Source organism: Rutidosis leptorrhynchoides, chromosome 6 (assembly GCF_046630445.1).
Source record: "Rutidosis leptorrhynchoides isolate AG116_Rl617_1_P2 chromosome 6, CSIRO_AGI_Rlap_v1, whole genome shotgun sequence".
NCBI lineage: Eukaryota > Viridiplantae > Streptophyta > Magnoliopsida > Asterales > Asteraceae > Rutidosis > Rutidosis leptorrhynchoides.
Window position 1 is genome coordinate 141,511,181 of NC_092338.1, and position 72,089 is coordinate 141,583,269.

General features: G+C 33.2%; 2 protein-coding genes and 1 long non-coding RNA gene across 7 annotated transcripts; all 3 read left to right on the forward strand.

Moving 5' to 3' along the window:
- The first annotated feature begins 12,174 nt into the window (after positions 1-12,174).
- On the forward strand, positions 12,175-16,626 carry LOC139851785 (uncharacterized). Its single transcript, XM_071840951.1, has 4 exons — positions 12,175-12,554; positions 14,822-14,980; positions 15,092-15,200; positions 16,085-16,626. Exons 1-4 carry the CDS (start codon positions 12,237-12,239, stop codon positions 16,276-16,278), a joined length of 780 nt encoding a protein of 259 aa, XP_071697052.1. The 5' UTR covers positions 12,175-12,236; the 3' UTR covers positions 16,279-16,626.
- Positions 16,627-35,869: 19,243 nt separating this feature from the next.
- LOC139852063 (uncharacterized) lies at positions 35,870-40,639 on the forward strand. 5 transcript variants are annotated; one of them, XR_011760908.1, is made up of 10 exons: positions 35,870-36,222; positions 36,825-36,892; positions 37,251-37,401; positions 37,763-37,983; positions 38,647-38,726; positions 39,087-39,202; positions 39,345-39,530; positions 39,629-39,683; positions 40,046-40,140; positions 40,394-40,639. It is a non-coding gene; the product is annotated as an uncharacterized lncRNA (long non-coding RNA). The 5 variants fall into 5 exon arrangements; XR_011760909.1 differs by lacking the exon at positions 39,087-39,202 and having other exon boundaries at positions 39,629-39,768; positions 40,394-40,637; XR_011760906.1 differs by lacking the exon at positions 39,087-39,202 and having other exon boundaries at positions 37,257-37,401; positions 40,394-40,627.
- Positions 40,640-40,733: 94 nt separating this feature from the next.
- Positions 40,734-41,864, forward strand: LOC139852664 (probable carboxylesterase 12). Its single transcript, XM_071841984.1, has one exon. It carries the CDS (start codon positions 40,902-40,904, stop codon positions 41,835-41,837), a length of 936 nt encoding a protein of 311 aa, XP_071698085.1. The 5' UTR covers positions 40,734-40,901; the 3' UTR covers positions 41,838-41,864.
- The last annotated feature ends 30,225 nt before the right edge of the window (positions 41,865-72,089 follow it).

The window sequence follows — 72,089 nt, forward strand, 5'->3', positions numbered from 1 at the left end:
TCTTGATATTTATTTTTTTTACTATTTTCGATTTTAGAATTGGACCTAGATCATACAATCCTTTTTCTGTTGGGCTTGTGCTATTTAAATCGGGCCATTTAATCTCAATTCATTTCAATACGGCTCAAGATGGAAACCCACTTGATGTTAGTTGCTGTTACATGTCGATACACTAATACAGAAACTCGTAATCCTGTTTCGAACTCCACTATTGCATCTACTATGTTGCATATGGTGATGGATATGTAAAACGATGATGTTGATCGTGGAACTTTGATGATGTTAGCTAGAAAGATGATGATGATATTGAATGATAATAATGTAGGATAATGATTAATGATGTTGTAATAACGATGGTTACGGATGGCGATGACAATTATGATCGAGGAAATATGATGGAGTGCAGGCGTATTATATTCCTTCTTGTTTCTACAGTCCGAAATTCATGTTTTCCAAAATCAACAGCCACGAATTTATTCTTTTATCACTTGGGCTGTTATGTTATTATTTGGGCCGTGAGGTTTGAGTTAGTTATTGGGCCGAAATAGTTTAGTCTCTGATGGGCTGAGATTCACTTTGTTGTTGGGCTGAAATAATTGGGGTCAAATCTATCTATTAATGGGTTATATAGTTTTAGGTTGTGTATTATTTCAGAAAAATAAGATAGCGTGAATGGTTGGGGGCTTGTGTGTTGAATGGGAAGTCGTGGGTTCGAGGCTTGGCAGTGGCATTTATATTTTTAGACTTTCTAAGGTTTGTGAATCCGAGGCCAACCCTGCATTGTTCAATGTCGTCATATGTATTTTTACTACAAAATACAGTATAGTGAGTTTCATTTGCTCCCTCTTTAAATGCTTTTGCAATATATATTTTTGGGACTGAGAATACATGCGATGCTTTTATAAATGTATTACGAAATAGACACAAGTAACCGAAACTACATTCTATGGTTGAATTATCAAATCGAATATGCCCCTTTTTAGCTTGGTAGCCTAAGAATTAGGGAACTGGCCCCTAATTGACGTGAATCCTAAAGGTAGATCTATGGGAACTAACAACCCCCATTCTGGAATTTGGAATGCTTTAGTACTTCGAGTTTATCATGTTCGATGGGTGTCCCGGAATGATGGGGATATTCTATATGCATCTTGTTAAGGTCGGTTGCAGGTGTTCACCATATGAATGATTTTTATCTCTATGCAGTTTGCAAAATGCCTGATATGAGATTATGTTTATGAGAAATTGAAATATGAAATCTTGTGGTCTATTAAAATATTGAAACGATTGATTACGATAAACCTATGAACTCACCAACCTTTTGGTTGACACTTTTAAGCATGTTTATTCTCAGGTATGAAAGAAATCTTCCGCTATGCATTTGCTCATTTTAGAGATATTACTTGGAGTCATTCATGACATATTTCAAAAGACGTTGCATTCGAGTCGTTGAGTTCATCAAGATTATTATTAAGTCAATTATAGTTGGATATATTATGAAATGGTATGCATGCCGTCAACTTTCGATGTAATGAAAGTTTGTCTTTTTAAAAATGAATGCAACGTTTGTAAAATGTATCATATAGAGGTCAAGTACCTCGCGATGTAACCAAATGTAATGTATTCATCCAGATGGATTAGGACCGGTCGTTAGATACTTGATCAACATTACCCTCACCATGTACCATGTTACGCGACTCTTTTATTTTACTTAACATCAGAACATACTAAGAATGTATTTTCTTGATAGTTCTATACTTTCCGTGATTCCAGTAGTTTGCTAATATAATCGTGCCATTACATTTTTCTTTCTGCTTATAACACTAGTTATGCTCATTTGAAATCCTATCTATCGTATTTCCGGAGAAATCTTTATCATTTCATTTGTATTTATCAATAGTGAGAAATTATCTATTTATTGAACTTGTGTTTATCATAAAATGGAACGCGGCCCATTTAGGGTACTCGAAATACTCCATTCATCGATCTTATCATTTTCTTTGATAATGATTATACTAACAATCGAATTCATTTAAAGAATTCAAGTTATATCATATTTCGTGATACGAAAATATCCTCGTTTTCGTTATCAACTTTCTTTAGCCAAATTTCGGGACAAAATTTCTTTTAACGGGTAGGTACTGTCATGACCCGGAAATTTTGGTCAAATTTAAACTCCGATAACTCCGACAGGATAAGCAAATTGATGTGTTACATTAAAATATTTTTTTCATACATTTAATTAACCATTTTACTTTACCCTATGATTCACGAACAACCTATAATTTAAAACTCGAACCCGTCATGATTTATATATGAAATGATAAAAATTTACTATTAAACGATGCTATTTTAAATTAAAAATTTTACGTATTAAGTCGTTTTATTTTTATGATATAATTTTTGTAATTTTTTTTTAAGAAACGAAGTTAAATTAAAAATGTACAATTTGTAAAGCACAACGTACAACAACGTGTAGCTTAAATAGTTAAATTTAAATTAATTCATTTACTATTCATTGAATAGTAAATGAAATGAAATTAATTTATTTACTATTCACATGAAAGCGATATGATAGAAATTATTAATTATAAGTTACATAAAATACCCCTGAAGTATTTAATAAATACGACTTTTTTTAACAATTTACGATTCAATTTGATTCTAAATTTATTATTATATTATTATATTTTATTTCAATATTATTATATTATTATATTTATTACATTATTATATTTAAATTAATATTATATTATATATCTTTGTTCAGTCAAGAACTAGGAAAACACATATTACGCGTACAAACTTTATAAACAAACTTTTTTATACAACTAATTTTATAAAGCTTAAGACCAAAATATATATATATATATATATATATATATATATATATATATATATATATATATATATATATATATATTCAAATATAAAAAGTGAAAATTTTATCCATATTTTTACCCGTCAATTATTAACAACAGAGTACGAAATACCAGTCCATGAAAACTGTCAGCAGAAATTGACAAAAAGAATTTCACATGTTTTTTTATTATTATTATATTATTACTTTATTATATTCATATTATTATATTATTATATTTTATTTCAAAATTATTATATTATTATTTTATTAATATATATATATATATATATATATATATATATATATATATATATATATATATATATATATAAATGATCGATTTCTCATTCTGGCTCATTCAATTTTTACTCCGCATTTATCATTAGTATTTATATTATTATTATTATTATTTTTATTATTATTATTATTATTATTATTATTATTATTATTATTATTATTATTATTATTATTATTATTACACTTATTATCAATCTTATTATTATTATTATTAAGTAGTATTATTATTAGTATTATACATAAAATACTACGACGGGGTTATGCTCGGGTGATTTCAAAACGGGTTTTTCAAATGGTTTAAAGCTAAGGAATTCATGGGTATTAAATAAGGAGTTTATGGGTATTGATCAGCGTTATTGTTCGTGAATCAAAGGCCAACCTTGCATTTATCATTTCCGTTGCGTCTGCACACTTTTCCTACAATATTGAACCACAATATTGATATGTGAGTTTTCATAGCTCCCTTTTTACATGTTTTTGCATTATATATTTTTTGGGCTGAGAATAGATGCGTATTTTATAACTGTTTTACGAAATAGGCACAAGTACTAAAACTAATTTTACGTGAGTTTAAACCAGAAATATTCCCTTAGCTTGGTAACTATAACTACTGGTATATGACTGGTAGGCGCGAATCCTAAAGATAGATCTATTGGGCCTGACAAACCCCATCCTGACTATGGGATGCTTTAGTACTTCGAGGTTTATATAACACACCTGATTCGGTGTACTTTCAGAGGGTAAAACATGAACGTTAAGGCTTGTTACCGGGTGCCTACAACTTATAGAATGCTTTTATACACTTGCGAGTGTATGGATATTTATGAAACTGAAATCTTGTGGTCTATTACAACTATTGAAAATCATTATTTATGATAAAACTATGAACTCACCAACCTTTTTGGTTGACACTTTAAAGCATGTTTATTCTCAGGTATTAAAGAATCTTCTGCTGTTTAACTGCTATGTGCATGGAGTCTTACATGTCATATTTTTCAAGGAAACTTGCATTCAAACATTAATATGTATTATATTTTGACTGTTTAGTCAACTGATGTATTATTATGAACTATCATTTATTGGGATTGACTATATGTAGAAATCACCACAAGTTGAAAACATTTATGTGCATGCTTTAAAAATGTATACAAATTTTAAAACTTTCTTATATAGAAAGCGCGTCGTTTGAAATGAATGCAATGTTTGTAAAACATATCATATAGAGGGCAAACCTCGCAATGGGACCGATGAATGATGTGCTGCGTCAATAGGGATTTTGGCGGGCCATCACATAAGTCAACAACTAGTTACCATTTTGGTCTGATGACAAGTCTAGTCCCTCGAGTTTAAAGTGGGTGCGTGAATTAACCAAACGAATTAATTTAAAAACACTAGAGTAAACGAGAGATGTTATAATTAAATAACGAAAATATTAGAAACGCTAAACAACGAAAGATACGAATCTAGATACGAAATGTATTATATAAAAAAAAGACGGGCGGTAAAATAATTTAACGAAAAAAGGCGGGATGTTACAGCTGGAGCGGGCAATTAGTTGTAAAGTGTAACCCCGGCCATTTTTTATTTTTTTATACACAGCGGAAGACTTTATTAATAAATACAGTATAGGTCACGTCATTACATTAATCCATGTAATTAAGTTTAAGTTTACACCACGGTGTTACGTTATCACAAAATATTATTTAAACAAAAGTCCACATCAGAGTCGGGTTGTCAAACATATCTTCTGCATCAGCACCCATCCCGACTAGCAGTACCTAAACCTGCAAGGGGAGAATATGTGGGGGATTAGCACACCGCTAAGTGAATGGAATCTATCAAACAGATATAGCTTAAGCCACACACAAGCTATATACTAACAACAACACTTGCTAACTACCAACTAGCATACAATAAAACAATACGAGGATCGGCGGCATGTACGAGCACACGACTCTCAGCTGATCGGGCTTGAGTCTACCGATAGTCCCTGCTACTCAATTCACAGTATAGTTATCCAGATGCAGGGGATGCATCATTCACACTATACTCCACAATCAGTAGCCTATGGACCCAATCATTCACACTATACTCCACAATCAGTAGCCTATGGATCCAACCTCCCCTAGGCACGGTTGACCTCATACGAACTCTAACCTCTCCTAGGCAAAGTCTCGAGTCCCTAGTCTCCCTAGGCTCGACTGGTGCCATTCACACAGTGTACACAAAATTCACATACAACATCAAACATACTATATTATTCTAACATGGCAGTCCCTACACTATGCATGGTAAAGGAGTCAACCACAGTAGCATGTTATGCTACTTCAACTCTATCCGTAGATAGACCCACTCACCGAATACCATCAACTAGATCAGATAATCTATCACTGAGCGGCTTCCTTATCCTTATCACCTGAACATAAGGCAAATCAAGTTATTTTCTGTCCGTTAACACAAAACAGCACAGTACAGAAAATCAGTCACAAAAAAAACGCTGATAAAAGTCCACCTAACACTTATGCACTTTCAAAATTTACATTCTGAACACCAAAATACAAACGGGCAGCATAACAGCTAGAAAATGGCACTTTGGTAAATATTCTGCCCTGGACACTCAGTCGGTCGACTGACACTGACAGTCGGCCGACTGTCTACACAACCGGTCGACTGACCTTTCCAGTCGGTCGATTCATTTGGTATTACATCAATTGGCCGAAGGTAAATCTCAGTCGGTCGGTTCACTAAACAATCGGTCGGTTGAACCCTCAGTCGGTCGACTGTCGATCGACAGTCGGCCGACTGTGTTCATCTTCCTCAGAAACTGAACAAAGGCTACAGACTTCACGATGAAATCCTCAAATCTCGATCTAGAGCTCGTTTTAAACACCAAAATCGACCACAACTTGTTCACTACTTGTTATAGACTCAAAACCCACAACAATTTGACCATAACAACACTTAAATCACTTGTTTTGACACAAATTCAAGCTTTTTACAAAACTCACACAAAACCATAAATTTAACAACGAATTGAACACAAAAACACATGTTACTTACCTTGATAGACTCAGTAAACGATAACAAACACGATTCTAACACCAATTTGAGCTCAAGATCAATGTTTAAGGATTAGGGTTTGGTAGATGGGAGGGATGAAGGTACGGTGTTTAGTGAATTTTTTAGAAATGGGAAGAAAATACAGTACACTAGTCACTTAATTGGGTTTAATTCCCACACTATACAACACACGGGTATTTATCAGTTATCTGATATCTTTCGCACAAGATTAGGTAACCCAAATGAGGTCCAATTAAAATAAACAAACCTGTTCTAGGACCCTTGTCACAAACTGGTCACAACACAAATATAATAAGACACTAATAAAATAATTAAAATAAAAGCACTTAAGACTAAGCACAAACCCTAAGGGCAAAATAGGCAACTTACAACTAGCCCGGGTTTCAGTCTGTTACATGAAGCCAAAAATCATAGTATTGCAAAGAATTTAATTAAGATTTGTGAAGAAGAAGGGTTTCGTGAAGTTGACATCAAACTCCTGGGTGGTCTGAGTATTCTTTTAATCTTTAACAATAAGGCTATTGCGAATGATCTCATTGAACAATCAAACCACCCCTTAAGAAAATGGGTTCACAAAGTTCACAAGTGGGATGTTTCTTTTGTGGCAGAAGGAAGAGTATGTTGGTTGAAGATTGCTGGGGTTCCCATTCATTGTTGGACTCAAGATAAGTTCATGTATATTGCAGAGTTATGGGGGTAGTCTACGATTTCGAGAATTATTCTCTTTCTGGGAATCAAAGACTACTATTTGGAAAAGTCAGAGTTAAACTTACTAATGCTAACGTCGTCAATGATTCTATAATGCTGGTTCATAAAGGACATGAATACTTTATTAATGTTTGGGAGGAGGAGATTAAATGTCCAAATTTTGCATTCTATGATAGTGACTATGGGGATTCATCTTCATTATCTGGGTCAGAATCAGAGTATATTGATTCCGATGATTATGCCAGTAGCGATGAGGTTTTGGATAATGGTCTTACTGATGTCGAGCTATCTTCACCTAAAAGACGTTCCGGTTCTGTCAAGAATGTCCAGGTTGCCGGAAAGTCGAAAGGTCAAGGGTTTGAAGGTGGTTCAGTTCCTGATGATCTTGGGTTGGGTTGCTTCGGTTTTCAAAATCTTTTTGGGGAAGATGAAGTCGTGGAGGAAAGCAAAAGTAATTCAATTCGTGGAGCTAGTCCCAAGGTGGACATGTCACAGTCCTCAGAAAATACGGCGGCTAATGATTCTGCTGTCAGGAACGTGAATTTGAAGGGTTGTGATTTTAATGTGTTTTCTAATTCTGAACCGGTGGGGGACTCGTTTGGGCCTACTAAAAGTGTGAACAGCCCAATGGGTTCTACTTGTGATGATAGTGTTGGGCCAAAGTTTGTTAATTGCTCGGACCCTGTGGGTATTCCTCCTATTGGGTCAAGTAAATCACAATGTGACCCAATCTGCAAACAATCCGTAAGTAAGCCTGGCTCGTAATCCAACCCTAATCATGATTGCCTGCCTAGTCGTGGCAGATCACATACATCAAAACGCTCTTGTACAAGCTCCAAAACTGCTGATGTATCCTACTGTAGGGAGTGTTTTTGGCACTCGATTATGTACTGGAGTGCGTCCTCAAGAATTCATAGGGCTAAATAGGTTGGGAGAAAGGGTGTCAATGGTGATGGTTGGCACAAGATTAAGTGCAAAGGTTGTGGTCATAAATCTAGGTTACCTCGTTCCCACTCAAAAGCAAAGTCTGTCGAGCCGGCTACTGGTCCGAATGATGATTCTATTAATGACGTGGAGCTACAGGAGTTCAGTGAAAAGATTGGGCTTAAGTGGCCTACGGATCACCAATAAGGTCTTCTTCTTCCTTTCGTTCATTGTTTGTTTCATTATGAAGATTATTTCTTACAATGTTAGGGGTTTCGGGGTTGTGGGGAAATTTGATAGTGTTAAAAACTTATGTTTTCGTGAAATACCGGACATTACTGCGTTTCAAGAAACCAAATGTAAGGAGGTGGGGGATAGTTGGGTTCAAGCTCTTTGGGGTTCTACGATTTCGGTTATGTGCAAAAAGTGGTTGTTGGGAATTCAGGGGGTCTTCTAATAATTTGGGATTCGGCCTCTTTTAAGGTTACTAATGCAGTCAGAAGTGATTATTTTCTCGCCATTCGGGGTTGTTGGGTTAGTTCCGGTAAAGAAACAATTGTGGCAAATGTGTATGGTCCACACAGTGATGCAAACAAGAAAATTTTGTGGGATTCGTTAACAAAACTAATAGGAAATATTGACATGGCTTGGGTTTTATGTGGCGATTTCAATGAGGTTCGTGAACAAGGGGATAGGCTTAATTGTATCTTCCACCAACGAAGAGCTACGTGGTTTAATGATTTCATTAATTATAATAGCCTTGTAGAAATCTCATTGGTGGGGCGAAAATTCACTCGTATTAGCGACGATGGGATTAAATTTAGTAAGCTTGACCGTTTTTTTGCAACGGATAAGTTTATTAACCTTTGGTGTGATCTTTCGGTTATGGCTCTTGAGAGAAAAGAATCGGATCATTGCCCAATTATTCTTATGGATAAGGTCATTGATTTTGGGCCTAAGCCTTTCAAGATTTTTGATGAATGGTACAACAACGACGGGGTGGCGGATATTATTGGCTCGGCTTGGTTATCTTCGGTTAGGGGTACAAGATTTGATTGCAATTTTTGTGACAAACTTAAGAATGTTAAGTTGGCTCTTAGAGATTGGAGTAAAAAAGAATACGGTGCGTTAGATTGTGAGATCAATAAGCTAAAAACGGAAGCGGTTGAGTGGGAAAAAAAGCGGAATTGGGATTACTTAATGATGTTGATAGAGCGTTGTGGTTGGAAATGAGGCGAAAATGGGTGGAAAAGGAGAAATCTAAATCACACATGCTTAAACAAAAGGCGCGAATTCGTTGGATATTAGAGGAGGACGAAAACTCTAAATTTTTTCAATCGTCCATTCGTCGGAGATATAATAAGTGTAATATTAGGGGTTTATACATTAATGGATCATGGATCGATAGTACAAGTGAGCTAAAGGAATTCGTATTTCAACATTTCAAGGCTAGATTCTCGCGGCCTGATGGTGTTCGGCCCAGCCTGTGTGGACTGATCACTTCGTCTGGGCTTGGTGTTAACCGTCGGCCTGCTACCTTCCATTCTGGGCAAAGTCACAATGTTGGGCCTTTTGATAAAATTCTTTCAGTAGATAAAGCGAGGCTACTGGAGGCAAATTTTAGCGAAAAAGAGGTGTGGGAAGCAATTGTTAATTGTGGTAGTTGCAAAGCCCCGGGTCCCGATGGTTTTAATATGCGTTTCTTCAAAATAAATTAGGGTATTATCAAAGAGGATTTGTTGTTGGCGATTTTCAAATTTTGGGATACGCATGACATCTCTAAGGGGTGTAATGCCTCGTTCATCACTCTCATTCCAAAAAAAATCAGATCCGGCCTCCTTAAATGATTATCGCCCGATAAGTCTCATTGGTAGTTACTACAAGATTATTGCGAAACTTATTTCGAATAGATTAAGGAATTTCGTTCCTAACCTTGTGGGCTTCGAACAAAGTGCCTTCATAAAGGGTAGAAACATTCTTGATGGTGCGTTGATCGCAAGCGAGTCGCTAGATTTTCTTAAACGAAAAAAGGTTAAGAGTGTCCTTTTTAAAGTCGATTTCGAGAAGGCGTTTGATTGCTTGAGTTGGGAGTTTCTCTTGGAAATTATGGAGAAAATGGGATTCGGTGACAAATGGAGAATGTGGATTTTGTCTTGCCTCAAATTGGCAAGTGTATCAGTTCTGGTAAATGGTTCGCCTACATGTGAATTTTGTCTAGAGAGAGGGGTCTGTCAAGGCGATCCTCTTTCTCCTTTCCTCTTTATTCTTGCGGCGGAGGGGCTTAACCTTTTGATAAAAGAGGCGGTTAATTGCAATCTTTTCAAAGGTATCGAAATTAGTGATAATCGAGTTCCTATCTCCCACTTGCAATATGCGGATAACATGATTTTCTTCGGGTTATGGGATCTTGAGAATATTAGAAACCTTTTGAAGCTTTTAAAATGTTTCGAGAGTATTTAGGGACTAAAGGTGAATTATCACAAAAGTAGTATTTTTGGAGTTGGGGTTGATAAGGCCGAAGTGGAAAGTGTTGCTAGTATTTTTGGGTATAACATTGGTGAGTTTCCTTTTACGTATCTTGGGTTACCAATTGGTGCTAATATGCGTGTAGCGGCGAATTGAAAACCGGTGGTGGATAAGTTTGGTAAAAGACTTGCGGATTGGAAAGCGCGTGCGATGTCATTTGGTGGTCGTTTGACTCTCGTTAAATCGGTGCTTAATAGTCTCCCGCTGTACTTCTTCTCACTCTTCCGTTCCCCGTCAAGTGTGATAAAAAATCTTGAGAGTGCAAGACGTTCCTTTTTTGGGGGTGGGGCGGGTAACGTGTCAAAAATGGCTTGGGTTAAATGGGGTGATGTTTCACTTTCTTATGGGACGGGGGGTCTTAATGTGGGTTCTTTAAAAAATAAAAACTATGCGTTGATCGGCAAGTGGTGGTGGATGTTTTATTCCGAACCCACCTCTTTGTGGGTCAATGTTATTAAAAGTATTTATGGTCCTTCGGGTGGTCTTTCATCATCCTTTAATCTTTTGGAGTTTTCATGTACTTCGGCTTGGGCTAACATTATTCGTGTCGGTAGTTGCATCGACTCGCTTGGTTTATCTTTCATGAACTCTTTCTCAAAAGTCATTGGCAATGGTGCTTATACAAACTTTTGGAAGGATAATTGGCTTGGGGATTTTGCGTTAGAAGACAAATTCAAGAGATTGGTGTGTTTAGAAAACAATATGGAAGCTTCGGTTTGCAATCGGGTTGTGGTTATGGAGACGGGTGCTACGGGGGCATGGGATTGGTGTAGGAATCCGAGAGGTCGTGCTTTGGGTGAACTTTCCGAATTAAATGCGCTTATCCAAAATGTGGCTCTCAATCAAGACAAAGTTGATTCTTGGAAGTGGTTACTTAGTGACAATGGAGTCTTTTCAACAAAAAAAATTAGCGGATTTAATTAATGGGAAAAATCTTCAAGTGGGTCCTTCAAATTTCGAGACAATCCGTAATAACCTTGTCCCTTGCAAAGTGGAGATTTTCGTGTGGCGAGCAAGAAGAAGACGGTTAGCGGTCTTGTCGGAATTGGATAAAACGGGGATTGATCTTCATTCGGTTCTTTATCCAATTTGCCGGCAAGATGTGGAGTCGGTTGAACATTCTTTGGTCCTTTGCAATCTTGCCCTTGATATTTGGGGTAAGGTTTCAAATTGGTGGGGTTTGGGCACTTTCACAAATCTTAGTTGTAATGAAATCTTCATGGGAAATTCGAGCGTGCAAATGTCGGATGAGGGTCGTAAATTATGTCAAGCGGTCGAGTGGACTTGTGGGTACTTAATTTGGAAGAACCGGAATCTAAAAGTGTTTAAGAATAAATGTTGGAGTTCGCCGGTCGCATTGAGTGATATCCAAGTTAAAAGTTATTAGTGGGTCGCGTACAGTGATGTTATCCAATTGTACTTAAATTTTCGTGTAGTCTCGATGTAATTTGTGAGCATAGCTGCATCTTGCAGCTTCGGGTTTGGCTAGTGGGCCGATATATGTGGCCGCCTTTGTTTCACATGTACAGTTGCGAATTTTATAATATATGCATATTTTGTCTTTCAAAAAAAAATTAGTCCTAGTAATACTGCCCCCCAATTGTTTAATCCAAATCCAATCCAAATTCTCATCAATAAAAATCCAAAACAGAAGGAAATAAGAACACGCACGTGCTTCTCACGCGGTCGTTGAGCTGAGTCTTCAAACGAACCTTCAACGGAAACTTCACGGAAAGCCACGTGAAAACAACCATCTCTCCACCTATATATAGATATTTATTATAGCTAAATATATAAATCAAAAACATTCTGTTAACCAGCAATATCGATCAGATCAATCATGGATTCCGGCCATCAAAACGTCGTCGTTATGCGTCACGGTGATCGAATTGACAACTTCGAGCCGTTATGGACTGAGAAAGCTGATAGACCATGGGATCCACCGTTGGTTTTAGATGGCAAAATTAGGGCATTTTGTACTGGTAAAAAGTTCAGTAATAATAAATTAGGGTTTCCGATTCATCGTGTGTTTGTATCACCGTTTCTTCGGTGCCTTCAGACTGCATCTGAAGTTATTCATGCTATTTGTGCTGTTGATGACAATGTCAATCAGTTGAGCTCTGCTGATGGTGTTGTTATTGATCCTTCTAAAATTAAGGTTATTTCTTATTTTTATTTTGTTATTTAGGATTATTATTTTTGTTCCTTTGTTGATAAATTGATAGATTGATATAGTTTGTTATCATATCAAGTAACTGTATTGTATTGTATATATAAAGGAGTGATGCATAGACTACAGGAACTGTTATGTTTATTATGAATATATTTAAGAAATCATTTGAAATGATTTGTAGATATTAACATTTACGTATATTTGACATCTTAAAAAGAAAAACACTTCTAAAGTAAGAACTCTAAATGCTCAATATTTTATACCACCGAGCCTTTGGCTGAGTGGTACTAGCTCCATGTGATGCGGACCCGTATTCACCTCTCTTTGAAGTGGTACAGGTTCGAATCCTTGTGGGAGGTTTTCTCCAGGATCATGTATAGAATTGAGGTGTATGCCGAAGGCCCGAAGCCATTATAGTCAACCATTAGGTTTGATTCAAAGCACACTCCGTTCGTGGAGTTGAGGTGTATGTCGAAGCCACGCGAAGGTGTGCGAGGAGTTTACTTCTAACGCGTGTGTGAGTGACAAATGAGAGTATTCGATATCAAAAACTATCGTTCAAAAAAAAAATGCTCAATATTTTCTGATACGAATCATAGAAGTTGACAAAATTAACATTTGAATAAATTCACGCATCTAATAACGGAACGTATATGTGAATGTATGCTTAGTTTTTGGGCTTAGACTGGTCTATGAACTTGGTGCACTGATTAGAGGTTTGGAGTTATAAATATGATGTTGATTAGTGACTACCTTTGGTGTACCTTAATGGCTGGGAAATTTAGCATTTACCTAAAAGCTTATACTCCGTATTATTTACTGTTGAATCATGGATAGTTGGAACTTTTATACTATTCCTGTTGATTTTGCTATAATTGTAAGTGTAAAGTGTAATTACAGTAGTTAGCTATATCTAGTTAAACTTGTTCAAATGATTGATACACTTAAATGATAAACTTGAATTTCATTTCCACTTTTTGAGTATGATTGGTACATTAACTGAGATGGATATGTTACTTGATGCTTGGCATTAGTTCTACCTTCTAAGGTGTGATTTCGTAATCTTTCTATTATTAACTTTACCTAAAAAAGTATCCCCATCTCCATGCTTCTGTATCATGAATAGACTAAGTTTAGCTAGTGGAGTATAAAGCTTCTAGGAACCAACACAGAATGCTTCGGTTTTGGCAACAATAGCACGGGTCTCGTCAAGACGTCAACATATGCCCAAAAGATTGATTGTGGAGAGAAGATCAGCAGCTCATGAAAGAAGTGTGAGATACCTACTTGTTAACTATTCGAAATAAGGTCGATCATGGCCTGGCTAAGGTGATAACTGTTGGTGATTTTAGTGTCATCCAACATTCATTTTAGCTGATTGGGATTTACTTGAATGCAAGATTTAGCTAGTTATAATTAACAACGGGTTCCGAGAGTGTGGAGTACACGCCCGTAAGAGTTGGCTAGTAACTGTCGCGTGAATTGCGGGGGTCAAGGAGGTCGCGCCTTTGGCGGGGTCCAAAAATAACTGATGTATCCAAGGGGCAGCGCCCTTGACTTTTCATCAATAGATTTTCCCGCCAAAATTGAAGGGTTGCATCCCTTCATTTTAACTGCCAAAAAAACTTATGTATATCTCCGTTTTTGGCAGAATCTGCATTCACATAACAAATACAGAAACACACACATTCTCCCTGATACTTGATTTCTTTTTGCCTGGAAATAAAATCCGTTCTTGTCTTATCCCCATTGAGATTTCGTGATAACCCGAGGCTTGTGTGGGGCGAAATACTTAATTAGGAAAGTGTTTCACGATTCAGGAACAATCCAGATAATCAAATCCATACCCAATTTCTAACGATAACTAACTAAATGTAGGTGAGCCAGACCACATAGTTTATATTATGCACAATTATTCTATGTTGGGTTTCTAAAAGATTTAGGCTAGTGATCAAGTGCTCTAATATGATCATGATCCCATGTAGCAATTGATACACTATTCATCTAGACACAAAGGCTGTAATTAGATAATAATACATATTAGAAACAAAGTTCTTATGATCTGCTATTTTGCTTAATTTGCCTTTAAGAAGTACAATATCAGCCTTCCATTTATTTCAGATGCCAACTTTTAGCTCTAACGTAATCCCTAGAAAATGAGATTCGAGCATGAGCCTTAGGCTTGGCCTTACATATAACCATATTTATGTGATAGATATTGATTTTATTTCATGACACCCGACATGTTGCAGGTGTCTGTTGAGTATGGACTATGTGAAATGCTGAATAAGCAAGCCATACGGGCTGCAAACGCCCCTAAAGATGGAGACTTTGCTTTCAATATTACTGAATGTGAAGCAGTTTTACCAGAAGGGACAGTAGATTCAAGTGTAGAACGGGTTTATGAAGAGGTTATAAGACCACATTTGATTTACTTTTATTAAAATGTGATGTAATTTAATAGATGACCGAGTATAACTGTCTGTTCGACTAATACCTAATTTTATTTTAACCATTATCAGTTACCAAAGTGGGAAGAGTCAACAGAGGGTGCTAGAGGCAGGTACAAGGACATTATCAAGATCCTTGCTGATAAATACCCTACTGAAAACTTGCTGCTTGTTACACACGGTAAGCATTTGTTTCTTTTTTTTCTCCCTATATTTCAGGTATCTTACTGTAATGTCACTTTGTTTTCTTGACCTTAACAGCAAGTGTAGTTAAAGATTGCAAAATGATGGGTCGGGTAACGGGTCAAAGGTTAATAAGGACAGGACGTGTTTAGTACAAGGTGAAGTGAGTTGGGTTTGGTTGAATCCTAAAAGATGTTGTCCAATCATTTATAGGTTGATATTATAACAAAAATTATATAGTTACAATCATAATGATGGGTTGGGTAACGGGTTAAAGGTCAATAAGGACGTGTTTGGTACAAGTTGAAATGGGTTGGGTTTGGTTGAATCCTAAAAGATGTCCAATTTGGGTTGGGTTTGGACTGTCCAGTCATTTATGGTTGATATTATAACAAAAGTTATATAATTACAATCATAATTATAACGTTTTTGAAGGAAGTGTTCAGGAGGGCTACACCTTCTGTAACTTTTACTCTTAACTTGTTTCTCTTTTTAGCTATATTTCTTGTACCCTTGTAACTGTTCATATGTAAAATACAACACAAATTGATCTAATTCTTAAGTAAATAGATCCAAATTGCATCTTAATTCATAACATCTAAGTTTTCGTGAAATTGTGAATACGCTATAGCCACTTAGAACATTTAGGTTTCCTACCTAGCAAAAATGGCACTTTTGAGTTTTCCATTAAGTTTTGAATAGGCTGAATTTCGTCATGTTTTATCGAATGGGTAAAAGATTAGCGTCAAATGGGTTAAAAGTCACCTGAATAATATTAATACAAAGACTTTTTAATAAAATGGTGTAAGAGATTGACCATTTCTACCCAATGACTCAATCCTACCCGTTAACTGACCCATTTCCCATTTTTACATTATGCAGGTGAAGGTGTTGGGACATCAGTCAGTGCATATACACCGGATCACTTGACAGTGTATGATGTCGAATACTGTGCTTATTCGCTGCTGCAGAGACCGATCTCTAACAAAGAAGATGAATCAGTGACAGGTAGCGCATTTGAGGTGATTTTAGATCAAGGGTATACGGGTATTCTACTCGCACCAGCAGAAGATTAAATCATAAACGGACCAGAACCACTGACCGTTTAAACGAGAAAGATTGTTTCTCATTTACCCTTTTGGGTCGTATTTCATAAGGAAATTCATATACTTGTTTTTTAGTTGGTGAAGTTGAGTGAAAAGTGAAATTTCATAGCAAATGCTCTATTAAGTGAAATTATTCCGTATTTGACTTGATTAAAGCAAGGTTGTTAAAATCAAGGTGATCGTTTTTGTCTTAGCCAGGATCGAAAGATCACATCGTGACCTTAAACCCCACTCAGTTATTCTAATCTCGTATCGTAACACGTTTAATACAATAGAGGTTTCAAACTCTATTCGTTATATGAAAGACCTATTACATAATGCTGTTTCAGTGCGAGAGGTTTCAACTCTATTCCTCATATGTAAGACCTATTATGCGAGGTGTTCAGTACGATAGAGATTTCAAACTTTTATTCTTATGCAACACCTATTACGTGTTACTTTTGGTGCGGTACATGTCTCAAACTCTATTCGTCTTACCTATTGCGTGAGGTTTTCAATGCCATAGAGGTTTTTATCTCTATTTGTCACATGACTTCATTGCTGGCTCCCTGTTGGCAGTGGCGGAACCAAAAAGCTTTTTCACCGGGGGTTTAACGTTTTTTGGGCAAAATATGGAAGCTTTTTGGCAATATGGAGGTTTTTGGGTAATATATGGAGGCTTTGGGGCAAATATATGGAGGCTTTTGGGGCAAAATATGGAGGCTTTGGTGGCAAAAATCCAAAAGTATAGGCCTGAAAATTTTGAATCCGCAAGCCCCACTCTGTTTCCCCCAGTTTGTTGGTTAAAATGACATCCTTTGTGTCGTTTGCAGTGACATGTTAAGTAGTTCAACACCACATGTATGAACATGTCCTACTGAATTAGGAGACTCAATGATGCATATTGCCTTTTCGTTAGCAGTGTTGTTCTAATTACATGTCATCTAAGTTGATTTCTTGAGCTTCGAGTTTATTTAGCTTGAAATTGATTTTAGGTGAAATTGTCCAAGAAGTGAAAAATGGATAAACTTTTTGAATTCAACTAAATTTCACTGTTTTGGCTATATTTTCTTCATCGATACTTAAATAGAGTTAATTTACTAGCTCATTCATTCATATCTCAGGGGCTACAATCTTCATTTTAATAGTTACTTAAAATTAAGGGAAAGGGTATCTGAACAAAAGTGATCATGCAGAAAGGAAGACGCTGACTAAGCACTCACTACAGGAGCCAAGTGTCATGACCTGCGAATTTTAGCTATAAATACCAATTTAACCTTAAAAATCAATATCTCATTCATCACGTAAGGTGTATATTTTATTTTCTATAGAAGATGTGAAATGAAAATACTAACAACCACCACTCAAAAGCCTAAAATAAACATATAAACCCGATCCCGTATTCAATCCTATGTCTGTCACTCCTCGATAACCACACAACCAAAACGTTCACCGGGTAATCCGAGAACACCTAATCGAAGCCTGTTGTCACACCCCCAAATAGGGTCTGGGGTATTTGTGACTAATTATATCAAATCACAGTTGTATAAACGAGAACGACTCTATATGAGACGTTTTATTGAGTTTTGCAGCAGAAGATAAATACATCTGTCACACCCCCAAATATGGTCTGGAGTATTTGTGACTAATTATATCAAATCACAGTTGTATAAACGAGAACGACTCTATATGAGACGTTTTATTGAGTTTTGCAGCGGAAGATAAATAGATTACATTGTATTTAGAGCATTAAGTGTTTTTAAATGAATTGGTAAGTAATGCATTAAGACTCCAAGCATGGCAAGAAATCATCATCAAAGCAGCAGATATACAGCGGAAGCAATATTTAAGTACCTGAGAATAAACATGCTTAAAAAGTCAACACGAGGTTGTGTGAGTTCATAGGTTTGTCATAAATCAATAATTCAGTATAGCATTAGACCACAAGATTTCAGTTTAAAGTTGATTGATACCAACTATATCAATCGAAAGAGTTGTTGTTTGTAATATCGCGACTAAATAAAAGTTACCCCGTGACACCTTGTACTGTCAGTGTCGTCGAATCATTATTATGTATCCAAAGACCAACGGTCAAATGGACAGAGACGTTACTCTCAATAGCGCTATTCATAATAACTAAGTTTGCATCTTATACCTCAGCAATTAACGATATTACGGCAGAGATTTAGCATGACAAAGCACGTATATAGCATAAAAGTTTGAATACTTGTGTCTAACGTGTAAAACAGTTATAAAAATACTGCATGTATTCTCAGCCCAAAAATATAGATAAAAAGGGAGCAAATGAACTCACGATACGATACGATAGTTTGTAGTAATTATGCGTATGATGTCACTGAACAAGTGTAATGTTAACCTCGAATTCACGAACCTATATCAAGTTTATATATTAAAATCTATAATTGTAATTGAACAATTATATTATTAATGGTGTAATTGTTATTTCAATAAATTATATGTCTTATTAAACTATTTTAATTAAGTAATTTATTGATAATTGATATATATAATAAGCATAATACATATCACTTAATACTTATTTAGTAAAATAATAATAATACTAAATAATAATAACAATAAAGATAATACTATTAGTAATACAAATATTGATAATATTAATAATAATGTTAAAAATAATAATTTTAATGTTATTAATAATGATGTTTATAAAAATAATTATAATGATAATAATAACAATAATAATAATAATAATGATAGTAATAATAATAAAATAAAAGTTTTAATATTATTGTTAAGATAAAAATGTTAGTTTTAATAAAAATAATACTTTTAATAATAAGGTTAATCATATTGGTAATAATAATGATAACATTAATAATAATACTTATATTAATGATAATAAATAATGATGATAATTTTAATAAAGATAATAATAACAAAATGATATTTTTATTAAAAATGTTAATTTAGATGATAAAACTAATTTTAATAAAATGATAGATTTAAAAGTTATAATATTTTTAGTAATAATAATAATAATAATAATAATAATAATAATAATAATAATAATAATAATAATAATAATAATAATAATAATAATAATAATAATAATAATAATAATAATAATAATAATAATAATAAGAATAAGAATAAGAATAATGATAATAATAATAAAAATGAAAACTACCTTATAGGCTTTTTCTAAAAAAATATGCCCCAAACCGGCTTGAAACTGAGACCTCTCGCTCACCCGTAAACACCCCACACCACTCCTCCATTTCACATTTTCTGATTTAATACCCCATATATATATATATAACCCGTAATATTTTATCATCTTTTCCTTCTTCTTCTTGAATCTCGATTACCCAAAAATTATAACAGAAATTTATGGTTCTTTTTGGTTTTGAAATTAAAACAGAATTGATGTTTTCTTGTGATCAACAAACCCGAAAAAGAAATAGAAATATTAAACAGCAGCAGTAGCTGGTTAAAAAAAAAATTTAAACTCAATTATTGATTATGAATTCTAGACTGTTTTAGATTATGATTACAACACGAAATTTGTTTTAAATCGTTCCTATAATCTTTTTCAATCCTCAATTTAATCTGAAACATTAAAACGAATACGAATTTCTCGATGAACACAACAGTTGACTTTTGAAAAACTAACTTTGACTCTCAAATTCGAAATCAATAGAAGGAATTGAAAGCTAAGATTTTGCAGTTTGTTTGAACTAAAGATTCCTAACACAACTGCATTTAAGGATTTTGAAATGGATTCGAAATCAAGCTTTTCAAAAAAATAAAACTCGAGCAGAGCACGAGACTGTTTTGAAAAATAAATAAATAAATGATTTAGTTTAATTGAAGTAATTACAATTGATAATTGATAAAGATGATGGAGAATTCGATTGCGTTTTTATAATTAAACTGGGATGATCGAGTGCTATGGATGTCGACTTGATTATTCACTCAGGAATCGATAATTTAAAAAGCAGAAAAAAATAATGGGAAACAGATATGAATCACGATCAATTAAAAATTTGATATACCTAATGATACCTAATCTACTTTTATAAAATAACATATCATAACAAAAAAGAAATGGCGACCTAATACCTACTTGATCCATTTATTACTGATTTAATATTTGTAATTAATTAATAATAATATTAATAATAATAATCAATAAATATAAATATATTTAAAAAATAATAATAATACTTTTAATATTATTAATAATAATAATAATAATAATAATAATAATAATAATAATAATAATAATAATAATAATAATAATAATAATAATAATAATAATAATAATACTATTAATAACAAGATAATGATATTTATTAATACTAATGTTAATAATGATAATAATATTAATATGACAATATTAATAATAAAAAAAAAAATTTTAATTATAATTAATAATAATGATAATAATCATTCTAAAATGTTAATAGTACTATTAATAATAATAGTAATAAGTTATATTAATAGTAATGATACTTACATTAATCTTATCACTTTTAGTAAAAGTGATAATACTAATAATATTAATGATAATAATAATTATTAACAATAATAATATTAATAATATTGAGAGTAATAATATTTGTAAATGATGATAAATAATAATATTAATATTAATATAACAAATTAATATTAATACATAATTATTTACAAATAGTGGTTCGTGAATCGTTAGAATCAGTTCGAAGTTAAATGAGATTGTGTTTAAATTTTGTCAGAAATTTCTGGGTTATCACAGTATCCCCCTGTTAATAGAAATTCCGTCCCGAAATTTAGTTGTTGCCATCCATCGGCGTTGTTTGTAAAAAGGTGAGGATATTTTCATTTTATTTGGTTTTCACGTTCCCAGGTATACTCGGGGCCTTGCGTGAATTCCAACGGATAGAATATTGTTTTGTTTCTAGCGTTTAAATCTTAAGATCCATAAATTCTACGAAGTGCATTTTATTATTAATGCAGAGGTTATCTAAAGGATTAACAAGAGTGTCATTTGGCTAGGTTATCTCAGAAAGAGATGATGACACTATACAAGCATTTTAATACACATGAAATGTGTTATGAATAATAGTGAGCATATTTAAACCTTGAGCGTTTATGCCACAATATTAGGGTAGACAAAATAGAGAAGAGTTCATCAAAATCACGGTCATGAAATTTGATAGAGATCGTCATTGTTTACAACAAGAACGATGAATATGAGTTGAAAAATAGAGTTTCATCAACATTGGGTAATATGGATGAAACGATTCGATTACAGGAAGAGCATAAGCGAAGCTATCACAAAAGAGTGAAATGAGAAAATTAAATGTTCGTCTTAACTTTTGACATAGCTAAAGTTGATTTTCGGAATTCAAGGGATTTAAATAAATCTTCGAAATCTTTATAAGATTTGATTCTCCGGTAATTAAGGAATTTTGGAATTTTCTTTGATTAAATGCGGTAAATTGCCTTGATTGCTGTGTCTGGAATTTCGCTATAAATTAGCTTTTTCCGTTTCATTATCTTCACCACTTATATACTTTCTTTCTCAATTCATACTTCCAAAAGATTTGTTAATATGCTCAATCCAGTTCTTGTTCTTGACCTTATATTGGTTATCGCCACAATCATCCTTCTTTTTCAACTCCCACCAGAGGAGTCTGTTTACTTCTACTATGCTCTAGGGATTATAGTGTTTATTATTCTCCCGTGTCTTTATATTGCTGATATACACGATTTGTAATTTATGTGTTGTTGTCGGGCTTTATATTTTCCCTTATATGTCGGAGCTTCATGCTTTTGTAAAGCAAGTAATGGTCCAGAATTCGTAGGTATGAAGTTTCGAATGATCATAATATACAAAGCAGAAAGGAAAGGTAATAGCACGATTTGATTTGTCAAATTACCAGAATATCCGAAAAAGACCGAATCATCAAGAAAAATATTTTCTTGATATGTTTAGAGGTTAAATATAATGAAAGAGTTATGTAACATGGCAAATGATGATTATAAAGTCTATGAATCATCATCTTCCATTAAAAATTTAGCATGACTTACTATAATATAATCAAGTTGGCCTGACGTCATTATATTATACTAACTCATGCTTCAATTCCCAACACTACTTCAAATCATTCAAAATTTAAACTTGAATTCTACAGAATATAGAAACTAAAACAGTTTCCTTTATGATGTAATAAATATATCGCAAAGAGATAATTAATTGCGGACAAGAATCGTTATGAATATATCTTCAGAAATATCGAAGATACTTATAACGAAAGATACGATGATATCTTAGAATTTCTAAGATCGATGAATAATGAAGAAAATTCTTCCGTAAGGTTTTAGAATGCGTAAAAAGATCTTCTGTGATTTCTATTGAATCATCTAGATTCTTTGGGTATAGGTTTAATCTTTGTGATTTATCTACAGCTTCATTCATGTTTTGCTCAATCCGTTTTTCAACACCAGATTTTCTTTCGAGCTTTCCAACACACAATTCTTTATTATCAAGCTTCTGGTCATTAAGACTATCTACAGCTTTTGCTGCTTCATCAGCATTATTAAGGTTAATGAATCTGAGTCATTGGTTATCAATCCGAATTATTTTCAAGAATTTGGAGTTGAAGTGTTTATGCGTAGGGTGTATCCATCAATGGATCTAATGGTTGACGAATAGACGTTGTTGATTTCAAAAGTAACGAATGATAATTTCGATGGTTTGATGTGATAATTCATCGCACAATATGAATGAATATAATTCGGGAATGTAGTGATCTTTAGGAAGATAACACCTGTTGAAGCCTTACTTGGATTCTGATATGCCAAAATTAGAATATGTAATTGAATTTGTATGAAAATGGTTGTTCTTCAGTGAACAGATACATATATCTGTGGATGTAAGTAGAATAGTTAATGACTATTGAATCAGAATTGAAGAATGTACAATGTAACATATTAATGTGAGATATAAATATTTCTCGGGTATTACCAACCCGTTAAAATATTTTCACAATTTACAGTTTGTACAAAAGAGTTTTAATTACAATCTTTATGAAGATATATGTTCATATATATATTCTTCAGATATAATATAGATTTAATGAGTTAATATTAAATTAAGCTCATTTAATTTACGGTTGGAACGAGAATAAATAATCTTCAAAACTTTAAAGATTACATAATCATCGCGGAATATTTCTCTAATGAAGTTATGAATCAATACTTCATCGTTCATTGTTATTGATATACCTCGGTAAATGATGTTGATGCTCGTGGAATCCTTGTGAAATTCACAAGGCACGAATAATGTTTTCTAGAAAGTTTCGAGTACATTGAAAATGGAAGTGTAAAATCAAATATGTATTTGAATAATACACTTGGTTTATTATGAAATGGAGTTTATTGTGCTGAAGCAGTGATTAACGATTGTTAAGTCATTAACGAAAGGTGTACATCATAGCATAATAGTGATATGAATTAACCAAGTAGTTACATACTAGTTAAGATTCACACGTAATAGCTTAGTACGAAAATATTTATTATTGTTCCAAATCATATATATATATATATATATATATATATATATATATATATATATATATATATATATATATATATATATATATATATATGTATATAGTATACATATATAATTCTTCAGGAAGAATGAGTCAATACATCTTAACTCATTATTACTAATATTCCTTGATGGCTGTGATGTTGATGTTTGAGGTACCAAGTGTGATGTCGAGGCGTGGGATGCGGATGTTGGTGGTGGTGATACTAGTGCTGTTGGTGGTGATGCTGATGGTGTTTATAGTGCTTGCGGTGTTGGTGATGTTGGCGGTACTGATGGTGGTGTTACTGGTGATGTCAGTGCTGGTGATGCTGCTGGTGCTCGTAGGTTTTGCTAATATTCTCCAAAGCCGCTACTCGAGCGCGAAGCTCGTTGACTTCTTCCATCATTTCAGGATGATTGGCGGTTCGGACAAGAGGATGAATAAGATCTAGAATCTTCGATATTATATAATCGTGACGGGATACCCCGGAAAGAAGAGAGAAAATGGTGTTCCGAACTAGTTCGCCGGTAAGTGCTTCAGGCTCTTCACCAAGTGGTGAATTCGGTTGGTGGAAGGGATCTCCTTCTTCTCGCCTCCATTGATTGAGTCGGCTACGAACCCATCCCCAATTCATCCAGAATAGATGATGGCTGATTGGTTCGTTTGTTCCTGTTACGCTGCCATTGGAGCTCGAGGAGTTCGAGGAATCCATATTATGTGTTTGGAATAGGGTTTGATATGAAATGGGTGTTGGATACTGAATGATATATTCGTCTCCTTTAATACGTATATATAGCAAAAAGATTTCCGTAATTTACGGAGGAAATTTAGGAAAAGTGTTATACAAAGTCTAGTGGGATAGATATGATAATATATGATTTGTTTATACTCCATTTATGCAATAATTGCAGTATGACGTGTCGAGATAAAAAATGATAAGTATATAATCAGATAAACTTTCGATTAAAGACTTTCAATTCGTAATGGCCTATTCAGGTCTAGGGGCTTGAGCTATAGGATCCTTTAAATCGGTAATCCAAACCCTTCCATTCTAGAGTTTCGTAGACGCCATCCGTCAAGAAAGTTCAATAATCAAAATAACAAGAAAGCAAAGATTTTGAAAGTAATGAATATGAATAGTAGAGATTTCAAGAATCATGTATAACATTTCATGTAATACATATGTAATACACAAAACCATGATAGATGACAAAGGAATGTCGAGAATTTCAGAAATCATGGTGTCGCATTTAAATGTGGTGGCGGAATTGGATAGTACTTAGGAGAGTGAGCAGAGTTTTTAGATTGGCTTGGCATTCTAAGGAAGATTAAAGAATTTAATAAGCATAGTTTCTAAGGTATAGTGTAGCATTTAACAATTAAAAGCAACAATTAAAGGCACTATAGTCAAGGAAAGTTGTAGTCCTACATTGCTAAGGTACCTAATTGTATAAGGCACACTTAAAATGCAATCCTGGTTCTCTACAACAAAACTGCTCTGATACCAATCCGTCACACCCCCAAATAGGGCCCGGGGTATTTGTGACTAATTATATCAAATCACAGTTGTATAAACGAGAACGACTCTATATGAGACGTTTTATTGAGTTTTGCAGCGGAAGATAAATAGATTACATTGTATTTAGAGCATTAAGTGTTTTTAAATGAATTGGTAAGTAATGCATGAAGTCTCCAAGCATGACAAGAAATCATCATCAAAGCAGCAGATATACAGCGGAAGCAGTATTTAAGTACTTGAGAATAAACATGCTTAAAAAGTCAACACGAGGTTGTGTGAGTTCATAGGTTTGTCATAAATCAATAATTCAGTATAACATTAGACCACAAGATTTCAGTTTAAAGTTGATTGATACCAACTATATCAATCGAAAGAGTTGCTGTTTGTAATATCGCGACTAAACAAAAGTTACCCCATCACACCTTGTACTGTCAGTGTCGTTGAAACATTATTATGTATCCAAAGACCAACGGTCAAATGGACAGAGACGTTACTCTCAATAGCGCTATTCATAATAACTAAGTTTGCATCTGATAAGGCTAAAAAGGAACATATATTTCATAGCAATATCCCTCCTAAATAATAGGTTTTCATATGTAATTGTATTATATTTTCATTGTAATTGTTTAAATAAATAAGTGCGAAGACAAAAGGCGAAAACGAAGATTTGAAGACACAAACGTCCAAAAAGCTCAAATGTTCAAGATACAATTCAAAAGGTTCAATTTATTGATGAAAAGCGTCTAAAAATGACAAGAGTACAAGTTACAAAACGCAAAGTACAAGATATTAAATTGTACGCATGGACGTTCGAAAATCCGGAACCGGGAAATGAGTCAACTATCAAAGCCCGACGCAACGGACCAAAAATTACAAGTCAACTATGCACAAGAATATAATATAATATTTAAATAATTATATAAATTATTTATATATTATATATTTAAAAATTATGTCGACAAGCTATGAGACAAATGATCCTGAGCTGGATTTTCAAACTCCGCGACTCGCGGAGTTTGAAGGCTAAAAACTCCACGACTCGCGGAGCTGTCAAAAATCAAAACTCCTATAAAAGCTCACGAATTCTGCGAGTAAAAAAATATAATAATAATAATACTCCTATGTAATAATAATAAATATATATATGGGAATGTTGAAAACAAGGCTAAGGAAACTCTTTTTGATATCCAAAATCAATTAAATCAATACTCTCAAATGAGTGTTGATGACAATTCATTCGGTCAATCTTGGATCACGAATGACGAAACAATAACTGGTTGTGAAATCTGTGGAGATTATCACTCAACATGGGAATGTTATTATTACGTTCCTATGAAAAATTACGCACCCACGGAACCTGAATGGAATGATTATGAAGAATACAATTCAAATTGGGATTATTCCCAAGAATATATCCAAACTCAACAACCAGTAGACGAGGAAAATTACGTGTCTGAAAATTTATTAGACAATATGAAAATCAAACTCGAAGAACTCAATGCTCAAAATGAACAAATGAGAGAGTTTGTAAACCGGCAAGCTGAAACTCTATCAGACTACACACCTGTTGATCTGAGGAGTCGTGTGCAAGAAAATCTCATATCATCGAATTTTGATGAATTCGAGAGCTCCGAAATCACCAACTATCCCGATGATACTTTTTATTCAGTCTTACCAATTTCACAACATATCGACACATTAGCCTCTGCCGACGAAATCATCGATCCATCAATGGATAAAGAATCAATGGATAAAGAAGAAGTAAGGGTAACAAATTGGTACTCTTGGGAATACAATAACGTTGAAAATTTTACCCCCAAGGCCAAACCGAACCATTCCACAACCTTCCAACCCAATATTCTCAATAGACGAGTCATCCACCGGAAATGAACTACGAGCTGTAATAGATAATGACACCTCGAATTTCACCCAATTGGGTAATAGAGGTGAAAACTTTGACGTCGAGAATAAAAGGAAGGAAACGTTAGAAATTGTCCACCCTATAATATGTATGTCGGTGTATATCGATCCATTTGACCAAGAACCAGAAAAGAGACATATCCATTTACTAAAAGCTACACTTAAAAAAGAATTAAGTAGTGACGATCGGGTGAGTCTAAACTTTAAACCCATTGATATATTCTACACCACCCGAGATGTAAATAACTGGCTCACTACTCTAATTCGTGGAACTTATTCTACCGACTTCACATGTCGTCAGCTAAGTGTGGGGAAGTTTAACCCCACTTAATGTTAAATTAGGGGTTCGGGTTAGTGCATAACTCGTTAACAAAAATGCATGATAAGTTAGGATAAAAGACGTTTTTTCAAATATTAGTAAACAGTTCAGAAAAGCAACCGTTTTTGAAGAAAAACATGTGTGATAAAACAAAAAGGAATGAACGATGAGGTGCACCATCTATCATCCTGCAATTTTATGGTATCTTTAACTACTTTCTACACTAATCACCATCATGAATTTATAATTAGAGTCTGATTTCATGCAAATGAGGGCATTGCATGATCTTAAGTGTGGGAAAAGGTTATAAATTCTCTCGGATCTATTCTTGGCTTATTTTCTAAATTTTGTGAAAATTTAAAAAAAAAAATAAAAAAATTTCAACTAAATGAATTCAAAATCATGTTTATACATATTTATGAACGGTGAAAACTAGGTGTTAATACCGAAATTATCGTTACCTCGGAAAGGACATAAATTGAGAAACACCCTAAAACGATTGAATTCATTTAAAATGGAATAAAGGAGAATAAAAAGGCAAAGAAAGAAACTAAGTGTGGGGAGAATGTACCAAGTTATTCAATTAAAAACTATATATCACATGTTTCTGTAAAGTTATTGCAGGTGCTTTTGTTTTGGACTAAATTAACTGTTTTACCCGATTTACTGTAATATATTTGAAAGAAAAGATGGATCTACACGATGAATCAATTCCATCATTAAAAGGAAGTAAAGTCTTCCGAAAAAGACACGCGCTTCTTGATTTAGGTCATGAAGTTGTCGTCCAGACCAGCTGTAGGTTGACGAAAAATCTAGAAAAGTCATCTCTAAAATCAGCAGGAAATCCACGGACCTCAGCATCAAACAGGGTCGCCAAGTGGTCAGATTTATCCTAACCATGAGAAGGATTTATCTCGTAAAATGGGGAGGGCGCCGTGCAAATTAGCTTCATAAGACTAATGAATCAGACCCCCAGAAAGGATAATCTCCTTAAAGATTAAAAATCAGCTTTTAAGCCTGATATTACTCAATCCTTAAGATTGACCTTAAAGATTGAGAATTACAAACTCATGGAATTCAATGATATCTAAACTCGAGCTTGAACGAGAAAATATTTTGATCAAAATTACAAACCGATTTGTTTTCTGAAAACCCTATTTTCAATGCGTTCATTACCATTGAACGTAAAATCCTAGGAATTCACCTGGAATTCATTAGGTCACCTGAACCAAATCGGGTGTCAACCGTAAGAATGGTGGTTGCATAGCATGGTCAAAGACAAGACCTTGTGCCAGACCGAAAAATCATAGGATGATCTTTACTATTGCTCCTACAAAGGATAGTAATAGCATCCGACACGTTTATAGACCATAATCAAAAGCATGTCACGGGACATTGCCTTAACAGTTGCTTGTTCATCACTTTCCTTTACAACCGGACGGTAGTTTGCCGAAAGGTAATATACGGGAAAAGTAAACTGGACGTGTTGCTTTCCTAATACAAGGTTAGCAAGTGGGTAACACAAAACCACAAGTGTTGAGCTAAAATTTTCAAATCTGAAACCCACACAACCCACAAAAATATTTTGCAAACACCGGTGAAGGGTTATTCCGGAAAACTTATCTAGGGTAAAAGCTAGATTGAATTTTCAAAAGATCAAATATTTTCATAAAGATCCAATTTCCTTAAGGATCTACATTTTCATAGTCATGTGGGACTGTAAACCGCCTTTCAAATGTGCACTTTGCTTTGGAAACTGAAAGTAAATCGGCTATTTGATTGCAAGTGTCGTTGACCTAAACCCGAGGCAACTGTGGATGACACACCTACCTTTAACCATGGTTCTATCGTTACTATCATTGTTTATACCACCATATCAAAATCACTGATGTACAAAGTGTGATGAATAAAAAAGTGATTCATGTATGTTTTTATTTCAAGTTCTGTATTGCTTGAGGACAAGCAACGCTCAAGTGTGGGGATATTTGATAAGGCTAAAAAGGAACATATATTTCATAGCAATATCCCTCCTAAATAATAGGTTTTCATATGTAATTGTATTATATTTTCATTGTAATTGTTTAAATAAATAAGTGCGAAGACAAAAGGCGAAAACGAAGATTTGAAGACACAAACGTCCAAAAAGCTCAAATGTTCAAGATACAATTCAAAAGGTTCAATTTATTGATGAAAAGCGTCTAAAAATGACAAGAGTACAAGTTACAAAACGCAAAGTACAAGATATTAAATTGTACGCAAGGACGTTCGAAAATTCAGAACCGGGACATGAGTCAACTATCAAAGCCCGACGCAACGGACCAAAAATTACAAGTCAACTATGCACAAGAATATAATATAATATTTAAATAATTATATAAATTATTTATATATTATATATTTAAAAATTATGTCGACAAGCTATGAGACAAATGATCCTGAGCTGGATTTTCAAACTCCGCGACTCGCGGAGTTTGAAGGCTAAAAACTCCACGACTCGCGGAGCTGTCAAAAATCAAAACTCCTATAAAAGCTCACGAATTCTGCGAGTAAAAAAATATAATAATAATAATACTCCTATGTAATAATAATAAATATATATATATATATATATATATATATATATATTACATATATATATAGTATAGTATAGTTTTATATTAGATTAGTTTTGGGTTATGCGAAGGTTATTTTACGGGTTTTAAAGTCGGAGCTCTGTCCGTGTAACACTACGCGATAAATAATCAATGTAAGCTATGTTCAACCTTTTTACATTAATGTCTCGTAGCTAAGTTATTATTATGCTTATTTAAAACGAAGTAATCATGATGTTGGGCTAATTACTAAAATTGGGTAATTGGGCTTTGTACCATAATTGGGGTTTAGGCAAAAGAACGACACTTGTGGAAATTAGGCTATGAGCTATTAATGGGCTTTATATTTGTTTAACTAAATGATAGTTTGTTAATGTTAATATAAAGATTTACAATTGGGCGTCCCTATAAATTACCATATACACTCAATCGGACACGATGGGCGGGGTATTTATATGTACGAATAATCGTTCATTTAACCGGACACGGGAATGGATTAATAGCCACTAGAATAATTAAAACAGGGGTGAAATTATGTACAAAGGACACTTGGTATAATTGATAACAAAATATTAAAACCTTGGGTTACACTCAGTCGACATCCTGGTGTAATTATTAAACAAAGTATTAAAATCTTGTTACAGTTTAAGTCCCCAATTAGTTGGAATATTTAACTTCGGGCATAAGGTTAAATTTGCCGAGCATTTTATAATTATGATCGATGAACTATTGTGGACAAAAACCAGATAGGTTTCAAATACATCCAGGACAAAGGACAATTAACCCAGGACAATAAATTAAAATCAAAACGTCAAACATCATGATTACGGAAGTTTAAATAAGCATAATATATTTTATTTCATTTTTCCTCGTACTTTTAGTTATTGTCATTTTAATTATTGTTATTTATTTTATATTGTTATTTAAATATCGTCATTTACTATACGATTCGCTTAAAACATAAATCGACAAACCGGTCATTAAACGGTAAACCCCCTTTTATATATTATTATATATAATTATATATATTTTATACAAATATAGTTGTTTAAAAATATAGTGTGCAATAAGCCCGCTCCCTGTGGAACGAACCGGACTTACTAAAAACTATACTACTCTACGATTAGGTACACTGCCTATAGTGTTGTAGCGAGGTTTAGGTATATCCCATTTGTAAATAAATAATTAAAACTTGTGTAATTTGTAACGTATTTCGTAGTAAAAATATAGTACTATTTCGTACCCCCACGCTACCACCACATCAGCATCTTATATCTCAGCAATTAACGATATTACGGCAGAGATTTAGCATGACAAAGCACGTATATAGCATAAAAGTTTGAGTACTTGTGTCTAACGTGTAAAACAGTTATAAAAATAGTGCATGTATTCTCAGCCCAAAAATATAGATAAAAAGGGAGCAAATGAACTCACGATACGATACGATAGTTTGTAGTAATTATGCGTATGATGGCACTGAACAAGTGTAGTATTAACCTCGGATTCACGAACCTATATCAAGTTTATATATTAAAATCTATAATTGTAATTGAACAATTATATTATTAATGGTGTAATTGTTATTTCAATAAATTATATGTCTTATTAACCTATTTTAATTAAGTAATTTATTGATAATTGATATATATAATAAGCATAATACATATCACTTAATACTTATTTAATAAAATAATAATAATAGTAAATAATAATAACAATAAAGATAATACTATTAGTAATACAAATAATGATAATATTAATAATAATGTTAAACATAATAATTTTAATGTTATTAATAATGATGTTTATAAAAATAATTATAATGATAATAATAACAATAATAATAATAATAATGATAGTAATAATAATAAAATAAAAGTTTTAATATTATTGTTAAGATAAAAATGTTAGTTTTAATAATAAAAATACTTTTAATAATAAGGTTAATCATATTGGTAATAATAATGATAACATTAATAATAATACTTATATTAATGGTAATAAATAATGATGATAATTTTAATAAAGATAATAATAACAAAATAATATTTTTATTAAAAATGTTAATTTAGATGATAAAACTAATTTTAATAAAATGATAGATTTAAAAGTAGTAATAATAATAATAATAAGAATAAGAATACGAATAAGAATAAGAATAAGAATAATGATAATAATAATAAAAATGAAAACTACCTTATAGGCTTTTTCTAAAATAATATGCCCCGAACCGGGCTCGAAACCGAGACCTCTCGCTCACCCATAAACAACCCACACCACTCCTCCATTTCATGTTTTCTGATTTAATACCCCCCCCCCCCCCCCCAAATATATAACCCGTAATGTTTTATCATCTTTTCCTTCTTCTTCTTGAATCTCAATTACCCAAAAATTATAACAGAAATTTATGGTTCTTTTTGGTTTTGAAATTAAAATAGAATTGATGTTTTCTTGTGATCAACAAACCAGAAAAAGAAATAGAAAAATTAAACAGCAGCAGTAGCTGGTTCAAAAAAAAAAAAAAAAAATTAACTCAATTATTGATTATGAATTCTAGACTATTTTAGATTATGATTACAACACGAAATTTATTTTAAATCATTCCTTTAATCTTTTTCAATCCTCAATTTAATCTGAAACATCAAAACGAATACGAATTTCTCGATGAACACAACAGTTGACTTTTGAAAAACTAACTTTGACTCTCAAATCCGAAATCAATAGAAGGAATTGGAAGCTAAGATTTTGCAGTTTGTTTGAACTAAAGATTCCTAACACACCTGCATTTAAGGATTTTGAAATGGATTCGAAATCAAGCTTTTCAAAAAAATAAAACTCGAGCAGAGCAAGAGACTGTTTTGAAAAAAAAATAAAATAAATAAATAAATGATTCAGTTTAAGTGAAGTAATTACAATTGATAATTGATAAAGATGATGGAGAATTCGATTGGGTTTTTATAATTAAACTGGGATGATTGATTACTATGGATGTCGACTTGATTATTCACTCAGGAACCGATAATTTAAAAAGTATTAAAAAATAATGGGAAGCAGATATGAATCACGATCAATTAAAAATTTGATATACCTAATAATACCTAATCTACTTTTTATAAAATAACAGATCATAACAAAAAAAATGGCGACCTAATACCTACTTGATCCATTTACTATTGATTTAATATTTATATTTAATTAATAATAATAATAATATTAATAATAATAATCAATAAATATAAATATATTTAAAACAATAATAATACTTTTAATATTAATAATATTAATAATAATAATACTATTAATAACAAGATAATAATATTTATTAATACTAATGTTAATAATGATAATAATATTAATATGACAATATTAATAATAAAAATGTAAATTTTAATTATAATTAATAATAATGATAATAATCATTCTAAAATGTTAATAGTACTATTAATAATAATAGTAATAAGTTATATTAATAGTAATGATACTTATATTAATCTTATCACTTTTAGTAAAAGTGATAATACTAATAATATTAATGATAATAATAATTATTAACAATAATAATATTAATAATATTGAGAGTAATAATATTTGTAAATGATGATAAATAATAATAATAATATTAATATAAAAATTAATATTAATACATAATTATTTACAAATAGTGGTTCGTGAATCGTTGGAATCAGTTCGAAGTTAAATGAGATTGTGTTTAAATTTTGTCGGAAATTTCTGGGTTATCACACCTGCAAACCAAGAAAAACTCTCGTATCCGAAAAACCCATACATGTCCATCGCATTAGTACCAATCACCGATCGGGAAGACAATACGACCCCGAGAGAAACCCTAACAAACATTCTTTTTGCGATGTCAACCAAGTCAACAACGCTGGCAACGGCACCAAAACCACCCGAATAGACTCAGCGACGACTAAATGAAATGAATGAACCAGGCGAGCAACATCTAACAGAACAAAACCCAAAATCGCACCATAAAGGAAACAGTTATCTCCGCCAATTTTATGAGAACATTTACAAACCTGCTAATCTGATAGTCAAAACAACAGCCAGCATTCGCCGGTACCCGCCGGCAAAACCAACAGCCAACAGCAACCACCAGCCGCCACAATAACAGCCAGCTGCAACCAACCACATGTATCACCGTCGACTGCCGACTATTACTAGCTGCCGCAAACTGACTTCAGCAGCCACTAGTGACCGCCAGGAAGCCACCAATAACACATGCAGCAGCTGCCGCTAACCACAAAGTGTAGTCACCAGCAGCCACCTCGAACCGCCAACGACCACTAGCATCCAACCAGGGCCGCCAATAGTCACCAACGGCCCAAGGTAGCCGTCGGCTGCCAACAAACTGCCGGGGTTTCAACACAAATCACACAACAACCACCAAACTCGCGGATCTAAGCCTACAACCACCAAACCAAAATCCAACCTAAATGGGAATAGAGCTCCTGCCGGAACTTGCCGCCTACACCCACCCAGGATAACGAATCCTCAATCAGGTACAATAGTCAAAGAAAGACATGTCGATAACTACCTCAATCGTACGTAAAAGAAGGATCGAGTCTAAACAACTTTAAACCAAAACTAATTTACAGATCCCGTGCCGAAACACACGGAATCGCCGCCTGTATGCGTTTCTCAGACTGGAGAAGCAGAGGATGGTGGTGATTGAACTTATTTCAACAGATTGCTTAAAAAACCGAACCACCGGCGAGATGCCGGTGGTCGGAGATGGCAGCAACAAGTTCTAGAACGTGAAAGAAAAGAACTCGGATGAAGATAATGGTGATGACGGCGGCTTAGGCAGTCGGAGAGGAAGAGGAGGTGTGTTCAAGATTAGATCTACACGAATCCCAAGTTAGAGAGCATTTTTTTAGATAGAGAAAAAATATACTCCCTCCATCCCATATTGATAGTCTGCTATTCTATTTTAGGCTGTTCCAAATTAATAATCCATTTTCATATATAGATAAGAATAATAAGGTAAGTTCTATTATGCTCTTAACGTATGCGGATAGGATTAAGCAAACAGAAAATACAGTACTTTTATGACATTTCCTTAAATCAGTGGGAAGTTGGAGATGAAGTTGTTGAAGATGACTAAATAAGGAGCTGCTCTCGATGTGAGATCAGCAGCAAAAGTTGATTAAATGTCACCGGAGAAAAAAGTAGATCGAATTAACTAGTTAGGCAAGGCTAGCAACACTAATTAAGAAACTTTGAGGATCGTCAAGCTATCATATTGTTATTTGCTGCGTAGATATTTTTTTTTTTTCTCTTTTTCGCCGCATAGATAGGCCGCAGGAGGAATGAATACGAGTCAATACTTCTACATCTAGTCTACTACATACTATGAAAATGTCACTTCCATGACATCACTTTTTAATTTTTACCTTAGGTTAAAAAAATAAGGAGGACACATGTCACTTTTGTAGACCTTCATGCTTACATCATCTATTTTATTAACTTTTAAATTAATTTAATATAAAAAAAACTAAAACACCTTTAATTACATAATTTTTTTAATTATTTATTAAAAAAAACAAAAAAAAGGAACTTAAAAAAAACGGTGTAATAGATATGTTGCCTCTAACACAAAATCTATCCAAGCTCGCGTGCATATCTTTTACAGACTCTTTCTCTCAGCTCTTTCTTTTCCCAAATCTAATAAAAACCCTAAATCTTTCAATTTCAAGAAACAAGAATTCAAATATACACAAAGATCCAGGTTTTGTGATTGATTCAAAAACACGCGTTTTTGGTCTCTGGCTTTCAAATTTACAAGCATAGCAACCTAAACACTCTGCCATAGCAAAAGTTCCATCTACAACCACCATCACCGCCATCATCTGCAGCCGCCACCAGCACCGCCATCTTCTACAGCTGCCACCACAACCGCTGCTTCCATCTACAGCGACGAGATGGTGTGGCTACCTAAACTCTGGCGAGTTATCAACTCTGTTGTTGTGACCTTCAAAATCTCCAGCCCCAATCCACCATGTAAGGCCATCACAATCACCTCTTATTTTATTTTTCTTTTCTTGGTTTGGGATTCTAGATTTGATTTTCTATGATTTATTTCCCTACGCTTGCATCGATTTAATTTTTTATTTAATTTTTTTTTTTTTTGGGTTTTTGAATTGATGTTTGTAAATCTAAGTTTAAAAGAGTTAATTGGAACTTGAAGTCTTAAAATTAGTTGTTACCGAGTATTATTAAAGATACAGAGAGATGACAACAACTTAATACGAGTAATACGAGATAGCAATACTGTTACATAACTACTGGAGGTATGGGGTTTTTATATTATTGTTGGTTATATGATATGATAATATATGTATACTAATTTACTAAATATTTGAGGTAACAAATCAGAATGGCGTATGAACTTTTTGATTTAAACTTGAACTTGAACTTAATCTTAATCTTAATATTTATATTTTATATTATATATTTATCTTCATATATGTAAAAAACAGAAGTATTATATATAGAAATTCTGCTATGCAGTCACTGGCTTGAGGTATAGAGGTGTAGCTGCAGGTCTACCACACGTGAACTTTTCTTCTGTTTAACTTAATGTGAAATACTTGCTGTTTCAGGTTCTGGGAGCAGCTTCTATGGCTACCCAAACAGGGAAGCATCCATGTTAGCTTAAAGTACACTATAGGTATGATGAACAATTTCATGCACTATCTATATCTAAGTCTTTTGCATGAAGTTATGAGATTCACTCTAAAGTAAAAGGGAAGTCGTTCCTCCGCCACGAATAAAAATCGATTCTCCACTATACGTGTAAAAATTTCAGTGGAAGCATCTTTCTTAATAAACTCTAATGAAAAACTGTTTCTAAGAAGTAATGGCAATGAAATTATTGTTATGTGCTAATAAAATGACTCTATTTGGTTCAACTTTTTAAATTTTGATTATAAAAGTAAACTAATTTAATTGGAATGTTTTGCTGCATTCATGTACTTGTTACAACCTATTTAATATTTGTTGATGAGAACTTATTTGATGTTTGCAAGTTGAAGGCATTCAAAGGTTGACTGCTACAATAATTGATGCTAAACTGATGATGATTCTCTTTCAAAAGAAAAAGTAACAAAAGTGATCATATGAAATTAGGTGGAAGTGGTCATCTGAACTTGGGTGGAAGTGGTTCTTAGTCATTTGCAGGTATGCATAATGATATTTCGATAAATTTTTGTAGCAATTAAATGCAGTTGCACCATGTTAAAGTGAAATAGTGATTATGAAATTGCATATAAGGTGTTTGATTATGAAGTTGCACCATGTATTGAGTAACAATAACACATTATCCTTTGCTCTTAAAGTTGTTTATAGGTATTGTCTTCTATGCACAATGGATGTTTCAAGTAAGTACTGATTTACATAGCTTTGCGTTTATAGGGTGTCTGCATAGATGCTACTTTCGAGTGGGTCGATTTTATTAATGTTGATCTATATAGCAGTAATTTGTCTGTAGGGTTTGAAGTTATATTTTGTGGTTATTTCAAGTAGTTTATTTTTTTATTAGGTTGATAGGGTGATGGAATGGATTTGAGGAAGGTAACTGTTACTGAAAGTTGTTGATGCTCAAGTGTTCATGAAATTTTTCTTTATGGATTGAAGTTTTAAGTTTCATAGTAGCAACTAGCAAGCATTTGCTGCTGCTGCCATAAGCCCATAAATGTATATGTGGCAAGTAAAGGAGACAATTACGATTCCTGTATATCATAAGAAAATGACTTTGAAAAGGTATGTTGTATTTTCTTACCCATTTTCGCATATATTTGTTATTATAATATGTATGGATGGTGTTCGATGTAGTTGAGTTATTATATATTTACTGTTCACATAGAGTATTGTGTTAGGGTTTTAGTGAGTTATTTTGAATAATTTTAATGTTAATGTTACGTGTGCTATGCCATTCTTAAGTAGTTACATATGCCTCTTCTATAAGACTATACCATATTTAAGAATTTGTCTATGTGGAAAAATGGGTGGGTCGTTGTCATAGTTTTTAATGGTAATCACGAATTGCATTCTGGGTTCTACTTCCAATGTCGTTAAATTCGTTAACCGATTTAGTATTTTTACAGGCTAACTTAGTTATGTTCATGTTTTAGTAACAAAAATTCTGTCACGTATATCAAATTACATTTATCTACTGCACATTTCTTAAACTTTTCTTCAATAAATTATTTCTTAATAAAGGTTTTTTTATTATTTTTTTCTTAATAATATACGAGTAATAGAGTATTTAAAGCAGGCAAGTAATGTCATTTCACTTTGAAGTTTTTATTAGATGGTAGGGTGATAAAGTTTGAAATGAGTTTTCATTTTAGTCTTTCTACTACTTATCGAATATCGATTATGCTTCCTAAAAAATGTCATATGAAACAGTTTCCGATGATGCAGGTGCATAATGGGTGAAGATATGACAAAATGAAGTCCCTACAAGGGATGAGTCTAATTGAAAAGAAGCTCAAACATTAGAGGTAAGTTACTTTTACCGGTTTAAAAAACACGTCTTTAAATGAATATCTAATATCTAAATACTTAATTAGATTCAGTAGAGTATTTAATGTTAATTTTCATTAAAGAGCATTGACAAAAATTGTAGGGACTGAATATCATATATGGTAGAATTATCATGTGAAGTGATGTAGGTTTTGTGTAGCCATTTCAGTGATAATGGTTGTGTTTTTTGTGCTCCACCTTTACTAGAAATATGTGTTTTCAAGTCTATTAATGTAGAAATATAGGTTAAATATATTTCTATGAATTTACAGACCAATGTAAATTTTATTTTCTCATAATCAGTGGAATTTGACTAATGCTTTGCTGCTATGAATTAGATCCTATTACAAAATCAACAATGGGGTAGTTGACTTGGTGTTTGAAGTGCTTTTAATTTTTGACATGGGCTTTTTAAGTGCTTTCAATTTTTGACCCATTTGAGATTTTACATATGGTACGAAACCCAACAAGTTTGGCTTGAACTGATCCAAATGATATATTTAGTTTGGGTCTAAACAAGTTTATTATATTTTGTCCTTTATCATATTAGCTTTTTTTGCTTTAAGGTCTAACCTTTAATGATGACTCTGTTTTAGGTAATGCACATAATCCATTGCAAACAAACTAAAATACACCATCAGAATCAATTGCTTGGAATATGCATGGGTTGACATATATTTGTACATATATGCATGATGTAAAGCAAGTACTGATCAAATGTCTTCATTAAGTTTTGATCTTTACCGTAATATTCTTTGAAGAGTTTGTCACATCGACTGCGGGTAACCTCTATAGATTAATTTTTAATGATAATGTTCATTCTCTTATTAAAATTCTTCAATTAGTCTTTTCTTAGTATTGTGGTTTTTGGTTATTGCAGTTGATTTAGTTTGGATACACACAGAAGATGTCAAAGGGAGATACTCAAGAATTATGTTGGTTTATCTACATGTTGATTATATAATGTATCATTACAATAAAATTTCTTTAAAAACCCGTGAATCCACGTGTCTTTCACAGGTTCTTCATCACAAGTTCTTTCACATAATAATCTTTTCATATTCTTCTTCATATTTCATAATAATCTTTTCATCTTTCATTAAGCTTCATCACAGGTTCTTAGACTATAAAACGAATATATTTATATAATAATAATATGGTTATCGAAAGTGTATTTTATTATACCATGTGTGTTCTGATATGTCATTTCAACGGTTGACTTTCATACCATAGATTCAACTAAGTTTTCAGTTTGTCTTTAATTTACTTAAATTCTGAAATTTTATTGCATTTGCAGCAAGAACCACAACATCTTTACCGAAGTCTAACTCATGATAGTTGACGGATGAAGCTTTTAAGATGTGGTGCCTATCTTTTACACTGAAGCAAAAGGTTTGTTTTATGTTATCATTAAACTGACATGACAATTTGTTAAGACATGTAGATTTCTTCATTTTCAAATTTGAGCTATGTTTTGAGATGAATTTGTATCGAATTGATGAGATTTTGCTATATAAGTAGTATTAATAAATACTGTAATAAATAAAAAAATTGCATAAACATGAAGTCTTACTCATTTTTATAAATGAGTAAACTTAAAAAGTCAACACAATCCTTTAATTTTTTTTATTATTGTATAATGCAGTTTTGTGATGATCTAGATTTTGGCTCAGGCGATTTAAACTTCATGAAAATTGTGTGTGTTTTTTCTATAATCTGTATATTTTTACTTTTCCTAAAAAAAATCTGTATATTTTTATGTGTTAATAACTGAATGTTAACTTTGTTATTATGGCCTTATGGTTTATTGGTAATTTGTTAAAAATATGTTGGTTTACATCATACGTTTGTTTAAAGTTTTTGGTTTATTGATAGTACTTCTTTATTGATAGTATTTCTTTAAATATTTATCATTCAATAATTTTTTCTTAAAAATCCCGTGATTCCACAGGCCTCTGCACTTGTATATCTTTGTAATTCCAATTCCTAAACAAATGGGGACCCCATGTTAACAGAAAGTGGAGTACAAAATACGGCACTAACTAAAACGACAAAGCAAAAAAAAGAAAACTACACCCTTATATGAGGATTAATTATTTCGCATGAATTTTTTTTTAATTCACTGAACAAGTTGATACACAAAGTTTCTCCAAATGGATTCATCATCATCTGAAATCATAAAAGAAATTCCCCACATGATTCGAGTATACAAAGATGGCCGATACGAAAAACTCAGCGGGACCAACACCGTTCCCGCCGGCCATGATCCGACCACCGGTGTTCAATCCAAAGACGTCGTTATCTCAACCGATACCCAAGTCTTCGTTAGGCTTTACATCCCCAAAACCAACTCAAAAAGGGTCCCACTTTTGATATATTTTCATGGTGGCGGTTTCATTATTGAAACAGCCGCCTCTCCGCTCTATCACAACTTCCTAAACCTCGTATCATCCGAATCAAACGTTGTCATAGTTTCGGTAGACTATCGGACGGTCCCGGATCATCCTATCCCCACGTGCTACCATGATTCATGGGATGCAATCAAGTGGGTCGCACAACATGCTAACGGGAATGGACCCGACCCATGGCTTAATGAATACCCGGACTACGAAAAAGTGTTTTTCGCCGGCGACAGTGCGGGTGGGAATATCGCTCATCATATGGCTATTCGGGTCGGGTCAGAACATTCGGGTATGAATCTTGCTGGGGTTATTTTACTACACCCTTATTTTTGGGGAATTGATCGAGTCGGGTCGGAAGCCCAACACCCGTGGATGCCAGGGATGGCTGATTTATGGAAGTTTGCCCACCCGGAAACAAGTGGATCAGATGATCCCTTGCTTAACCCGGATAAGGATCCGAAAGTTTCGGATTTTGGATGCTCCAGGGTATTGGTTTGTGTTGCTGAGCTGGATATATTGAAGGATAGGGGATATTTATATAAGGATATCTTGGGTAAAAATGGGTGGACTGGCGATGTTGAAATAATTGAAGATAAAGGGGTAAATCATGTGTTTTTCCTATACGACACATCTGCTGATATTGCTTGTTCTCTGCGCAAGAGAATGTGTACTTTCTTCAACAGCTAGGAAGGCCAGTCAAGCTTCAAGTTTTGGATCAAACAAGACATCTCCATCCATTTCACATTTATTATACGGAGTATATCGTAATTTGTAATAAGGAGTATTTTATAATAATATTATATGATTATATGATATGATGTAACTTTGAGGCATTTCATATTTTCATTAGTGAAACTACGAACCATTTCAATTACGACACTCCTGACGTAGATTGTAAAGAAAACTATTTGACTTGACGCCCTTACTTTGCTTTTTATTTATATACATATAAATTGTGGTAATGGTTGTCACCTCCTCATTCGTCAAAACGTTAACAGTACCCCAAAAACACTGCTGGAACCGTTTTCCAATACCCACCCGACCCATTTTCCCCCTTCCAGGTTCTTCACATCCATCTCTGTCTTTTTTATAATCCATCTCCATCTCTCTCACCCTTCTCTCTACATCACCGTTACCGCCATCGTAGCCGGAGTCAACACCATCGTCACCCTCCTCACCTTTTTACTACGAATTGTAGTCATCTACCAACCGCCAAAACCGACGTACGGCAAACCTTAAGGCACACCGAACAACACCGCTACATCCAGCGCCGTCTATGTCGTCGATGTTACCACCTTCTTTTCTACAGCTATCGTGTACCTCTCTAACACCGCCCACAATCTTTCCTCCGCCGCCATCGACGATTGATTCTGTCTCCGATTTACCGATTGTCGCCTGAACGGTGTTTATTGGAAGAGCCGATAAAAACTTCAACCTTTTTGTATGTCAAAAACGAAGGTTTACACCTTTTTTTTACCCTTACGTACGATTTATGCATCGAATTACGTTTTCGGTTTTTTGTTATAATCAACTGAAGGTTTGGAATAAAAGTTGGGAATTCTTCAGATAATTAGTTAACAAATCACCTCTTATTTTTTTTCTACATCGATATTCTTTGAAAATTTTGTTTTTTTGTCTTGGAATTATTATTGTTCGTTATGTTGCTCCGACTCTTCAGTTGGTTGGTTGATTTCTCAGGTAATTACGCTCTATGTTAGATACATTTAATCATTCTATTTGTTGTATGTTTGAGGTATACCGATGTATTGATTGAATGATGATTTTTTTTTTTGCTCACCAAGTGTTTGATTAAACGCTTGAATGAATATATGGAAGGTGCAGTAGGTTTGTTTGCTCAAAAGCCTCAAAGTGGTGGTGGTGGTTTTTTCTCATCGCTTTCTTCAAGTTAATCCAACTTCAAGAATCAAGTTAATGGGTAATACATATACTTTGATTTTTATTTATAATATAGTTGTTGCTGCTAGTTTAATGATGGTGCTAAACCTTTCTGGCTACTATAATTTTACTTTATCGATTAATGTTTGGCTGTGTTTAATTTGTGGATATTATTTTAGGAATCGGATCTGATTTGTTTGATATAATCATAATTATAATTATTATATGTTAAGTTATGTTGTGGTGATATATATAAGTTTAGATCCAATATGGGTTTTAAATAAATTGTTTTAAAACCTGATGATTTAATTAGGAGTATCATTTATGATGCTTAAATGGCTCAATTGAAGTCAAGCTAGATCCTTAGTTTGGTGAGAGTATGGCAGACTATTCTTGAACCGATCTCATGACATGAAACGTTTAAATACCAACGTACAATGTGCTTCTGTTGAGATAGAAAAAGTGTATTACAAATGCTAATTTTTTTTACCATAAAGTTCGTTGTTGATATATTTGGATTCATTTTGTGTTTAGCTTGCTTGGTTATGAGGGTCTATAGGTTATTAATCCCGATGGAGGGACAGAAGACGCTGAAGTTAAAGCTCAAAGAGGAAGATGGAAACAAGAGGTGCATTATCGTTTTTGTTAAATTAATCAATCTCATCCGTTTAAGTAATTATAATTTCAGTTATTTAATTTTTTGTTATTATTTACTTATGAAACCACTGACTATTTGAACCATGTGTTATTACAGGATCGAGACAGTCACTGGAAGATGATGCAAAAGTACATAGTTGCCAATATCACATCAAGGGTAACTTTACCTGTCCTCATTTTCGAGCCAATGACGATGTTGCAGAAAAAGGCAGAAGGATGTATTATATTACCTAATGTATTCATAACTCTGTGCAACTTAAATCGAAATATAGCTATCATTTTAGTCAAGTATAAGGTACGAGTTCTTTATATAATACAATAAGTTCTTTGTTTAATTGTGATGACTAAATAATTCATTTATTCACATTGGATGCGTTTCTTGAATTTTTTACGCATTCTTTGATTAGATTAACATATTGACACACTAATCCTTCATGGACTTATTTTATAGGGTTGGTCAAGAAGTGTTTTGTGTTAAATTGACTTTCTTAATATGGTAGTAACTTACCCCTCTACCAATTTCGCCACCTCTATTGGTTTGGTCATTTTGTGTTGCTGTTAAAAAATAACGTTTGATAAAAAGGCTAGACTATGAGTTTGATCACAACTATATCCATTGGCCTTTTGTGATGGGCTTATATTGAATTGATTACTAAATTTTGAATTGCTTATTAGGTGTTTGTTTTTGTTAAAAGACAATGAACAAGACACAAGTTTCATGGTTATGGTTAAGAGCAAAAGAATATTCAAGTGCCAACTGTCGGTTATATATCTTGGGAGCTGATGAACAGGGTTACAATGGTTTGATCTCATTAACATACATGAAGTGATGAGTTTGCAGCAGGTTCGATTCTGATGAAACGGATCAGAAACACAGATGATTAAAATGAAATTTTGAACATGAAGTCATATATATATATATATATATATATGAAATGCAAGTATTGTATACTATTGTACAAGTTATTGTAGTTGGATGATAATGTGTATATATTATAAGCATGCATTATAGTTTAAGGGATAGGAAGTTGTATGTATATGTAAATAAATATTGTACATATTGGGTTCATGTATAGGACTACCCGCGGCGAAGCGCGGTGACCACTCTACTAGTTTTTTTTTAATCAAAAGTGGGGTGATCTTATTACTGATCAATAAAATAAATATCTGTAAAAAGGGGTGTAAAAAGGGGAGTGTGAAATTCTTTTATGGTAAAAAATTCATTTATTTCAATTATTTTGCAAGAACAAGAAGAAAACAAAGAAAATAGAGGATCTGTTGAATTTCAAGTAGTAAGTTTCACCAACAAGATATGGAGGCTTACTTCACATTTGGAATTGCACAAAAAAGACTATTTATCTCAAAGAGGTTTGCGGAAAATTCTCAGAAAACGTCAACGGCTGCTGGCTTATTTGTCAAAAAAAAAAAAAAAAAATAGAGCACGTTATAAAGAATTAATAGGGCAGTTGGATATTCAAGAGAGAAAAACTCGTTAATTTGAAGAGTTAGTTTGAATTATTGGCTTAAAGTTTGGTGAAACTTTCAGCAATTCATGGAAGAATGAATCAGAAAAAACCTATGACTGTACCAGCTACAAGAAAAGACCTCATGATAGTCAATATGGGACCTCACCACCCATCAATGCATGGTGTTCTTCGACTCATTGTTACTTTAGATGGTGAAGATGTTATTGACTGTGAACTTAACTAAAGTCATTGATCTAATGAAAAAAACTCTCTACTCTTTATTTTAGTTACTTTATTTCATCTCATTAACTAATTCATTATGGGATTGATTATTTTCCATTTCAATCAAAACAATTTATTAGTAAAGTTTAGAAGATTATAGATTATAGATCTAAAATGAACTTTTTTTAATAAAAAAAAAAACGGATGTTTCTTACTAGTCTCATTCGAATTTTAAAATTGAATTTAGGTGTCAAGTTTTACTAAAAAAAAGACTCCCGTTTTTAGGCAAAAGTTTACAATCCTTTGAGGTATTTTATTACATGTAAATAAAGTATAGAATAGAAGATAGAAGAATAGATAGAATGTCGAAAATAAAGGTCTTCTAGGTTCTTTATTTTTTTTATTAAGTTTGATTTCTATCACACAGCAGATTCTAAAGATATAACTTTGAGATATAAACAACGAGAATTAAGAGTTCCAAACCAAAATTTTTTGGTTTTACGAATAGTGTATGGAATCAAATTTTTTTTATGTTATTTCAAGTCATTTTTGATCAAATTTTCACAGATATATCTAATCTTTTCTTATATTTCTTTTTTATGATTATGAAGAGAATCTTTTTTAGAGAAAAAAATAGATAATGAATAAGAAAAAATAATTGCTTTGCTTTTGAACAATAGATGTCTTTCACATCCAACTATAACAATGAGTAACTTCTTCATTTTTAAATGGCAGTTCCAAAAAAACGTACTTCGATATCAAAAAAGCGTATTCGTAAAAATATTTGGAAAAGGAAAGGATATTGGGCAGCGTTAAAAGCTTTGTCATTAGAGAAATCTCTTTCTACTGGGAATTCAAAAAGTTTTTTTGTACGACAAACAACTAAGTCCTAAAAGATTGGAATAATAAGAACGGATTTGACTCAAAAAATTGGATCCGTGATTATCTATATCTATTTTAATATATATATCTATATATCTACTACTAATTTAATATATATATCTATATCTACTACTAATCTATATCTATATTTGTTAATATACATAATATTAAATAATAATATAAACAATTGGCGACTCTTAATCTTATTCTTTTCTTATAAGATGTCTAAAAGAAAAATTCTTCTATTTTCTGTAATCTAAAGAAAAAATATTGTATTTTTTTAGTATATTTTCAATCAGATTTTGGTGGTGGGGAGTCTTATTTTCCCCATCGACCTTTACACTAATGAAATTTTTTTTTTATCTTTTTGGGGAAGGGTAGATATAAAATTTTTAGTGAAAATTAATGAATTGTTGAAATGATTTCATGTTAAAATTTTTGGATAACTTTCTTACTTCTTCATTTACATACTATATGGAATGCATTTATCATATATCTACAACTTTCAGTCCAATCAATAATCAATAAAAAAACTTCATTGTTGAGATATTATGTACAAGTATCAATTTGGAGTAGTCCAAAATAGACATATTTTAGATTCATTGATAAAATTACTTTTTTTTTATTTTATCAAATCTGATAATCCGATAAAGCAGAAATAATTAATAATAATAATGACAATCAAAGTCAAAAATGAAAAAAAATAAATCGCGAGAATTCTCTAGTTGCAAGAATTCTATTTTTGACTAATATAAACTACTTGAATCTTTACTAAAAAATCTTATTTTAGTGAATTGACTTATTCAATCTCGACGATTGAATATAAATAGGCTATTATGAGTTCGAGCAAGCCGCTATGGTGAAATCGGTAGACACGCTGCTCTTAGGAAGCAGTGCTAGAGCATCTCGGTTCGAGTCCGAGTGGCGGCATGCCATCTTCTAAAAGAGATCCAATACATCCTATAATAAAATAAAATTAAATAAAATTAAAATTCCCTATTTATATTATATTTATTATTATTAATTAAATTATTAATTTATATGGGGATTCCCTCCCCCTTTTTCATTTTTATGATATTTTCAACTTTAGAGCATATATTAACTCATATTTCCTTTTCTATTGTTTCAATTGTAATTACAATTCATTTGATAACCTTATTTGGTAATGAAATCATAACATATGATTCGTCAGAAAAGGGAATGATAGCTACTTTTTTATGTCTAACAGGATTATTGATCACCCATTGGATTTATTCGCTAAGTGATTTATATGAATCATTAATTTTTCTTTCATGGAGTTTCTCCCTTATTCATATAGTGCCTTATTTCAAAATAAGAAAAAATTATTTAATCACAATAACTGCTTCAAGTACTATTTTTACCCAAGGTTTTGTTACATCGGGTCTTTTAAATGAAATAAAGAAACCCACAATATTAGTACCCGCTCTACAATCTGAGTGGTTAATAATGCACGTAAGTATGATGATATTAAGCTATGCGGCTCTTCTTTGTGGATCATTATTATCAGTAGCACTTCTAGTCATTACATTTAGAAAGATTTTTTATAGTTCTAAAAGTCATAATTTATTAAAATTAAATGACTCATTTTCATTTGGTGAAATCCAATACAAGAATGAAAGAAACAATATTTTTTATGCTAAGAATTATTACAAGGCTCAATTAATTCAACAATTAGATTTTTGGAGTTATCGTGTGATTAGCCTAGGATTTATCTTTTTAACCATAGGTATTCTTTCAGGAGCAGTATGGGGCTAATGAAACATGGGGATCATATTGGAGTTGGGATCCAAAGGAAACTTGGGCCTTTATTACTTGGATCGTCTTTGCAATTTATTTGCATACTCGAACGAATAAAAATTTGCAGGGGGCAAATTCTGCAATTGTGGCGACTCTAGGCTTTCTTATAATTTGGATATGCTATTTTGGGGTCAATCTATTAGGAATAGGGCTACATAGTTATGGTTCATTTACCTTAACCTCTAGTTAACTTCAAGAAAATCCGAATATAAACAGAGTGCAATGCGGTGGATATAAAACACCTTTATATCAACCGGCCAGAACCATGTGAATCAAGTAGTGTAGTGATTCACGCGGTTCTTGCAAAGACCAAGGATTTTGGGTGAAAATTCAAATTCATATTTTGTTTTTACTTTATTTAAAATTTAAGAGAATAAAAATACTTCTTTTTTTTTTTCATTAGCCAATCGACTCTTAAAAATGATAGGATTTCTTTTTGTTTAACAAAACTATCTATAAAAATAATTAGATAGAATACCTTCAACCTTGTCAACTGATAGTGAAAGAATAAAATCAGGATACATACCAATACCTATTACAGGTAAAAAAAAATGGAGATGGAAACAAATAACTCGCGCGGTCCAGAATAAAAAACATAAGAGTTTTGAATATTAAATAACTTGTATCCATAGAACATCTAGCGTAACATAGATAATAAATAAATAGGAGTTCATATCATTCCAATTGACATTACAAAAGTGATGGCAATCTTGGGCATTAAAAGATATTTTTGGCTGGTAATTATTCCTAAAAAGACTAGAACTTCTGCAACAAAACCACTCATACCCGGTAATGCAAGCGAAGCCATGGAAAAGCTACTGAACATAGTAAATATTTTTGGCATGGGGATAGCTACTCCACCCATTTCGTCGAGATAAACAAGACGTATTCTATCATAACTCGTTCCTGCCAAGAAAAAAAGTGCAGTACCAATAAAGCCATGAGAGATTATTTGTAAAATAGCTCCATTTAGTCCTGTATCGGTTATAGAAGCAATTCCTATAAGTATGAAACCCATATGAGATACGGAGGAATAGGCTATTCTTTTTTTTTTAAATTACGTTGGCCGGGGGATGTTGAAGCTGCATAGATTATTTGTATTGTGCCTACTATCACCAACCAAGAAGAAAAAATAGAATGAGCGTGTGGTAATAATTCCATATTAATCCGAATCAATCCATACGCTCCCATTTTTAATAAAATTCCGGCTAGAAGCATACAAGTACTGTAATGCGCCTCTCCATGGGTATCTGGTAACCATGTATGTAGGGGTAGAATCGGTAATTTGACAGCAAAAGTAATAAAAAATTCAATATAGAATATTATTTCCAAAGCCAGAGGATACGACTGATTAACTGATGTTTCAAAATTCAATGTTGGTTCAATAGAACCATATAAACCGACACCCAGAACTCCCATTAAGAGAAAAATGGAACCCCCCGCAGTGTACAAAATAAATTTTGTGGCTGAGTAGAGACGTTTCCTTCCTCCCCACATGGATAGAAGTAGATAAACCGGAATTAATTCTAATTCCCACATGATGAAAAAAAGTAAAAGGTCCCGCGAAGAAAATGATCCTATTTGACCACTGTACATTGCTAACATCAAGAAATGGAATAATTGAGAATCTCGAGTAACAGGCCAGGCTGCTAAAGTAGCTAATGTAGTGATAAATCCTGTTAATAAAATGGGTCATATAGACAGCCCATCTATTCCTAATTTCCAACGGAAATCAAAAAAATTAATCCATTTATAGTCCTCGACTAGTTGGACTAATGGATCGTCCAATTGGAAATGATAACAGAATGCATAGGTTGTTAGAAGAAGTTCTAACATGCATATACATATAGTATACCACCTAATTACCCTATTTCCTTTATGGGGAAGAAAGAAAATAAAGGAACTCGCAAATATTGGTAAAACTACAATTATTGTTAACCAAGGAAAGTTGTTCGTGGTAAAGACAAGATACACTTGGACCAGAAAAACCTGTGCCCAAAATATTATTTTTGGGCACAGGTTTTGGCAGTAAAAAATGGACTCTAGTAAGGGTTTCTGTAACGTATTAATAAGCTATACCCATGCTGCGTGTTGTTTCATGCCATAAATATACTCGAACACTCAAGAAATCTATTGGGCAGGCAGATTCACATCTCTTACAACCCACACAATCCTCTGTTCTTGGAGCAGAAGCTATTTGTTTAGCTTTACATCCGTCCCAAGGTATCATTTCTAATACATCCGTGGGACAGGCTCGGACACATTGAGTACACCCGATACATGTATCATAAATCTTTACTGAATGCGACATTTGATCTATCCATTTTTGAACGTGATAAAGTTTCAATATAGTAAATTGATAAATGAATTATATATTTAAATACTAGTACTAGATGAATCGATGAGTTCCCCGAGTTTTTTATTAATCTACTTATGGAATGGATTGACAGTGCCAAACTACTTTGATTTCTTATCTTTGTGATAACAGGAGCATACCTTACGTAGCCAACATGTTAATTTGAATTTATTTATGAAAATTCTAAGTTATATGATATGATAATATTACTTAAATTACTTATTACTTATTCAACAAGTTCGATTGATTTATACGAGTCGATTTTCTGTTACGATAAATTGATGAAACAATAGCGAGGCCAATAGCGGCTTCAGCAGCTACAATAGCTATAACAAAAATGGAGAAAATGGCTCCTTTTAATTGACGACTATCAAAAAAATCAGAAAATATTACAAAATTTAGATTAACCGCATTTAATATAAGTTCAAGACACATAAGAGCCCTAACCATATTTCGACTTGTAATCAATCCATATAGACCGACAGAAAATAAAAAGGCACTCAAAACAAGTACATGTTCGAGAATCATTAACTAACTCCTTATCAATCTCGATTCATTTCAATATGAACAACAATTTAACCAAGTGGATTTACTAGTTGACTAGAGTATAAAATAAAATAATGTAATGGAATAAAGAAATATATTGGGAATAGGTCGAACTAATAAAGAAATTCTTTGTATTTCTATTTTATATAAAAAGTTAAGTCAAATAGAAAAAGGAAATGCATGTGATAGCTCATATTTTTCCAGTTCTAAAGAGTTATTATTGACGAGCTACAACAATTGCGTCGATTAACGCAACTAAAAGAATTATTGAAATAAATTCAAATGGAATAAAAAAATCTGTTGATAAATGAATTCTAATTTGTTGACTATTACTTATAAGATCTTGCTCTATAATCTGGTTTGCTTTTGTAGTCCAAATAATACCGTACCATGACGTATCTGGAATAGTAGTAATTAGTGAAACAAAAATACTTGTACAGACCACGGAAGTTACTCCATCTCCCACGGTCCAAAGATGGAAATCTTTGGAATATTCTGAACCATTTATAAACATCACAGTAAAAATGATTAAAACATCGATGGCTCCTACGTAAATAAGGAGCTGCGCAGCAGCTACAAAATGGAAGTTCGATAGAATATAGAATAAAGATATACAAACAAAAACCAATCCTAACGAAAAGGCAGAATAAATGGGATTAGGAAGTAATACTACTCCCAGAACCCCTAATATAAGACCCAATCCCAGAAAGACTAAAAGAAAATCATGTATTATTCCAGGTAAATCCATTATATATAAAAAAAGAGATAAATAAATCAAAATCTTTCATAACTTTATTGACCAGGTCAGGAAAAAAAGAGGTAATTCTACTTTTTATAATAGTTGTAAATTTTTTTTTTATTTTTCTAGATATGTAGATATAGTTATTGGATATGTAGATATAGATATAGTTATTGGCCTAATCTTTTGAAAGAGTAATTTGAATCTATATATTTTCAATTTCAACTCCTCAATATAGATATAGACATATAAATCTTTTTTTAATAGAAATTAAAACCTAATCAATATCAATATAATCGATATAATTATGAATCTAATTCTAGTTATTGACCAAAAAAACCGTTATTCTTTTAGATTATTTTAGATTAAAATGAGTTCTTAAGTTTTTATTTCAGGCAAATTAAAAATTGTTCGAATTGTGTAATCGTCAATTACTGACATTGGTAACCGACCCAAATCAATTTGATTATAATTCAATTCGTGACGATCATAAGTAGAAAGTTCATATTCTTCAGTCATAGATAAACAATTTGTTGGACAATATTCAATGCAATTACCACAAAATATACATATTCCGAAATCAATACTGTAATTAAGCAATCGTTTCTTTCTAATATCAGTTTTCAATTTCCAATCAACAACAGGCAGATCTATAGGACATACACGAACACATACTTCACAAGCAATGCATTTATCAAATTCAAAGTGGATTCGGCCTCGAAAACGTTCGGATGTAATCAATTTTTCGTAGGGGTACTGAATAGTTACAGGTAAACGATTCGCATGTGATAAGGTAATCATGAAACCTTGACCAATATACCTTACGGCTTGTACTGTTTGTTGGCCATAATTCATGAACTCAGTTGCCATAGAGAACATATCGTGAATATCTATAAAAAATAGGATACTTGTTTCTTTCTCTTGTTTGAGACAAGTCGTGAATATATAAGTATTTTTTTACAGTGAAAGATGTTATTGACTGTGAACCAATATTGGGTTATTTACACAGAGGTATGGAAAAAATTGCGGAAAATCGAACAATTATACAATATTTGCCTTATGTAACACGTTGAGATTATTTAGCTACTATGTTCACAGAAGCAATAACTGTAAATGCGCCAGAGCAATTAGGCAATATTTAAGTCCCTAAAAGGGCCAGTTATATCAGAGTCATTATGTTGGAGTTAAGTCGTATAGCTTCGCATTTGTTATGGCTTGGTCCTTTTATGGCAGATATTGGGGAACATACGCCTTTCTTCTATATTTTTCGAGAAAGAGAATTGATATATGACCTATTCGAAGCTGCCACCGGTATGCGAATGATGCACAATTTTTTTCATATCGGCGGAGTCGCTGCTGATTTACCTCATGGCTGGATAGATAAATGTTTGGATTTTTGCGATTATTTTTAACAGGAATTGCTGAATATCAAAAGCTTATTACAAGGAATCCCATTTTTTTAGAACGAGTTGAAGGAGTAGGCATTATTGGTGGAGTGGAGGCAATAAATTGGGGTTTGTCGGGACCAATGCTACGAGCTTCCGGAATACAATGGGATCTTCGTAAAGTTGACCATTATGAGTGTTACGATGAATTTGATTGGGAAGTCCAATGGCAAAAAGAGGGGGATTCATTAGCTCGTTATTTAGTACGAATCAGTGAAATGACAGAATCCATAAAAATAATTCAACAGGCCCTAGAAGGAATTCCGGGAGGGCCTTATGAAAATTTAGAAACCCGCCGCTTTGATAGAGTAAAAGATACTGTATGGAATGAGTTTGATTATCGATTTATTAGTAAAAAACCTTCTCCGACTTTTGAATTGTCGAAGCAAGAACTTTATGCAAGAGTCGAAGCACCAAAGGGAGAATTGAGAATTTTTTTGATAGGAGATACGGGTGTTTTTCCTTGGCGATATAAAATTCGCCCACCGGGGTTTATTAATTTGCAAATTTTTCCTCAGTTAGTTAAAAGAATGAAATTGGCTGATATTATGACGATACTAGGTAGTATAGATATCATTATGGGAGAAGTTGATCGTTAAAATGATAATTGATACAACAGAAGTACAAGCTATCAATTCTTTTTCTAGATTGGAATCCTTAAAAGAGGTCTATGGAATCATCTGGATGCTTATCCCTATTTTTACTCCTGTATTAGGAATCACAATAGGTGTATTAGTAATTGTTTGGTTAGAAAGAGAAATATCTGCAGGTATACAACAACGTATTGGTCCTGAATACGCAGGACCTTTGGGAATTCTTCAAGCTCTAGCGGATGGTACCAAATTACTTTTCAAAGAAAATCTTCTTCCATCTAGAGGAGATATTCGTTTATTCAGTATTGGACCATCTATAGCAGTCATATCAATTTTATTAAGTTATTTAGTAATTTCTTTTGGGTATCACCTTGTTCTAGCCGATCTCAGTATCGGTGTTTTTTTATGTATTGCTATTTCAAGTATTGCTCCTGTCAGCCTTCTTATGTCAGGATATGGCTCAAATAATAAATATTCTTTTTTGGGTGGTCTACGAGCTCAAGCAATTAGTTATGAAATACCATTAACTCTATGCGTGTTATCAATATCTCTACGTGTGATTCGTTAAGACATAAAATTCCCCCGAGTGCTTCTCTTTCTAAAGAAGAAGTATCATGAGTTGAATATCTATTTTTTTTCATTATTCGGGGGTTGATGAAGGAAACTAGATAGTTATATGAGTGAAAAAAACGGCTTATAAATTTGCAGTAAAAGATTGAATCTCATTTTCTATGTACAAGAGTTAAGAAAAGTAAACATAAGTATTAGAGACTGTTTACCCCAAGATTGATTGACTAGTCATCATGACTTGAAGCGGGTTCAAAGGATCAACTTTAAGAGCTTTTTACTACGTATGTATTACCCAAAGTAGATTCATAAACAAGAGTGGATAGCTAGGAACACTAATGTACACAAAGGATTCGTAATAGAGATTTTGTAAGTGTATTTTTCTGTGTATAAAAAGAATAAAAAGAATTCTAATTGGGACTTTAAATTGGTAGAAATGATAAAGGGGTACTTTCCACGATTCCGATCCAGAGTATATTTCTATTCACCGATTAAGTAAATAACTATCAAGAACGAAGTAATCCTTTAACTTTGTTTGAAGTCACCTTTTTTGAGAAAGGAGAATAGGAACGAAAAAAAAAATCAAAAGACTGAATGCACTAGAAAAAATCTATTTTTTGTATGAAGTAGTGGTGGTGTGGGTTTTTGATGTGGGTTGTTAGAACACAGGGTGTCCGTAGTCCATTTCGATATTCATTTTCAGTGTCGAAAATGGAAGCCGAAATTGACTGACTGTGACATGGGGGAAGCCGTGGAGTTATCCCCAATGTCTATTTAAGTGTCCATTTTTATATTTTATTTTTTTAAATATTTTTTTAATTTTGAAACAAAAAACCTTTAATTAATAAATATTTAAAAACTTTTCACTTATAATAAAAACATTAAAATTAAATAAATTATCCCAATTTATTTAATTTTTTTTGGCCAAATAAAACTTTAGCCCAAACTTAAAACAAAATTACCAATATAACTAACAGACACAATTTGTCTTATTTGTTATGAATAATACTATTCAATTTTTCACTTTCCATAAACCTAACCCCCTAACTTCCATTAAAATACAAATCGAACCCCCACTTTATATCTATATTCTAATTATTTATCCCATCACTAACACCAAAAATACTGAATAATAACACCCACCACGCTTTACCGACTTGTACACTGCGCTCAAACAGTAGGACTCACATAGGCCACTACTGCGCTACAATTTTTTTTTTGACTCTAACGATAAAAGAAACATCTTTCTTAAAAGGAACAACCCTTCAACGCTACCAAAAGATGTCGAAAAACATTCTTTTTTACAAAATAGATCAACTAACTTTAACGCTAAAAGAAGCAAATTTCACAAAAGGAACAACCCTTCAATGTTAGATGTCGAAAAAAATTCTTTTTTACAAAATAGATCAAGACATTTTTTTTAACTCGCATTCAAAACGGAGCCCCCGGCGCGAAGCGAGGGCTCCACAACTAGTTAGACCCATTTATCTATACCTAAACTTCTTCTTCTACATGTCACCTTCCAGTCTTCCACCAACGTTAATAGCACACCACTTCTGAATTCCAACCTGAAAAAAAATAGATTAAATTGTCCAGCACATTGATTAACGGCGGGTCGGTGTCGACCCTGAAAATAGATGATGGGGACGACGGCGGGTCGGTGTCGACCGACGGTCGATACCGGCGTCGCTTTTGGACGACGGCGAGGAGGGATTGCGGATACCGCATGCTCTTAGTGGAATGCTAATATGACATTTTTTTTTTTTTTTGTTAATTTATTTTTTTGAACTTAAAATTAAAATTTGTCACATATTACTATATTATCTAATAGACAAAAATGGTGAATAGTAACTAGGGGCATTTTCGTCCTTTCACTTTTTTTAATCCTAATTAAATTTCACTACACCAACAAAGACCCTCACACTTTTTTCAAATATTCAAATCGACCCACAAACAGGGGATAAAGTGTCAAATAACCATTTTCATAAAAAAATCTTAAATAAACTTAACCCAAATATTCAATGGGTCATATCTTCTCGCTCGCAACGAGTTAAATTTCTCCGACATCATTGTTAAACTCGAAATAATTTTATGAACACAATGTCACTAACTATACGCAAAACGGACGCTTTTTAAAAAATGCTAAATATTTGGGAACTTTTCATACACGTTGATTTTGCGTTAAATTTTTAAAAGTCGATAATTACATAGCTAAACGCGGAGATGGACATATATTGTTAATTTAACATAACATTAAAATCTTTCACGGGTTACACCTTTTAGTTCGACTCGAATTGCGCTTCAACGACATCATTCTTTAACCACAAAAAATTTTTACAAACTAAACGCAATAAAATACATTGAAAACCGAACCCCCGGCGCGAAGTGAGGATTCAACAACTAGTTTTTACTAAATAAAAAGACACTAAATTATCCTTATATACTAAAACTCGTGAGATTGAGGGTCGTTCTAGGCAATTTTTTTGTCGTTTCACAAATTGGTTTCACACTACAAATTTATACCAGACCCCCCTCAACAACTCAATTAAAACATAAATTTCAAGGACCATTTACAACGACCCAACCCGTTATTCAACCGATGATACGTTGTTTTTTTTTTTTTTTTTTTTTTTTTTTTTTTTTTTTTACATTAAACATCCAGGTGAACTTCCAGGTGACACTAAACTTTCAAGTGAACTTTCAGGTAACACTAAACTTCCAGGTGTCACTTTTCTTTACACTTTCAAACCAAACCCAACGATTCACAAACATTATTTAGCCGGTTTTTAAACGACAAAAGTATAATACAAACTTCGGGACCCCAACGATCCGTTAAATACATTAAAGTGGCGATTTCGACCCAAATGAGTTTAATTTCCAAACAAACTACGAGCATGATGTTTGGGGATAAACTAGCCAATCCTAGGTCGAATCCAAAAGTAATCAAAGCAAGCAACACAAAGGGAAATCATCTAAATCCCGAGCATACCCGTGCCACGTCCACTTTCGAACCTAAAAATGTAAACAACGAGAGGGTAAGCTAATTGCTTTGTGAATGCAATACTTATACGCATACATACATAATTCAATCACTTGCATACACCTACACAAACAATACTTATACGTATACATACATAATTCAATCACTTGCATACACCTACACAAACAACGCATACCGTTAGCAATCACAATTATAAACAAACGTACAAAGCTAATAGAACTTACGCAATCCAATATACACAATGTCAACATTCGACTCGATGGTGGCCGATGAAAAGTGTAACCGAAACGTTAACACTTACCAACACATCCCAACGCGTACGTGGCCGACGAAGACCGGTAGGTCACATATTAACCACTCACCACTACGCACCATGAGGTTGACAAAAAGTGCAACCGAACCGTTAACACTTACCTCATTCACAAAGATGGTCGACCAAAAGCGAAACCGCGCGGTAAACGCTTACCATCCTACGATAAGTGGCCGACGAAGAGCAAACCCTAACGAATAACACTCACCATTTACCCCAACTACACATGTGGCCGACGAAGAGCGGTAAGTCAAACGTATTAACCACTCACCACATGCCTCAACCCCAAATGTGGCCAACAAAGAGTTAATCCTTCCGGATGTCACTCACCACATAACTCAAACCAAATATAGCCAACGAAGAGCTATCTATACGGATATCACTCACTATATAACGCAAACCAAATATAGCCAACGAAGAGCTATCCATACGGATATCACTCACTATATTCTCCCAACCCAAATTGTGGCCCACGAAAAGCGTATCCTACCGGATAACACTTGCCACGTTGCACGCAAGCAACCAAATTATATACATACACGTATAAATATTCCACTCACCTCGGTTACAAGAAAGGCAACTCCCGCTTGAGCTTCTAATCGTCCAAATGTAAATCACCTAAGTAATTCACAAACAAATAAGCTAAACACTCTAGCTTATGCCCAAAACACCGTATGTGCAATTTCGACCCATTTGCACTTACTTTCATTTGACTAAGTCAAATCTTACCCAAATCACCCATAATCACAATTAACTAGTGATTATGTTCTAATACCACATTATACACAATGTTTCATCATCAAAACACGTACTTGCATCATTTTGACATCAAACTCATTTTGACCTAATCTTAAGTCAAAACACCAATTTTGCAAGCTTACACCTTTAATCACTTATAACCTAAGTTAACTAGTGATTTTAACACTCAAACATGATTATCAACTAATCAATTTCATCATCCAACCCAAAACCACCAACAATAGACATCAACACCATTTACTACCTTAATCACCCATTTATCAACTAGTGGGTTTTACTCAAGAACACCCAAATCAAAACCCCAATTATGAACAACAATCAAACTATGAAAACTCGGAGTTAGAACTTACCACAACAACCAAAACGTAGCTAGGAGCGAGATGAACAACTTTAAAACTTGAACTTTCACCCGAATCGACCTCCTTCCTCCTAGATCGGAGATTCCTCTCTCTAAAAGTGGGTTTTCTCACTCTAGGAAGTTGGGAGAGATGAGAGAAAGAAAAGGGGTGAAAAATGAGGATAAGGTTGAATGAGCTCAACCTTGCCCATTTGTGGCTTAAAACCGGTCACCAAAGTGTAATTACCAAAATGCCCTTTTTAATTTCTTTAAATAAAAGAAACCAGTCTGCCAGCTGGTTATGCCCCGCGCGTCCCTTTACGCGGCACGCGTTTCTGCTGAAACAAAATCCGGGTCTTACAACTCTCCCCCACTTAAATTGGATTACGTCCCCGTGATCGTCATCATTTAACCAACAGGACCCATGCTCTACGGTCCTCTGACATACGTCCAAACTCGATGTCCACAACAATTTCCATCATTTCGAAGTTTTCACTCAACTCATTTATGTGACTTTACTCAAAATCACCTTTCCGATGTAAATCATCATCCACGATTTACCAAATTCATCAAACCCGAATACTAAGTCTCACTTCATCCCCAAACTGGAACGAACTCATGCCTCGACCCCATGACATATATATGCTAACAATCCAAACCTCGCCTGCCACCACCATCAACCTCTCAAACCACCACCATCAACCTCCTGCCATCACCGTCGTCTTCCTTCTATAATAACCATCAAACTCCGTCAACCATCAAAAATACATATCTGAGTAAATACAAACAAAAAAGGGGTTGGCGGTTTTGTAGCGAATTTTTTTTGAAAATAGGAAGGTAAGATGACGATCTGAACGTCGGGCGGATAGCTGAATGAATCGGGAATGGCAGAGGGCGTTATATTTCCCGGAGGTGTAAGCTTCTCCGGGGGCGTCGGAATGATCGACGGTGAATGGTGGTGTTAGGCGGCGGCAGGTGAATGGCGGTGTTAGGTGGCCAAATTGGTAACGATGGCGGTGATGACTGATGGCTGAATTTATAAAACCTAAAATTGAAATCTCTTCTTGAACTCTGGAACTAAATTGCGTATAATACTCCTTTTATTTGATAAGTTTTATATTAGCCCCTCAAGTTACAATAAAGAACTAGTACAAAACTAACTCAAACTAAGTTTCTTTTTTTTTTTTTTTTTTTTTTTTTACCTTTTTGCCACAAGACTTTTACACCAATATTTCCATCAGTACTTTATAACCTACATTTTCTAAGTAAACAAGTAAATAAAAAATAATACTGCTTTTGTCCCAGATTAATTGTCCCCAGACAAAATTCACACAGTTTATAAAAAAGTGACTGTTATGTAAGTAACTGGGGGGGGGGGGGTGAATAGTTACTTGATTCGTTTTTAACACCTTTTCGATTGATCAGGAAATTCGATTAACTATGATCAACCAACTCAACTCAAACTTGATGTGTGTGGTGTGTATGTTCAAAATGATGAATAAAGTAATGTAAAGAACATAGACACAAGGATTTATAGTGGTTCAGGTGGATGTTAACTAATCCACTTTAATCCATTCCCCGATTACACTAATCGAGATTTCTTGCTTCACTAAGCACTTTTCTCCAAACCCGGTGGAGGTCCGATTTACAAGTCTTCAACTTCTTTGGTAGACAACAAACCTAATCTTTCTATCCCTTTGAAAGATCAACTCCAACCTAGATCAACTTGTCTTCACCTTGGACAAGTATTAATCTCTAAATAAGATTAATTAACTTCCTAAGTCCATTTAAGGAAGTAGATCACTAAGCTAGCCTATGCTTCTACTAATTGAAGTTACAAGACTTATACAATTTGTAATGATGATCCTAAGACAATACTAGGACATACATTACATTAGGTAAACTCACAAGATAAATGATTTTGATTAGTAAGTTTACAACAACCAAATTCTATATCAATAAGATCATAGAATCTTCTCTTGCTTCATCACATTTGAGTAGTAATTAGAGCCCTTGTGATCTCTGGAAATAAGCTTTTGAAACATGCAAGAGGGTCAACTTCAAATGCTCTTTAATGCTTGCCTTTTATAGTGAGATTCCAAAAATAGCCGTTGTCATACGGTTGTCAGCACAGTCGACCGTGGTTCGACCGCGCGTGCTCCAGTCCAAAATATGTATCCATTGTATAGCCGTTTGACTCAGATTTGAACACCACATTTTGGAACCTTTACTCCATCTAGCACCTGCAAAAGAAACCCAACATCCTATACAAGTACTATATGCATTAAGTGTGTGGGATTTGGTCTTATTGAGTGAAAGTGACATAACACTCTAAGAGTGGTAAACCCAACATTCTTGAAGAAGTGTCTTGATTGATATTTTGGGAAATCTCAGTTTGTTCAAGACTTAGTTAGCCACAGTAATGGATTTAGTTCAATCCTAAAGACTAGTCAATATGTCATTAACTTCCTAGTTTCAATTAATCATAAGTCATATTCATTTTAAGATTAAGTAGAGATTAATTGAATGATGTCTTTCTAAAATAATCATTAAGTGTGTAAAGACATCAATATTAAGTCATACTTAGATAAGTAATCACAACTTGTTACTTAGACAAGACCAAATATACAATTGACCATTATTCCTTTGTGAACCATTTTACACTTAATTTATTGGAGTAAACTAGTTACTTGAATCCTAGTATTCTAACTAGTAGCACATAGCAAGCATGTTAATCAAGTTGGCAAATTAATGAGTATTAAACATATTAGCAAGTAGCAAGTAATACTCACACATAGCAAGAGATAGTTATTCTAAAATCAATCATGTAGATATTTGCACAACATTATAGTTTAAGCTTTTAGCAAGCTTAGTTGTAATATAACATACTGCATGATTAATGTGTAAGCACACATTAATGTCCAACACATGCACAAGGCAAGAGCAATCTCTAGTTGGGACTTGGTGACCATCCTAAATGTATCTAAGTGTATTTTAGGATTACAAGTCTTTACTAGTTACACTTGAAAGCATTGTTCTTCATTTAGCCTTAATTAATCACTAAGTTAAATTTGATTGTAATTAATGTTCTAGTGACATTAGCTTAAGTGTGTTGGTACTTGATGATCGTAGACTGAATATCTAGATAAGTTTTAAGATCACAAGTTGTTGATTAACACTTATGTGTTATGCCTAATCTTGGTTAATTTGTCATTAAGATGTAATTAAGTGTAATTAACTATGATTAGTGTTTTTATGATCAAAACTCAATTGAGTATGAAAAGGACGTCTATTCTAAGCGTATTGAAAAAGGTTTTATGAATTATAGATGTTGGGAACTTGTCAAATTAAATTTGGTCAAAAATGGTGACAGAGAAAACTGCGGTCGCACTGCGTTTGACTGTGGTGGCGACCGTGCAACTTGTTTTCACAAAACTGCATTGCAATTCAGTCTGGGCTTCTACGGCTGGGTATGCGGTCAACCGTACCTTGACCGTATATTTTGCTGACCTTTATTTTCATTCTTTAAGTTTTATTTGACTTGGTCATTTGCAAGATCAAGTATGGATTAGTGACCTTGCGTGTTTTATGTTAAGATGTCGATCATCACTTATGCACATGTATGTGTCATCATCAAAATTCTTTGGTTAAGCATCATACTTAACTTTGTCGTTTAGTCCATTAACCAACATTCAACCAACATTCTCCCCCTTTTTGATGCTAACAAACATACAATTGATGAGGGACATTTTACTATAAATACGCAAGTGTTAACAATCACTTGTATACATGTTTCTCCCCCTTTTGTCGAAGCAAAAAGGTTAGCTCCCCCTAGAACTATGCTCTCCCTTAGAGCAAAGCTCCCCCTAAATTGTGCACGTTGGAAAATATTTATTAAAACATAACAAGCACACATTTTATTCATAGCAAACACGAAACATAGTTATGGATATATGAAAATATGCATGAAAAATACAACAAAGAGCACACAAATTCATGGTATAGGTATGCATTCTTCAAATTGCCTTGGCCTATTTCTTGCATTGAACTTAGTGATGAGTGACTCTTATAATTCCTTCAAGTTTGTTCAGAAGTCGTCCGATTTTTAGAATATTCTCGTAAATGACGCTGCTTTGTCTCGCGGTTGAAAGGAGGATGAAATTTGGAGGATTATCAAGAGAAGGTTCAACGAATGGTCTAGTTGATGCTCTGCATATTGGGTATGATGAAACTTGAGCAGCATAGTGATAGGTAGTTGTTAAATTGAGGTGAGCAAATAGTTTAGTTAAATGAAGACCATAAGGTAGTTTCAAGTAGGGTTCTTGAGCTGCCTGTTGCATTCTTGATGCCATAAGAAATGTAATGTTTACCTTAAGTGAGTGTATGAGACACCACAGAAGAGTAACCTCATTTGCATTCATTCTCTAAAGTATTTCACCTTTTCCATATACATTTATGGAGATGATCTGTTGTCATAGATCATACGTTGAAGCAAGGTGATGCACTAAGAAACCTTCTTGTTAACGGACTCGAATTTGAGTGGTCCTTCACTCAGTGTTTCAAGGACACAATATTTTTCTAACCATTTTGGAAACTCATCAAATGAGTTTGGGTTGAGAAAAAATTTGATTCCGTTACTTGGAACATCCATGATGTTTCCAAATTCTTCAAGTGTCAAAGAATAGCTTTTGCCATAGAGAGTGAATGATATCATCATATCATCATGGAATTGGAAATTCGCATAGAACTCATTCACATGGAGAGGATATAGAGGTCCTCGGAGATTGAGAAAGACATTCCAATTCACACTAGAGAAGTTGGCAAGCGAATAGGTTGAAAGTTGGTGTGTTTACATTTCTCTTCCTTCTGCAATAGGTTCATGACTTGGTTGAAAGTGATGGATTTTGAGGGATTGTGATGATAGGTATGAGTTTAGTTGAATGCACTAGTTTTTTAAAGGCTTACTAGGTACAACTTTACTTCATTGAATACTCACAAGTGGGGTAGGTTAGATGAATAAATTCTTTTGATTGACATGTCAATTCTCATTTGAGAGAAGTTATTGAGCAGAATAGGACAAAATGGTTTGTCAATCTATTTACGGCTTACCCTACGCTCGACCGTGAGTTCAGCCGTGTGTATCTTTGACAGTTTTGTTTGGACTTTTCGTATGATCAATTGAATGCATGTAGTAAACATACATGAATACTTATTAAACATGCATACTAAAGTTTTAAACATTATTGTCTTAAACATTCAACCATAAAGCAAAGAAGCAGTTTCATAAGATTTTATTAGAATTCATCGCTTAAATCATCATCTTCCTCATTTCCTGAACTACAGGTCAAGCTTCTGATCACTCCCTTGAGCAATTTCTTCACTTTTGATTCTTTCTTCAAACTTTTGATTAGAGTCTATTAGATTTTATCCATTTTAGCGTTAACTCCAAGATCTCTCACTGATCTATCACCTTCTTCGTCTTCACTGTCTGATATCTCAATAGCTCCTCTGCTCATTCCTTCCTCATTGGTAGTTCTTCTTCATTTGGAGGTTGATCCTCCTGTTGTCTTTGGTGGTAAGATTGGTTTGTGAGTAGGTGGAAGAGAGTCACCACTTGAGATTTTGAGGTGCTTGAACAATTTGTTAAGATGCATTCCATAGGGTAATCCTCGAGTTGTTTCGGTGATAGTTCCACTCATTCTCTGGTTGCCATCAGATAGGCTATGTTCACTTTGATGACATGTTCCAAGCACCACATGAGAGCAAATTGAGTGGCATGGATGTTGTAATGATTTCCTGATTTGCAGTAGATGTTGTAGTCAATTACTTTATTCCAAACTTTATACTCAGAGGAGAGATGTCTTCCTAGTACTCCAGATCTCTCAATTTTAGCTCGAGGAGCATTCTCCTTGCACAATGTATCTATCAATGCCGTTTTATTGGAGATAAAACTCAAAAGATATGTCAATCCATGATGCGAACTAAAGAACTCTTCACTGTCTGTTGAAACTTGGAGAATGCGCCCAAAGTCCACGAGAGAGTAACGATAATTTGTGCCTTGAAGATTGAAGGAGACTTCATTATTCATAAAGTTGAAATTTGCATAGAATTCTCGAACAAGAGATGGGTAAATGGGACCATCAAGAGTGAGAAATGCTTCCCATTTAAGAGTTTTGAATTGTCTCATGAGTTCACACATTTGGCTGTATGCAATTCCTCTACCTTCAGTGATATGTTGGTCAGAGAGAACTTCAATATTGTAATTAATTCTCTCTGTTAGATCTGATGGTGGATTGTATGAATCCTTTCTTCTTGGTTCACTACTCTTTCCCTTCCCTCTTGCCATTTTCTACACAATGATACGCCAAATTATTTCAGAGTGTATATTTCGATTGTAGGCAACAAGTTTTGCAAACTTTAATTATCATCAATACTTAGATGTTTTGATGTTAATGTTCTTCACATTTTCACTCTTCATTAGTGTTAATGAGTTTGCAACTATATTATGATTTTCACAAAGTTCATATGTGTTCTAGACTTTTAAGATCATCATCAACACATGTTTTGACATCTAACATTATCACACTCAATTTGCAACAATGTCATTTATAACATATGAACAATGTTTCTATGAAAATCTAACCTAGATGTATAATGAACCCTAGAATCATCTAAAGTTAAATTAGTGCATATATAGGCATCATTACAATCGTTTCTAAGTTGTTCTCAAGAAAAATTTTGATTGTTTGCATTAATTTGAGTTTTAGTACATTCTAGTTAGGGTTCTTCAAAATACTAGTTCATCATACAAACATAATTGAATGATAGGGAAGCAAGGATTAATCATACCGAAAGTAGGAATTGAGATGGAAGGAATACATGTTCTTCTGTGTGCGGTCGATCTCCTCGACCGTGCAGAGAGTTTTGGTTATTGAAGTGAGTTTGAGTGGAATGAAAAGTGAGGGTTATATTTAATTTAAAACAGAATCAGACCACGCACGGTCGAAGCACGGTCGACCGTGGTGTTAGCCGTGTGAGGAATTTCCAGAATTTTGAAACGGGATTCTACGGTCTAGTCTGCGGTCAGCCGTGATGCAGCCGTGGATCTCCTGATGACGAATTTCTTCACTTCTTCTTCTCTTGAGCGCATTTTGACGATTCTTAGGTTCTATATAATACTTGAGGACAATTTTATTTTCCTAACATTGAATGATCACATCCTCCCGATGTTTCATAGTCAATAACACGTAATATACTATATATATATATTCGATTATACACATAGTATACACAAAACGCATCAACTTGTATTTAGCATGCAATTCATAGTTTCATTCAAACACACAATCCTAATACAAGTAGACTTCCTTCAACAATCATTTTTAAATCATTTACAATTTTTTTTTTTTTTTGCATTTGTATGAAAAACTTTTTATTAATTCAAAGTCTTTTGAAAAGGTTATTCTCATTAGCATTTTGATCATTGGTTTTGATTGATTTTTAAATTACCCAATCCTTGACTTATCTCTTCCATTGAATTGCTAGTTTGGTCCACTTTTCCCATGCTCTGAATTCTTCTAATAATAGACAATGGACTTTGATTACATAATTTGTATTTGCTAGAGTCGTGACACACATTCATTTCAAGTTTATCTTTTGATAAATCATAAATAGTCATCTTTTCAAGCTTTCTTTTCAAAGTGTTGTTTTCATCAATTAAAACTTTGTTAAGTTGTCTAACTTTGTGTAATTCTTTTTTTACAAGTTTTACTTTGTCACGACTACTATCATACACAAATTTAATAGTCTTGTAATTATCTAACAATTCTTCATAATTAGAAGGATAGAATACATGCACCTCATTGCAATCCATGCTTGAGACATCATCTTCTTTGAAGGGAGATTTAACCTCTTCTTCACTTTGACCATATTGATTTAGATCATTCCAAGAACCCATGAAGCAAAAATCTTCATTTCCATCCAAACCCTTTTCTTGAAAATCACCAAGCTTCTTCAAATTCTCTCTTACCCTTTTACCCTTTAAACTCCTAGAGTTTTCTTCTTCTTAAGAGCATAGTGAATCCCAACATTCCTTTGCACTTTCACATGAAATTATCTTCATTCTTCATTCATTAGGAAGAACTTCATGAAGTAGTGAAATAGCATCAAATTGTTTCAAAACATCATTATTTTGAAATGTTGACTTCACTAGTCTTGAACTTGCTTATGGAACAAAGTCTCCTACTTTGATTATTCTCTACAAGTAGTAATCCTTGGATTTGAGATAAGTCTCTGATATCGGCCAAAAAGTCACATTTTTAACCCCAATATCAAGCCCTAAAGCAATAAAGATTCAAACTTTGTCGGCAAAATTATCGCTTTTTTGGTTGATTTTGTAGATTGAGTAATTACGAAGGCGATGCAAAAAAATCAAGTAAAACGGAGCTAAAACGAAGATTTTAGATCCAAAATGGTGAAAGACAAGAAATCAAGTTACGATCCAGTGAATTTCAGCTGACCAGGCAGCCAAACGGCCTGCCTGGCTTGCAAACGGCCTGCCACACAGCCTGATCAAACGGGCACCTTAAACGGGCAAACCTGACAAACGGCCCCTGCAAATGGCCTACCAAACGGCTTGCCAAACGGCCTGCCAGCTGTTTGCAGGCAAAACTTCAAGTCTATTTAAAGGGCTCTCTCCATCCATTTTAACACACATTCAATTTGTAATTCACTTTATATTTTCAAGCCTTTGGTTAGTTTTTAGTAGTAGTTAGCTTAGCTTTTATTTTCCGGAGGAAATCCCGGTGAGTCCCTGCGATCTCGGGCAGATTTCTTCAGCCTTTTCAGGTTTGTATCTGAAACGCTTGTCTTTTGTATTAAACATGTGTTCTTACTTCTTATGTTTAATAATGTGTTCCAATATTACCATGATAGCTTAATTAATCTGTATGTTGCCATGATAGAAGTTTGGGTTAGCGTAATTATGTTAATTTAGTACGATCACTGTCGTAATACTGAACTAGTAAGTCTGATAGATTTGTATGCTAGCATCTTAAGGATTGACCAACCTGGGTTGTGATTAGGACTTGTCCACCTATATGAACTTAGCTACTTCATAGGATTAAGACCCCTGGTTATACTATATCTGAAGATTCTATGAACTCGGTATGGTCGGAGTTCCCGAGAGGCATTTAATGCGCTTTTAGGACACGAAACTTAGGAATTGAGACATGAATGACCTAGTATGCCTATTGACTATTCCGAAGAGACTTCTTAGGAGCTGTTCAGATCTAGTTTGTGCATTCACTGTATGACCCAAGCCTATTGCATGTTCTTGTTTGATTGTTGCGTTAGGATTAAGTCAAATCAACTGTTTAGGTATTTATTAGGTTTCTATCTGCTTTACTTTCAGTATATCAACTGTAATGATGTATAATATTTGAATTGATATGATCTCATTAATATGATGAAATGGTTGTTAGTTTTCATTTAAGGTTTTGTGATGTTGGAGCAGAGTAGTACGAAATACGGCGTCGTAAAATTCTAAAGCACCTAAAACTTAGTCTAAGGAATAAGCACTTAAGGGATTTTACGGCAAAGCCTAAAAATTCTAGAAGTAAAAATAACTATGGCAAAACTAAACTTAATACTAAAAGTTGCGACTATAGTCTAAAAATCTAAAGGTAATAAAACTAAAAAAAAAAAAACATTTTTTTTTTTATAGACAAAATTTTAAAAATATATATATTTTTTTTTTATAATTTTTTTTTTTTTTTTTTTTTTTTACGTTTTTGTTTTTTTTTTTTACGTTTTTTTTTTTTTTTTTTTTTTTTTTTTTTTAAACGATTTTTTTTTTTTTTTTTTAAAAAAAAACGATTTTTTTTTTTTTTTTTTTTACACAAATTTTTTTTTTTTTTTTTTTTTTTTTTTTTTTTTTTTTTTTTAAAAAAAACGATTTTTTTTTTTTTTTTTTTTAAAAAACGACTTTTTTTTTTTTTTACAAATTAATAATTTTTTTATAATTATAATTTTTTTTTAAAACTTTTTTTTTTTTTTTTTTTAATTCATTTACTATTCATGAATAGTAAATGAAAATAAATTAATTAATTTACTATTCACATGAAAGCGACATGATAGCAATTATTAATTATAAGTTACATAATATACCCCTGAAGTATTTAATAAATACGACTTTTTTTTTTTTAAAATTTACGTAAAGATTCTTAAATATTTTTATATTATTATATTCTATTTCAATATTATTATATTATTATATTCTATTTCAATATTATTATATTATTATATTTTATTTCAATATTATTATAATTAAAAATATAGCGTTTTAGCGCTCCCCGGCAGCGGCGCCAAAAACTTGATGATGTAGCGTGAGGGTACGAAATAATACAAAATACTACAAAATATGACACAAGTTTTATTAATTTACGGATGGGATATACCTAAACCTTGCTACAACACTATAGGCAGTGTACCTAATCGTAGAGTAGTGTAGTTTTTAGTAAGTCCGGTTCGTTCCACAGGGAGCTGGTGAAGTTAACGCTATATTATTAAGTTTATTTGTAAAAATATATAAATAAGTAGTAGTATTATTATAAAATGGGGGTTTTACCGTTTAATGACCGGTTTGTCGATTTTAAGCGTAAAAATAAATGACAAAAATTAAAGTGCGTAAAATAAATTGCGATAAATAAAATGACAGAAAATAAAATTGCGAGTAATAAAATGACAGTAAATAAAGATACGATGAGAAATATAATAAAAGAATTATGCTTATTTAAACTTCCGTAATCATGATGTTTGACGTGTTGATTTTAATTTATTACCATGGGTTAATTGTCCTTTGTCCTGGTTTATTTGATACATCTATCTGGTTTTTGTCCATAATAGTCCATCGGTCATAAATATAAAGTGCGAGTATCCTCGTCAAATTACCCTTATACCCGAAGTCAAATATTCCAACTGATTAAGGATTTAAACTGTGACGCAGTTATCACTTCTGTCAACAATTACACCAGTTATCACTGTATGTAATCCACCCCTGTTTTAATTAGTTTATGAATATTAATTCATCCACTTGATCAGAATGAATAATCAATTACCCAACCCAATTGATTAATTAAATGATTATAACAGATTCCATATGAACATCACTAAATAGGACAACCATAATCATTATTAATTATTAGGTTAATTAATTTGAAGATAGGTTCGACAGACTCCAATGAGTTGTCACTCAATTAGACAATACCCCCCATCTATTAATAGTCAATAATCCAATTTCCACAAGTGTCGGTCTTTTGCCCAAACCTTAATTATGGTCCAAAGTTCAATAACCCAATTTTAGTAATTAGCCCAACATCATGAGTACTTCGTTTTAAATAAGCATAATAATAACTTAGCTACGAGACATTAATGTAAAAAGGTTGAACATAACTTACAATGATTAAAAATAGCGTAGCGTTACACGGACAGAATTTCGACTTACACACTCAAACGATCTCTATCATAAATCTTATTATTATCATAATTTAAACTTAAAATTAAGATTATTGTTATATCTTATTACATTAACATTATGATAGAGAATTATAAATATAGATATTGATATTTGATAGATAGAAAAATAAGAAAAAGATAGAAGAAAAAAAAGAGATCGAAAAAAAAATCTCGGAGAAGTTCCCTCAATTCATCATTACATAGATCGTTATATAGAAATTGAATTTTCATTTACGACCCCTGAACTATGCTCAATTAACAACTTTTTATTATTTAATATTATTCTTATTATGAATTATTTAAATATTATATTTTATTCTTGTGCATAGTTGACTTGTAATTTTTACACCGTTGCGTCGAGCGTTGAGAGTTGGTTCATGTCCCAGTTCCGGATTTTCGAACGTCCTTTCGTACAATTTTATATCGTGTACTTTGCGTTTTGTAACTTGTACTCTTGTCATTTTTAGACGTTCTTCATCAATAATTTGAACCTTTTTGATTGTATCTTGTACTTTTGAGCTTTTTGGACCTTTGCGTCTTCAAATCTTCGTTTTCGCCTTTTGTCTTCGCACTTATTTAAAATAAACAAATATTACTCGAAAATGGAACAATTGCAACTAAAATCTTGTCTTTCTTGGGGGATTTTGCTATGAAATATATGTTCCTTTTTAGCCTTATCATTTTGCCAACTTAAACCGACGAACTCCTTCCGTTTGTGATCAGTGTTTAATCAACACGGCATGTTGTTATTCAGTTAACCAAACTGATAACAAGGGTTAGAATTAGAGCTCAACTCACTAATAAACCTAGTACTTTACTGAGGATAACTTCCAAGGTATAGCTACCTTTCAATTATACAACCAAGTGACATACTTCTCACTGCTCAAAGAGAACTCCGAGAGTTCAGAGATAAGTAGGTCTGTGTAATTGGCTCATCCAACCAGATCTACATCATTCCAAGCATATTCTTAACATAAGCATAATTACCTTTTCCTAACCCAATACCAATATCTTGGTCAACATTTCCCTGATCTGCAAACTCCGAATATCCTTCCACTTATTTACTTTTTCGCACTTAGGACTTTTAGCTTAAACCAACTACTATCCTTTATCTAGGTAATTTAAATAAAAGACATTTATCCACTTGAATTTCAATTCGTTAATCTATTCAAAAATACGACACTAGGTTAACTTACACCTTCTACACCTTAGAAAGTAAAAGTAAATTTAGGCCCCACATAATATAAATAAACATAACCTCTGTGTGCTACCCTGATCAACTGAATCTGACGTCCTGCGGCCTAACGACATCGCAAGAGTAAAACCTTCCGTTTCGGCCATATCGTAAGTGGTATATCAGGTTTTCTGGCGCCGCTGCCGGGTGAAAGGACCCGTCTAATCCATCTGGATGAATACATTACATTTAGTTACATCGCGAGGTACTTGACCTCTATATGATACATTTTACAAACATTGCATTCATTTTTAATATCAAACTTTCATTTCTTCGAAAATTGACGGCATGAATATCATTTCATAATATATCCAACTATAATTGACTTAATAATAATCTTGATGAACTCGACGACTCGAATGCAACGTCTTTTGAAATATGTCATGAATGACTCCAAGTAATATCCTTAATATGAGCAAATATACTGCGGAAGATTTCTTTCATACCTGAGAATAAACATGCTTTCAAGTGTCAACCAAAAGGTTGGTGAGTTCATTAGTTTAACATAAACGATCATTTTCATCATTTTAATAGACCACAAGATTTTCATTTCTCATAAATACACATCTCATATCAGGGATTTCGCAAACTGCATAG

Bases quoted from the DNA above. Each gene is read 5' to 3' on its own strand.
- LOC139851785 (XM_071840951.1), top strand. From the start codon at position 12,237: ATGGATTCCGGCCATCAAAACGTCGTCGTTATGCGTCACGGTGATCGA. The intron at 12,555-14,821 runs GTTATTTCTTAT...GACATGTTGCAG, and splicing joins TTGATCCTTCTAAAATTAAG to GTGTCTGTTGAGTATGGACT. The intron at 14,981-15,091 runs GTTATAAGACCA...AACCATTATCAG, and splicing joins TAGAACGGGTTTATGAAGAG to TTACCAAAGTGGGAAGAGTC.
- LOC139852664 (XM_071841984.1), top strand. From the start codon at position 40,902: ATGGATTCATCATCATCTGAAATCATAAAAGAAATTCCCCACATGATT.